A 72,089-nucleotide genomic window follows, 5' to 3' on the forward strand; every position below is an offset into this window, starting at 1 on the left:
CAACCTCACTCAAAGAACCTGATACTAACACATCAGCACAATCACATGTCTCATCACGAACAGCTTTAATCATCTAAGACAGACCTGTATTTCACAAACAAGTCACTGAGCTAACAGACTGGAGAATCCTCTCCACTTCCTTAAAAGTCACAGAATCAAACTTGTTCTAAAACTCAGAGTCCTTCCTTGTGCACTTCAGAGTTATCCAGCTGGGGTCCAACTCGGAGCAAATCCAAATGACTTTATCTACCAGATAGTAAGAATGTCTCTCACACTGGATATGGCCCTGCTGCTCCTTCCCTAGCAGGGATCAGGTCACATAAGCCACCAGCAGATTCTATAAAACAGAAAATTAAGAAAGGTTCCTACCCTTATTACTCTGATGTAATTTCTAATATGGATTCTTACTCATATTGAATTCAATTTATTTTTTTATCTTTCTCAAAGAGTGCTCTAGGAATCTTTTCCTGTTCTTCATTCTCCAGAAGACTCAAAACTCAGGAGGCATAACTGAATGAAAAACTGCTGGTGACCTTCTACAGTTGCTCCATAGAGAGCATTTTAACCTATTGCATTGGTGTGTGGTTTGCCAACTGCACAGTAGCAGATAGGAAAGCGCTCCAGAGGGTCATTACCATAGGATGAACTGTAAAATTCTCACTGCCTTAGGAAAGCTCAAAACATTCTTAAAGACTCATCTCATCCAGGACATTCTTTTTTTGAACTGTTACCATCTGACAGATGGTACAGGATAATAAAAACAAAGACAAACAGGCTGAAAAATAGTTTTTATCCCAGAGCTGTAACCATAATAAATATTACTGTATAGTACAACATTGAAGTGCAATATTAGAGGCAGCACAATGGTGAATAGAATGTGAAGGATGTGCGTATATAATGTATATGATTATTTGTGGGTTTTACTTGTATGTAGTGTGCACTGTGGACAGCACTTAGTTTCGTTGTGAGTTATACAATGACAATAAAGATATTCTGTTCTGTTCGGTTCGGTTCGGTTCGGTTCTATTCTATGAATCTCCCTCTCTCCTGGCTCTACCAGATTTTGGTAGCGCAAGTCAGGTTGACTGCTTCATACATATCATGGATGATATTACAAGCCAACCTAGCAAATAACAGCAACAGCCAAAGCCCGCAATCTCATAACTTAGCCCCAAGGGGAACTCCTGCAGATTGGACAACATATCACTGTTAAACAATGAACCCAATGTATCCAATAGTGGCCTGGCCTTAAGATGTCCCTTTACCTGATATAGTCCTGATATTCCAGCCTGCCACCCACATCCCCCACCCCATCTTTTCCAGCTCTCATTGTCCTTCCCTGGCAAAGGCATCTATTTATCCCACCCAGTTCCTGGTTAACAGAAATCTGGTTCTCTGAGAAGGCTTTGATATCCCTTTGTCTGCAGATGATACCATCTGCATAAGTTGAAAGGAGATTTTGTAAGCTCCCTGTTGAACAAAGCCTCTGTCCTTGTGGCACTGGTCGAATAGAGGATGTTATTTATTATGTCTGCCTCATTTACAATGAGATCAGGACCAAATTATTAATGGCAGATAAACTCAAAGGTTCTGACCTTGAAAAATTGAATTATATCTGTTAATGGAATTTATTGTGCAGAGGTCTCCTTGTGCTACCAAAGAGTTGCACAGACAAGGAAGGGCACTGAGAGCAGTAAAAATCACACACAGAAATACACTGAGTTCTAAAAGCAAAAAGTATTTTACTTTGAGGTGGTGTAAAAACAAAAATGCACAGTCAAAAATAAACAGTCCAAGTCATACACAATAGCAACAGTCCAAGGAGTAATCCAAACTACAAAGTCTTCTTACCGGTCCAGAGGTCAATACACAGTTCAGGTTTACAACAGTAGTAAACCAACAGCAGAGCAAAAACAGTAATAGTAGAGATCAGTGAATTCAGAGAGAGAAAGAAGCTACGTTCCTAGCTTCCTCTTATGGCCATGAGAACACTTACACACCCATTGGCCAATTAACAACTTAAAGACATAGCATTATGGTTAATATATTTTCAACCCAACATTGTAGGCTAGCACCATATGCCTAACATTCTCCCCTTTGGGTAGAATAATATATAACTCTTACAATCTTATGCACATTCTTTCACAATTAGCATTGTGTTTCACAGCACTTTGTACCTTCGTAAAATGGTCTGCAATATTTACATCAGATGGACAATACTCTAACTGTATTAATTTATCTTTGACACATTGTCTGACATTTAAATAACGAAGATCAGTATGTTTAGATCTTGTTCTTACTGCAGCATTACTAGCCATCTTTATCGCAGCTTGATTGTCCTCATACACAATGAATGGATCATTTACATTTAAACCCATATCTAACAATAATTGTTTGTACACTAGCAGTTCTGTACATAACACTGATAGACATGAAAATTCAGCCTCCATTGTAGATAAGCTTATGTGTTTTTGTCTAATAGACTTCCATCCAATTAAAGAATCACCCAACATTACAGCCAACCCTGAGGTAGATTTACGACTGTTTGAATCAGAGGCAAAACTCGCATCTGCATATGCAGTAAGGATTAACTCACGATTTGGCTCTAGATATAACGAGTAGTGAATAGTCTGCTTCAGATATCTTAATACTCGTTTAGCTGATTGCCAGTGTCTAACAGTTGGATTATTGTTGTACCTAGCTAATTGATTTACACAGTAAGAAATATCAGGTCTAGTCCAATTACTCAGATACATAAGACTTCCTATCAAAGATTGGTACATAGTCTTATCAAATACAGGACTCTCAACATTAGTGTCCTTAAAATCCATAGCCATCGGAGTTTTTGCTGGTTTACACATTTCCATATTGTATCTCTTTAATAACTGAGATATTTTACTGGCTTGTGACACCTTAAAACCCCTATTTGTTTTCACAATATCTAACCCCAAATAGTGGCTAATTTCTCCAAGATTTCTAATTGTGAATTTATTTTGCAATCTTGAAATGATAGTTTGTGCTTCTAACTCAGTTTTTGTTATTATTGCAATATCATCTGTGAATAATAAAATAAAAGATAATGCTCCGTTGTGTTCTCTTCTAAACAAACAAGGATCAGCATTACTGGCTACAAAACCTATTGCACTTAACTCATTAACTAAACATTTATTCCACTCATAGCCTGATTGTTTCAATCCATAGAGGCTTTTCTTTAATTCCCAACAATCATGGTCTCTATCACTGGTCAATCCTGGTGGTATTCTTAAATAAATAGTATGTTGCAATGGAGCATGTAGATATGCAGTTTCAACATCTACATGATTAACCATATATTGGTTTTTAGCCGCCCATACTAAAGCTGCTCTTAAAGTAGTTGCCCTTAGACTGGGTGCAAACACTTCGTCATAATCCTCAGTAGTTTGGGCAAAACCTTGTGCAACCAAACGTGCCTTATGGGTTACGGTTCCATCTACTCCTTTCTTTATTTTATATATCCATTTACAACCTATAGCTTGCTCACCAGGTGGCAGTTTTGCTTTCTGATAAACCTTAAGATTCTGCAAAGACTTCAACTCCCTGTTCATTGCAGCTTTCCATGATGCTTGTTCCTTTTCAGGATACATCCTGATCTCATCATAGTTAGATGGCTCTACACTAACTTGACATACTATACTAGCTTCATAGCGATCAGGTGGATGTCTGATACGCATTGAACGCCAAGGAATTACAGGGCTTTGAATTTCTGTCTCCTTTCCTTCCTCTGATTCATCTATTATCTCCCCTATCTCCTCTTCATCTTTTATATTTACAGGAGATGTATTATCATTACTAGTTACGTTATCAGAGGAGTCCTCAAACACTAGAGGATCAGTATTAACAGTTACTTGCTCTAACCTATCCCAACCAACGTGCTCAAGGAATTTTGCACTAGCACTGTTATATACATTAGTTGTGCCTCGTTCCCAGAAACGATAGGATCTGTGGTTAGCTTCGTAACCTACGAAGTATAATTGCCTAGCCCTATGTTGGCCTTTACTCCTGAGTTGTGCAGGAATGTGGACCCAAGCTGGGGTGCCAAACGTGTGCAGGTAATCAAGGTTTGGTTTTTTACCATGCCATATAGTATATGGTATTTTACCAGTAGAAGTATTAACAACTATATTCAGAACATGGTTTGCACATTTTGCTGCCTCCCCCCACAGTCTATCTGTTAAGCCAGAATCTTGTAACATGGTTCTCATCATGGCTTGTAACGTTTGCCCACGTCTCTCAACAAAAGCATTATGTTGAGGCCTATAAGGGGCTGAATGTTTATGCTCAATGCCAGCTGATTCTAGCATATCAACAAAACGCTTATTTGTAAATTCAGTACCATTATCAGTAATTATGCACTGAACCTTTCTCTTTGTTTTTCTCTCCACGAACTTCAGCCAGTTTGCAAATTGTTGGAAAGTATCTGCCTTTGACTTAAGCAGATAACAAAAACCATATCTAGAGTAGTGGTCCAATATACTTAAAACATAACATGACCCTCCTAAACTTGGTTTCATGGGTCCAATTAAATCAGCAAACACAACTTCCAAAGGTACAGTTGTTTTGAAGCCGTTTATCCTGTTTGCAGGAGTTGCCTTGCTCTTTTCCTGATTACAGGCATTGCAATTCAAATACTTACTACATGGCTTCAGTTTAACTCCCTCTACTAATTCCACTGTTTTACGTAGTGAGTTAAAGTTTACATGCCCTAACCGCCTATGCAATAAATGTATACATTCATCATGTGGCTTCTTGTTCTCACATATTGAGTTAGCTTTAACTGTACTAACCTGGTTACTTGTGAGAACGAATAAACCATTTTTCAAATTAGCAGTTACACAGGTTCCATTCCTCTCAATAGTGCATTGCTCCCCTCTGAATGTTACCACAAACCCAACCTTAACCAATTCCCTTACAGATAACAGGTTGAATCTTAGCTTAGGTATATATAACATAGGTAACTGTTCATCAATGCATGGACAATAGGAATTACCTTCACCAGAGGCCTTCATCCTCCAACCATTGGCCAGTGAAACATATTGGTTGCTGTTTTTCATATTAACAAACCTCTTTTTCACTTTAGTAATGCATTGTGAAGCCCCACTATCAACAACCCACAATTCATTGTTTCTGGATGTTGGTTCACCAGAAATAGCAAAACCAATGCCCTTCTTTGCCTTCCCACTGCTATTTACATTCTGTTTTCTACCCTTCCTACAGAATTTGGCTATATGCCCTCTAGCCCCACAAGAATAACATTTCTTGATGTTGTAAACAGTGGTAAATTGCTGCTCCTCTCGTGGTTGTGTCTCTCTTAGCTGGTCTCTGTCACGCCTCCTTCTGGACTCTTCCAGCAATCTCCCAGTAATGTTAGTCAATGTCAGTTCCTCTCTGGTCAGGACTTCCAAAGAAGAAACATATCCATCATAACTCTCATCCAAAGATGACAGAATAATGTAGACCTGATGCAACTCTGAAAAAATCAGCTCCTTTTCATGAAGCTCTTGAAAAGTTGCCTTCATGTAATTTAAATGGGTCAGCATATCTCCATTCTTCTGCAGACGAGCCCTAAACAGCTTACGTGTAAGGTGTATATGTGCACCCACACTGTCTCGAACATAAAGCCTTCGCAAAACGTCCCAACACCTAGCAGCAGACTCCTCACCACGAATATGGACAAGCTGCTGGTCATTCAGTGTTAGTCCAATAATGCAAAGAGCTTTCTCATTGCTACGTTTAAAGTTGTCTAACTTCTTTGCATCCTCTTCATCATCTGGATCCCAAGCAGTAGTATCTGGTGGGTTATTTACAACAGTCCATAGTCCTTCCTTGCGCAAAAGCAAGCAGCATTTTGTGGACCAGGAAACATAGTTTGTCCCATCCAACCGGGTTATCCAGGAGATGCCTGACAACAGTTCCTGTGCCATTTTACACCAAATACAAACTCAGCTAGGAATACTGTGTGTACTTACTCTCAGTACAGTCCTGGGCCCATAACCAGTGTTATGGAATTTGTTGTGCAGAGGTCTCCTTGTGCTACCAAAGAGTTGCACAGACAAGGAAGGGCACTGAGAGCAGTAAAAATCACACACAGAAATACACTGAGTTCTAAAAGCAAAAAGTATTTTACTTTGAGGTGGTGTAAAAACAAAAATGCACAGTCAAAAATAAACAGTCCAAGTCATACACAATAGCAACAGTCCAAGGAGTAATCCAAACTACAAAGTCTTCTTACCGGTCCAGAGGTCAATACACAGTTCAGGTTTACAACAGTAGTAAACCAACAGCAGAGCAAAAACAGTAATAGTAGAGATCAGTGAATTCAGAGAGAGAAAGAAGCTACGTTCCTAGCTTCCTCTTATGGCCATGAGAACACTTACACACCCATTGGCCAATTAACAACTTAAAGACATAGCATTATGGTTAATATATTTTCAACCCAACATTGTAGGCTAGCACCATATGCCTAACAATATCCTTGCAGATGTGTTTTTAATTATCAGCAACCAAGTTGTTACTTTTGCTCTGCTGTCATTTAAGTTAGAAAAAAACCTTAAGTTCTTAGTTGTAGCTTTAGCTTTATTTTGTTGTAACCTTTTTAAACCTTATACTTCTATTACTCTACTTCATAATTGTATTGTTATATTGTTATTTTATTATATTTTATGGCATTCCTGTGTTATGATTTTGGTTACAATAATAAATTTAATCACTTACTTATTTGTCCCACCCACTTGTACTTACCTGACATACATTCATACCTTTCTCACATTCACTTTGGGCCTTCAAGGCAGCACAACAATTCTACTTCAGGCCAAACCTGCCTATGGTATTTGATAGGGATGGAAGACAGTTGCTATAAGAGGTTTCTTGTATCCCTCCTCCCCCCATCTAATAGAGCAGGGGTATCAAACTGCCAGCCCACGGGCCGGACGCATCACGACGAAACCGTGCCCACCCTATTGCCGGCAATGGGGAAAAAGCTCTGATACTTCACATGATGTCTGGTGATGTTGCAAGTTTGACATGTCTGTAATAGAGGAACGGATGAAACTGCCTAGAAGGCTAAGGTACTCAGCTCCACGCCCAAGAGAGGAAACCCATGGGTTCTATATTAAGTACCAGCTATTTTTCAGGAAAAGAGCCAGCCTGATGTAGTGGTTAAGGCACCAGGCTAAAAACCAGAAGATTGTGAGTTCTAATCTTGCTTTAAGCACAAGATGAGATACTCTCTCTCTCAGCCCTTAGAAGCCGGCAATGGCAAACCATTTCTGAAATCTTGCCAAAAAGAAAGCAAACAAATTCTGCAAGGACTAGTCCAGGCAGTCATCAGCTGTCAATATTGACTCAAAGGCAGGCAGGCAGGCAGGCAATTGTTAATGCTTGGAAGGGCCATGTAGGTCATGGAGTCCTTCTGACTCAGCACACAAACCCATTTTAAACATTGCTTAAACCTTTTCTTGCAATCTAATCTTATATTTGAATATCTGAAAGAGCATTTTGTGTTGATTTTATTCCTTTTGAATTTTACATGGTTAATGCTAATTATTATATTCACCTTCATGTTTCTTTATTAATAAAATTGACATAAAATGGAGATAAATCTGACTTTTCTAGGTATCGACTCCACTGGCTGATTTCAAAAATTATATGCTTTCTCTTAAAATGCATAGGTGAATTTGTTTGATATAGAAAATATTCTGAGAAACAGACAATAACAATGCTTTTATTATACATGTCATTGTTTTGTTTATGTGTTAGCTCATCAACTTTCTATTACAGAACATAATTTTTATTTTAGCGTACAAGGTATATTTACGTATTCTGTTTCTGCCAAAAGGAGATTATTTGTATCCTTTAGCAGTTTCAGAGTGGTCTTTGATATGATTTCTGTGAGCAGCTGCAGAATATGCTAAAAGCTATTCATCACTTAATAAATACAGCTCAGTAAACAAATATTTCAGAGGGACCTGTTCAAATTTAAAATATTAATTTTGATCCAAGAGCTGACTAATTTCATTCCATTTTGAGGATATTTTTATTTTTCTTGTTTAATTTAAGCTCTGAAACTACAGGAAATCTTGATTTTTTTTCTAACAAGCTGTAAATTATCTTCAAATATCCTATGAAGTTGACCAGTCCTTCTCTTCATGGACTAAGTCCCTTCCAAATCTGTTACGCTGTATTCTGATTAATATCTACATAATATCTCAGGGGCTGCTGTTCCAATATCTCAGGGGCTGCCACAAAGAAGAGGGAGTCAAGCTATTCTCCAAAGCGCCTGAAGGCAGGACAAGAAGCAATGAATGGAAACTAATCAAGGAGAGAAGCAACCTAGATCTAAGGAGAAACTTCCTGACAGTTAGAACAATTAACCAGTGGAACAACCTGCCTCCAGAAGTGGTGAATGCTCCAACACTGGAAGTTTTTAAGAAAAGACTAGACAGCCATTTGTCCGAAATGATATAGGGTTTCCTGCCTGAGCAAGGGGTTGGACTAGTTGAACTCCATGGTCCCTTCCAACTTTATTATTATATAAAACTTTTATTCATAAAATATGAAACTCAGTCAACTGAACACTCAAATTGACTGGCACTAATGGTTGACACGGGTTGCTGCCAGCATCCTAGGTATCAACCAGGTATCTCCTTAAAATGTAAGGTGTTCCGAGTGGTGCAGTTTTTTGTAGCTTTGCTGGAGTTATTGCAGGAAGCTACAATTTCTTGATGTATTTTGCAAATTTTTTGGACATACTTCCCAGTGCCCCAATGACAATGGGTATCACTGTTACACGTTTCATCCATAATTGCACAGTTTAGATGGCCAGGTCGTGGTATTTTGTAATTTTTTCCAGTTCTTTTTCTTCGACTTTGGCATCCTAGGTACAGTGATATCAATCAACTGTACGCTTCGGTTCTCTATGACTGCGATATCTGGCATGTTGTGTTCCAAATGGCAATCTGTCTGTATTCAGAAGTCCCACAAGATCTTCACCCTCTCATTCTCCACAACTTTTTCCACCCTATGTTCCCATGACTTTTTGGACACAGGCAAGTTGTAGTTTTTACACAATGCCCAGTGGATTAGTTTAGCAACTCGGTCATGTCTAGCTTTATAATCAGTTTGTGCAATTTTGCTGCACTCATATAATAAATGTGAAACAGTTTCAATTGCACGATGGAAGCAGTTCTTAGTAAGGCCGCCTTGTGCAATTCACTAATGGCGAATTTGTCAATGCCAAATTCATTATTATTATTATTATTATTATTATTATTATTATTATTATTATTATTATTATTATTGTTGTTGTTGTTGTTGTTGTTATTGTTATTATTATTATTATTATTATTATCTATTATCTATTATTTCAAAAGTATAGTTGATTATAAATGTCACTATATGATTAAGAAAGGTACATAAAGAAGAATCAATACAAGCATCTTTTCATATTATAAGAAATAATAGTTCTATTCTCCACTGATCAGAAACCATCTCAAATAATATGTCTAAGTTCTGGATATCACAATTTAATTATGCTTAAACATGCTTAAACATGTCACATTTAATGGCGATATTACATAATCCTTTTAAGCTTGACAATCTATATCAATTTTTAAAATCTTTTTATTAATTATTAGACTGCTATGTCACACATTTTCCCAAGGCAACTCACTTATAGGGCAGCTAGAGAATAAAAAAATATATTCACAACCTAATAGATAAAGTATCAATATTGAATGACAAGCTGCTGATTTGGGAAAGATTCAGTAAACATTTTGGAAACTGTTAAATTTGTTTTAAAGCTTACAATCCAATTTTTATTTTTCCTCCCATTTCCCAAAGGAAGCTCTGCCACCAGTTTTCAAAACTAGAGTTAGATATCCATTTGGCTGCTGCAAATAGACCTTTGAGCCTCAGTTTCCCTCAGTTGCCTTGTAGCAACAGTATTGAAAAGATAAATATCTCAGCAACCACTGGAATGCATGCTATCCAATTACACTTTATGTTCCTTTCAAATAAAGGACTGTACACTAAAAGTTATTTTGGGGAAATAATTGGATTAAGGCCATCACATTATAGATATAATTTTAATCTGTTTACCAATGAAAAGTTTAATTATGAGATACTTACATTTAAAAATCTGGATTTGGGGTAAACTGAACCTCTTATTATTACTTTTATTAACTTAGCTCTGAAGAAACTGCTGTTAAAACTTTTGCAAAAATAAATAAATAAATCAAAACAAATTTCATTTACCTCAGAATGCATTGTGGCAGTTTATTCAATTTAAACACTTGCTATTTGGTTTATTTGCTCCAGATGCAGTTGCTACCTCTGAAGCTCTACAGTGGTTAGATGTTCTGGAGCAAGGAAGGGTCTTCAAACTTGGCCCTTTTATGACTTGTAGACTTCAACTACGATGGTCATAGCAAACGCTCTTTTCCAACAACCCAAGAGACGGCTCTACACATGGACATCACCAGACGGTCAACACAGAAATCAGATTGACTATATGCTCTGCAGGCAAAGATGGAGAAGCTCTATACAGTCAGTAAAAACAAGACCAGGAGCTGACTGTGGCTCAGACCATGAGTTTCTCATTGCAAAGTTTAGGCTTAAACTGAAGAAAGTAGGGAAAAGCACTAGGCCACTCAGGTATGAATTAAATCATATCCCTGTTGAATATACAATAGAGGTGACAAATAGATTTAAGGAATTAGATATGATAGACAGAATGCCTGAAGAACTATGGACAGAGGTTTGCAACATTGTACAAGAGGTAGCAACTAAAACCATCCCAAAGAAAAAGAAATACAAGAAAGCAAAATGGCTGTCTGAGGAAGCTTTGCAAATAGCTGAGGAAAGGAGGGAAGCGAAAGGCAAGGGAGAAAAAGAAAGATACACCCAATTGAATGCAGAATTCCAGAGAATAGCTAGAAGAGATAAGAAAGCCTTCTTAAATGAACAGTGCAAAGAAATAGAAGAAAACAATAGAATAAAGAAGAGGTGGCAAAATTACACAGAAGAACTATACAAGAATGAGCTTAACGTCCCTGATAATCACAATGAGGAAGTCACTGACCTCGAGCCAGACATCCTAGAATGTGAAGTGAAGTGGGCCTTAGAAAAGCTGAGCAACAACAAAGCTAGTGGAGGTGACAGTATCCCAGCTGAGCTATTCAAAATCTTAAAAGACGATGCAATAAAAGTGCTACACTCTGCCAGCAAATTTGGAAAACTTAACAGTGGCCACAGGATTGGAAAAGATAAGTTTACATTCCAATTCCAAAGAAAGGCAGTGCCAAAGAATGTTCAAACTATCGCACCATTGCACTCATTTCTCATGCTAGTAAAGTTATGCTTAAAATCCTACAAGCTAGACTCCAGCAGTATGTGGATCGAGAACTACCAGAAGTACAGGCAGGATTTCGAAGAGGCAGAAGAACTAGAGATCAAATTGCCAAGATATGCTGGATCATGGAGAAAGCTAGAGAGTTCCAGAAAAACATCTACTTCTGCTTCATTGACTATGCTAAAGCCTTTCATTGTGTGGATCATAACAAACTGTGGCAAGTTCTTAAAGAGATGGGCGTACCAGACCATCTTATTTGTCTCTTGAGAAACCTATATGCGGGCCAAGAAGCAACAGTGAGAACTGGACACGGAACCACTGATTGGTTCAAAATTGGGAAAGGAGTCCGGCAAGGCTGTATACTGTCGCCTTGCCTATTTAACTTATATGCAGAGCACATCATGAGAAAGGCAGGGCTAGATGAATCAAAAGTTGGAATTAAGATTGCTGGAAGAAATATCAACATCCTAAGATATGCAAATGATACCACTCTAATGGCAGAAAGTGAAGAAGAACTAAAGAGCCTCATGTTGCAGGTGAAGAAGGAGAGTGCAAAACTTGGGTTGAAACGTAACATTAAGAAAACCAAGATCATGGCATCCGGCCCTCTCAATTCCTGGCAAATAGATGGGGAAGAAATGGAGGTAGTGGCAGATTTTATTTTCCTGGGCTCCAAGATCATTGAATATGGGGACTGTAGCCAAGAAATTAAAAGATGCTTGCTCCTCAGGAGAAATGCCATGGGAAATCTAGACAGCACACTAAAAAGCAGAGACATCACCCTGTCAACAAAAGTGCGTATAGTCAAGGCTATGGTCTTCCCAGTTGCAATGTATGGCAGTGAAAGTTGGACCATAAAAAAGGCTGAGCGCCAAAGAATTGAGGCCTTTGAACTATGGTGCTGGAGAAGACTCCTGCGAGTTCCTTGGACTGCAAGGCGATCAAACCGGTCAGTCCTAGAGGAGATCAACCCTGACTGCTCTTTAGAAGGCCAGATCCTGAAGCTAAAACTCAAATACTTTGGCCACCTAATGAGAAGGAAGGACTCACTGGAGAAGAGCCTAATGCTGGGAAAGATTGAGGGCAATAGAAGAAGGGGACGTCAGAGAATGAGGTGGCTGGATAGAGTCACTGAAGCAGTAGGCATGAGCTCAAATGGACTCCAGAAGATGGTAGAGGACAGGAAGGCCTGGAGGAACGTTGTCCATAGGGTCGCGATGGGTCAGACACGACTTCGCAGCTAACAACAACAACAACAAGACTTCAACTCCCAGAATTCCTCAGCCAGGCTGGCTGATGAATTCTGGGAGTTGAAGTGTACAAGTCATAAAAGGGCCAAGTTTAAAGAACCCTGTTCTGGAGGAATTAGATATGCCTTTTAAAGTAGTAATCTTTCTTTATGCTTCTGATAGTTTCTATTGACATCATCAGAAAAATTAACATGACCCTAGATCAGTTACTGTGTTAAGGATGCATTTTTTTTTCAGATCAAATCATTCTTACAGTTATAGACCAGGGTATGAATTTCTTCTTTCTGGTTATTTTATTAATATTTGGGTCTAGCTTATAAAAGTATTGAAGAATGTGAATTTTTCAGATCTGAGGTTTCTCTAAAGGAAGGAAGGAAAACTGATTGGAAGCAATGCATTGTCACTATATGTTGTTTGTCAACATTTGAATTAGAGTTAAGGGGTAAAATGACTTTCAAGAACCTTGCTGAAATTTTTGAAGTTGTTCTGTTTATAATTTTCAGGCCTATTTTCCTCCTTTTGTCCCCCTATTCCTCATTAGCTCTTAAAATTAGAAATATAGAAACTATTACATTTCATCACATGAACTGAATTGCATATCTGAGAAATTATCAGGTCCATATCTGAATCTTGCCTGAAAGGGATACAGATAATCCACTTCTTCCCGAGTTCTATGAATATCCCGTGCAACCATGTTCTCCGCAAATTTACCCAAAAAGGGAAGGCTAGAGACTGGACATAAAATGTCTAGAACAGTTGGAAACTACCCCTTTTCCTCAAAGAGGAACTCACCAATTCCAAGTCCCAACCACCCAGGATGGATCTAAAGGGGTATGGATCTAAAACAGGTAGCTGCAAAAATCTTGTCCATTCCATCTGCCTCAAGTGTATCAATCTCCCTCTAGATCAGGGCTTTTCAACCTTTTCACCCATTGTACCACTTTTAGGATACGACAGCATCTGAGTACCACCAATCACCTAGCAAGGTGTCAAAAACTTGATGACCCAAAACAAAAAAGGAAAAAAGTGATGAAGTACAGGTAGTCCTCGACTTACAACAGTTCACTTAGTGACTGTTTGAAGTTACAATGGCACTGAAAAAAGTGCCCCCCAAGCCACAGCCTAGCAAGACACCTGCCTGCCTGCCCGGTGGCGCTCTTCCTCCTGTCCAAGGTTTTCATTGTTGTGAGCATTTCTGTTGAGGATTGGTAGCGGGGGTGGGGTGGGGGTGTTTGGTTTTTATTCCCCCCATCTGCTGGGTGGTTGCAGCAGGTTTTGGCCACTTCACATGATCCTGGGACACTATGACTGTCATAAATATGAATCAGTTGCCAAGCATCTGAATGTAAATCACAAGACCCTGGAGATGCTGCAACATTCCAGTTGATCAGTGCTTCCACTGAGCCCTGACAGCCCTGCAGCTCCAGCCATCTCTCACTCAGGCTTGTGTGGTGCTGCCACCAGTTCAGCTCACCCCCCCCCCCCGCTACCACTTTTGTAGGATGGTCGCGTACCACCTGCCAGGTGCCAATGTACCACAGATGGTACCTGTACCACTGGTTGAAAAGCCCTGCTCTAGATTATCAAGCCAGGCTGTGCCTCATTTACTATATGACCTGCTCACTAATCAGTTCCTATACACTTCCCACTGGCAAAAGAAGGCAATATACTGATGAATGATTATTTAAAAAAAGAAAAAGAAATTGTCTAGTATTTCCCAGCTTTATCTGTTTTTAACATTTCCAAGTGTTTGGCATACTGAGAGACTTCTTAAAAATCTCTAGTCAGTTTATTGCCAAATTGCTTCCATTTGTACATTATTCATATAAAGCAAAAGCTTTTAAATGTGTTTGACAAGACAACTTCTTAAGCAAAGTCATTAAGATAACAGACCTCTGCAGGGAAGGAAGTTACTCAGATTATATACCAAACCTCTTGTGCATATATCCTGCAAGGCTTCTATTCCTCCTTCCCTCCCCATTCTATTTTGGTCTCTCAAATTGCTGGCAGGAGAAGAAAAAGTAACAAATCACCACTTTGCCGCAAGTAATGGATGTTTCTGTCAGTGCACAAAAGCAAAATCCTTCTGCTTGCAGTTATAAAACACTGAAAATGGGAATAAAGCCCAAGGAAAGATTTTTGCATTTTACACTCACAGATAATTTTAGAGGCCCTAGGCAAGGAAGGAAGGAAGGAAGGAAGGAAGGAAGGAAGGAAGGAAGGAAGGAAGGAAGGAAGGAAGGAAGGAAGGAAGGAAGGAAGGAAGGAAGGAAGGAAGGAAGGAAGGAAGAAAAGCTCTTAAAATATGTACAAGATCCAATGGCTTGTGACTGTCAGGATTCAACAGCTAACAAATGATAACATCTGTGTTTATGTTGCCATCAAATTATATATTTCTTTAACTATGTTATTCTTTTTTGTACATTCATATGGAAGGTATATGATAATATAGAAGATAAAATGTAGGATGTGTACCTGTTTGTACGCCCACCCACCCACAAATAAATGCACTGTATCTGCACTACCTATATATCTATATCTATACATCTATATCTATACATCTATATCTATACATCTATATCTATATCTATATCTATATCTATATCTATATCTATATCTATATCTATATCTATACCTATACCTATCTATATCTATACCTATACCTATACCTATACCTATACCTATACCTATACCTATACCTATACCTATACCTATACCTATACCTATACCTATACCTATACCTATACCTATACCTATACCTATCTATCTATCTATCTATCTATCTATCTATCTATCTATCTATCTATCTATCTATCTATCTATCTATCTATCTATCTATCTAAATATTTTCTAGTCTCAAACAGTAACAAGATATTTCGGTTTTAGTGTTGGGAAGGTCTTTTGAAATGCACCACAAATGCCTTTTCCCATCAGAATATAGAGTACTCAGAGCACTTTCAGTGTTTCAAAGAGTAAAAGTAAGGTTCTACATTTAGGCAAGAAAAACCAAACATACAGGTATAGCATAGGTGGTAGCTTGCTCAATAGTAGTAACTGTGAGAGGGATCTTGAAGTCCTAGTGGACAATCACTTCGATATGAGCCAGCAGTGTGCTGCAGCTGCCAAAAAAGCCAACACAGTGTTAGGCTGCATTAACAGAGGGATAGAATCAAGATCACGTGAAATATTAATACCACATTACAATGCCTTGGTAAGGCCACACTTTGAATACTGCGTCCAGTTTTGATCACCACAATGTAAAAAAGATGTTGAGATTCTAGAAAGAGTACAGAGAAGAGCAACAAAGATGATTAGAGGACTGGACGCTAAAACATATAAGGAACAGTTGCTGGACTTGGGTATGTCTAGTTTAATGAAGAGAAGGATGAGGGGGGACATGGTAGCTGTGTTCCAATATCTCAGGGGCTGCCACAAAGAAGAGGGAGCCAAGCTATTCTCCAAAGCACCTGAAGGCAGGACAAGAAGCAATGGATGGAAACTAGTCAAGGAGAGAAGCAACCTAGAACTAAGGAGAAATTTCCTGACAGAACAATTAACCAGTGGAACAACCTACCTCCAGCAGCTGTGAATGCTCCAACACTGGAAGTTTTTAAGAAGAGACTGGACAGCCATTTGTCCGAAATGATATAGGGTTTCCTGCCTGAGCAGGGGGTTGGACTAGATGACTTCCAAGGTTCCTTCCAACTTTATTATTATTATTATTATTATTATTATTATTATTATTATTATTATTATTATTATTATTATTATTATTATTATTATTATTATTATTCATAGCACAGTCAGCCAGATGTTCAGACTGGATTTGGCATTTTTGTCTACCTATCGAGTCCTTACCAAGGATCTGGGATAGGCAGATGTGGATGTTTGATGGTATTACAGATATCGTCGCAGGATGGAAGCAGTTCCTAGTAAGGCTACATTTTGCAATTGACTAATGGTGAATTTGTCAATGCCAATGGTGTTCAAGTGGTGCTCCAGTTGTTTTGGGATTTCACCAAGGACCCTATTACTATTGGTACTGTCCTTGCTTGCCTTTGCCACAGTCTTTCTATTTCTATTTGTAGGTCTTTGCATTTTGTTATTTTCTCCAGTTCTTTCTCGTCTATTCTGCTGTCTCCAGGCACTGCCACGTCCACTATCCAGACTTTTTTGTCTTTCTTATTGACAATTGTTAAGTCCAGGGTGTTATGTTGCAGGTGCTTGTCTGTTTGAATTCTGAAGTCCCAGAGCAGTTTAACTTTATCATTTTCCATGACTTTCTCTATTTTATGATCCCACCAGTTCTTGCTTACAGGCAAATTATATTTCTTGCAGATCTTCCAATGCACCATTGTTGCTACTTTGTCATGCCACTATTTGTAGTCAGTCTGTGCGATCTTCTTGCAGCAGCTTACCAGGTGGTCCACTGTTTCTTCAGCTTCTTTGCATAGGCGGCACTTACTGTCTGTTGCTGTCTTCTCAATTTTGACTTTGTATGCATTTGTCCTTAAGGCTTGGTCTTGTGCAGCCAGAATTAGTCCCTTGTTCTAGATGCTCAGTTATTCTTTGTTTCAATTCTTTTATTGCAATTCTTTCTTCCTGAGGAAGAGGTGCCTGGTTTCCAAATGAGAACAGTTGTATATCTCTGCTGGATTTCTCTACTGCGAACTCCCCCTGGCTTGTCTCTACATTCTGAATTACTTCTGGCAAGTATTTGATCTCTTTGTCCTGGGTAAACCTTTGCAGTTCATCCAATTCTGTTTCTGTGAATACTTTATTTCATATTATAAATTGGCATTAATCTGCTAGTCTGTGTTCTGTTATTTCTGATTCTGGATTTTGTTCTTTCCAGAACTGGTGCATTCATTTTAGATATCCTTTTCTTGTTAGACTTGATCTGTAATGATAATTAATAATAATAATAATAATAATAATAATAATAATAATAATAATAATAATAATAATAATAATAATAATAATAATAATAATGAAGAAGCAGAGGAAGAGGAAGAGGAAGAAGAAGAAGAAGAAGAAGAAGAAGAAGAAGAAGAAGAAGAAGAAGAAGAAGAAGAAGAAGAAGAAGAAGAAGAAGAAGAAGAAGAAGAAGAAGAAGAAGAAGAAGAAGAAGAAGAAGAAGAAGAAGAAGAAGAAGAAGTTGGAAGGACCTTGGAGGTCATCTAGTCCAACCCCCTGCTCAGGCAGGAAACCCTATACCATTTCAGGCAAATGGCTGTCCAGTCTCTTCTTAAAAACTTCCAGTGTTGGAGCATTCACCACTTCTGGAGGCAGGTTGTTCCACTGGTTAATTGTTCTAACTGTCAGGAAGTTTCTCCTTAGTTCTAGGTTGCTTCTGTTCTTGACTAGTTTCCATCCATTGCTTCTTGTCCTGCTTTCAGGTGCTTTGGAGAATAGCTTGACTCCCTCTTCTTTGTGGCAGCCCCTGAGATATTGGAACACTGCTATCATGTCACCCCTCACCCTTCTCTTCGTTAAACTACACATAACCAATTACAGCAACCGTTCCCTATATGTTTTAGCCTCCAGTCCTCCAATCATCTTTGTTGCTCTTCTCTGTACTGTTTCTAGAGTCTCGACATCTTTTTTACATTGTGGTGACCAAAACTGGATGCAATATTCCAGGTGTGGCCTTACCAAGGCATTGTAAAGTGGTATTAGTACTTCACGTGATCTTGATTCTATCCCTCTGTTAATGCAGCCTAACACTGTGTTGGCTTTTTTGGCAGCTGCAGTACACTGCTGGCTCATATTTAAGTGATTGTCCACTAGGACTCCGAGATCTCTCACACAGTTACTACTATTGAGCAAGGTACCACCTATACTATACCTGTGCATTTGATTTTTCCTGCTTAAATGTAGAACCTTACTTTTTTATAATAACATCATCATCATTATTATTATTATTATTATTATTATTATTATTATTATTATTATTATTATTATTATTATTATTATTATTATTATTATTTCTATCTTCTCCTTCTTTGCCACTGTCCAATCTCTACTGTACTAAGCTAATAATTTAATTTAATTTAATTTAATTTAATTTAATAATATTTCTATAACGCCCTTCTCCCTGAGGACTCAGGGCGGTTCACAGGGCAAAAGTGAAATACAAAATACAAACATTAAAAAGAGATTAAATGATTGCCCAAGTTAAAACAATTAATATACAATTATAAAACCCCAATGATAAAATTAAGAATACAAAAAATAAAAAACCCCACCAATCCCCATCAGGCTAGGCCGGCTTGTACAAACAAAAACGTCTTGAGATCGCGACGAAAGGAGCGAAGATCGGGCGCCATCCGGAGCTCTACCAGTAACTGATTCCACAGCTCCGGAGCACCCACAGAGAAGGATCTCCCCCTGGGGGCCACCAATCGACATTCTCTGATCGGTGGCACCCTGAGGAGGCCCTCTCTGTGGGAACGCACAGGGCGCAGGGAGCTTGATGCCGGCAGCAGATGTTCCCTAAGGTACTCCGGCCCCATGCCATGGAGGGCTTTGAACACCATTACCAGTACCTTGAATCTCACCCGGAAGGCAACTGGCAACCAATGCAGCTCACGGAGCAAAGGTGTAACGTGGGAGTATCGGGAGACTCCCAACACAACTCTCGCGGCTGCATTCTGTACCAGTTGGAGCTTCCGGGTGGTCCTCAAGGGCAGCCCCATGTAGAGAGCGTTGCAGTAGTCCAGACGAGAGGCCACGAGCGCATGAGTGACCGTGCATAAATCATCCCGGCTAAGATAGGGCCGCAACTGGCGCACCAGGCGAACCTGGGCGAAAGCCCCCCTAGTCACAGCTCCTATATGGTCTTCCAAGGTGAGCCGTGAATCTAGGAGGACTCCCAAGTTGCGAGCCCTATCTACGGGGGGTAATAGTTCACCCCCCATAGCAAGAGGTGGAATGTCCGAATAAACCCGGGATGAAGATATGCAAAGCCACTCAGTCTTGTCGGGGTTGAGTTGAAGTCTGTTCCTCCCCATCCAGACCCGAACCGCCTCCAGGCAACGGGACATCACGTTGAGGGCATCACTGGGGTGGTTTGGGGTCGAAAGGAAAAGTTGGGTATCATCAGCGTACTGATGATACCCAACTCCAAAACCACGAATGATCTCACCCAGCGGTTTCATGTAGATGTTGAACAGGAGAGGCGAGAGGACCGACCCCTGAGGAACTCCACAAACGAGAGACCTCGCGGTCGACCTCTGCCCTCCTGCCAACACCGACTGCGAACGTCCCTGGAGATAGGAGGAGAACCACTGTAAGACTGTGCCTCCCACTCCCAGTCCCCTGAGACGCCGCAGCAAGATACCATGGTCGATGGTATCGAAAGCCGCCAAGAGGTCTAATAGGACTAGAACAGAGGAATATCCCCTGTCCCGAGCCCTCCAGAGATCATTCACCAGCGCGACCAATGCCGTCTCCGTGCTGTGCCCGGGCCTGAAACCCGATTGGTACGGGTCTAGATAATCCGCTCCATCCAGGACCAGAGGGAGCTGATGCGCCACCACACTCTCAACAACCTTCGCAAGAAAGCGAAGGTTGGAGACAGGACGAAAGTTGTTCAATACAGCTGGGTCCAAGGCAGGCTTCTTGAGGAGAGGCCTCACCACCGCCTCTTTCAAGACGGCGGGGAAGCTACCCTCACCCAGAGAAGCCGATATAACTGCCTGGAACCAGCTGCGTGTCCTCTCCCGGGCTGCATAGACCAGCCAGGAAGGGCACGGGTCCAATAAACATGTGGTGGTGCTCAGCCTCCCCATGATCCTGTCCACTTCCTCCGGAGTCACAGAATCAAACTCATCCCAGGTGGTATCGACAAGACCGCCCGTGTCCTGATCGCCAGACTCTGCCCAGTCAGAGTCCAGACCGGTCCGAATCCGAGCGATTTTGTCCGACAGATGCTGGTTAAACTCCTCGGCACGACCCTGCAAGGGATCCTCCCTCCCTCCCTCCCTCACAATAATAAGGGCATATCATTATCAAATATCAGTTCTTGATGTTCTCTGAGCTTGGTTTTCTTCTTGAAGACATTTCATTACCAGACTAGATAACAACTTCAGTGCTCTGACATGTCAAAGTGAGATTTGTTGGTATTTTATATACATAGTAAGTTATCCTAGCCTATGTGGGTTTGATCAGGAAGTGTTGGTTGGAGTACCAACAATTTGTCTTACCAGTTGCATTCAAACTGATGGTCAAATGTACAAACATATCAGGAAGGAACGTCCATGTGACATTGTGACAATCCATCTCAAGTTGCAGAGATAGTGATCTAACATCTGCAAGAAATAGCATTTCCATGTTTGTAACCCATGTGTGTAATTGACTGGCTGATTGGCTGACTGACTGATGAACCATAATAATAATAATAATAATAATAATAATAATAATAATAATAATAATAATAATAATAATAATAATAATAATAATAATAATAATAATAATAATAATAATAATAATAATAATAATAATAAAAATAGACTTCCGGTTTGCCAAGCCAGCTGACATGTTTCGCATCGCTGGGGGGGGGTTCCTAAAAGGGCCGAAGAGTCACCTTGGACGGGTGACCAGATAGAAGGGGCTTTTGCAGAAATGCGGGGGAGCCGCAACCCCCCCGTTAGTGCCTGCATTCCCTTCATACCGGTGGATGAAAGACTGGCCATAGTAATATGGCCAGTTACTAGGCTGCAGACAGCCAAAGTCAAACTTACCACCAGGCAACATTAAAGCAGCATGGAAGAGACAGGGGTAAGATTCCTCTCTTATACCTTAATCTTCTTTTTTTCACCTAAATAAGCTGCTAAGTACCGTCCCCCCCTGTGGAGAGGGAGGGGGAATTCAACCCTCCCTTCAAATAAGCAGCGAGCAAGCTCAGGGGTGTTTTTTTAAAAAAATGAAAAAAGAAACGGACTAAAAGAAAAGAACTTTCAAAGTACTTGGGGGACACCCAGTGGCTAAACCTGAAATTGCAATCTGACTTTCTCTTTAAAAAAAGTCAAGAAAATATTTAAGAAAAACAAGATAAGTTTAACCTTGAACACCAGATGTGAAACTCCACCATGGAAGAGTTTCAAAAACAAATCTATGCTATGTGGGAAATATCTTAACAAACTTATCAGTTCCTTTCTATAGCTGGCAATGAAATAAGAGCTTTTGGAAAAGAATTAGAAAGCATTTCGAAGAAACAAACTCAAACTGTCACTAAAGCTAATATTTTTTGGGGACAGAACTTAACAGAAGAAATTGAACAATCAAATACATTGGCAGAAGAATTAACTATTCAACAAACACAGACTTTTGAAGACCATAACGGGAAACAGGTAGAAAAAAATTATTCAGTCCAGGACAATTATATCAAGAGGTGAAAATAATGAGAAGATTTGGTGCTGTTAACGGACTCCTCAATCCTTCAAAAATGGAGACTGGAGGGCTACTTCATTATGATATAACAACACAAGAATGCTTTGATGACCCTGAGGCAAAGAAGCGAAAAATGACATGGCAAAGGAAGAAAGCAAGAATAAGATTGAAGAAATATGGACATCGTTAAGAGGCCTGAAATATAATACCAAAATAGACAGGATTGTACTTGGATTACGAGAGATTGTTTTGATGAGTAGATAAAATACTGACTAATTAAAAAAATAAAACACAGATGTATGAATACTAACATTGAAATATTGAGCTTTTTAAATGACATGGATTAAGATGTATATATGTTAAGAATGATAGAATGTAACTAATATACTTGGATGTAGTGACATGAAAGGATGTATTAAATGTTGAAATGGAAGAAATTTTGGTTAATTTTTAATATGTGGAAACTATAAATGAGAAATAAGAATATTATATTGTCCTCCTCCTCTTTCTCCTTGCAATTGGTATCCTAATGACTACCATTCTAATATTGTACTACTAACATTGATATGGAAATGAGATAAATAAGAAGTGTATTTACATTACTAGGTATCGGAGAAAATTGTGTAAAGGGAAAGGAGGTTATTTAGCAATATGAAAATGAGAAACTTTAAACATTTAATTTTAATATCAATGTAAAATTAAAACTGGAAAAATATATAAGGTGTTTGATGTTTTAAAGATGGAATGTTAAAATATAAAATGTAACAAAGTATTGACAAATATAAGAAAACTATTAAATGACTGATGGATAGCAATGAGAAGTATGTTAATTTAGAGAAGAGATAACTTGTATTAAAGGAAACAAGAGAGAGGAAGTATTGGTTACAACAATTTGGAGATTTGTAATAATATGTATTTGTCTGAAATGGAACTATTGTAACCCAGACACCACGTTGCTTTATAAAGATACTATTGTAATATTGGAAAACTAATAAAAAAGGAAAAAAATAATAATTAATAAATAAATAATAATGCCTTGGAGCACCATCTGAATACCATCAACAATGATAAATTCTCCATTGGTCAATTGCAAAAGGTATGTTTACATCCTGTGACAATACTGCTGACAGCATAAAACCTCCACATGTGCATATCCCAGGTCCTTAGGAAGGACTCAATAGGCGGACAAAAATGACAAATCTAGTCTGACTGACTGTACCACTACAATAATGGTAAGGCAAAGGATTACTTGACCAGTACATAAAAAAATAGCAGGTAAATCAGGGAGCAATCCCTGGAATTGCCTAAGAGGACAACCTGCCATATAAAAGCAGCCAGTACACCTCACTTTCTCCATGTCAGTGGACTGTAGATATTACCTAGCCTCTACTTAAAAGTCTGCAAGAAGAAGGCCAATCTCAGAGAAGACTAGAAACCCAAAAATGGCTTGATACCGATGTACCATTATACTTAGCTTATATAGAGCCTGGTAGTATGCAACATGTTGTTTGCACTGTAAAATTGTATCATTATAGACAGAAGTCATGCAGCTTGGGTTCTTGTACCTTCACTTATTGTTTTCGTTGTGTTATGAGACATTTTCAGCAACACTTGATTAAAACTGCCAATTTGTGGGTATAAAAGGGAATCTCTCGATACCACCAGGACTAATTATGTTGTCCTTGCCAGAGGGATAGTTGAATAATTGCATGCGATTACTGCACAGCTATAGTGCTTTTCATAGCAGTGGCAATGGGAAGAAGATTGATTCCCTTTAATTACTCATTCAAAAATAACCCCTTGAATCATTTCCCCAATGCAAAAGAACATGTTCGTACATCTTTCTTCCAAAAGGCACACCTGGATGCAATGTGTTCCCTGATGAGATAGCATTGTGGTCTCCTTGTGTCTAGCATAGATAGGAAGGTCTGTACTGTAATTGATTCTGGACCTTTTATTCTTTAAGCAAAGTTTTAAGCTCTCCATATAAACTCAGTAAACGTACTTAGAAATTTATAAGAGAAAGCTTTTGTTTTAAAGGACTAAATTTCAAACAGCACTTCACTAAAATGGTCACACTTTGATCTGATTATTATGATTGTATCTAGCACTTTGTAAAAATATTAAATTAATTTTACATGCTTTTGTGACATAAACCTAGAATGTTGTCCAGATTCTTATTCTAGCTTAACTGAATTTACTTGTAATCAACTTTAATACATTAATAATGCTTTATTAATTCAGAAGAGGTCTGAATTGTGTTAAGAGCAATTCTTCTGAAGTGGAAGATAAAAGATAAATAAACAATATGCATGTGGTTTTCAAAAATATTTATGTTGTTCCTTCTAATTATCCCAAACTGACAGTTTTTTGTAGAAACATGCTTTTCTGAAATTTGCTTTGCAGTCTCTCAAAAGTTTTCTATTGTAAAAGAGGCTTCTCTTTTTCTATTTTACTGAGTTCCTAGAGATATTCTAAACCAACTGTCCTTCATCAAACCAATAAAAGGTAGAAAAAGATAGTCTTGCACTATATATTATGCACATGAAAATTCCTGTTTTTGAGTATATGAAAAGTACTGCTGTTCTGTTTCATCCAAATATGATTATGTGTAGGACCATCCTGTAATCCAACTTTGATTAACATATGCTAGATTAGAAGCCACAGAAATGAGTTTTTCATAGTTTATCCCTTTCACACTACTATATCTATAGACTGAGGCCAAGAGCACCTAGAGACATTTCAATAAAAGCTGGTAGGAAAAAAAAATCTAGAGAATTTTTTTTTTCTCAGAGAGCTAGTCAAAATTAGATTAAACTGAAAAACAAGATGGAGGTGCCAGATTGCTTGATAGTCCACTAATATTTTTAGAAGTACAGCAAAACTGGGAAGAATACCTATATTTATATTTTTGACTTATGATGGATAAAAAAACCCTGAATACTATTTTTTCTTTTTAAGAAGTCTGGATGTAAAAGTAATTATCAAGGTTCCAGGCTGCTGCAAGAAGAAACAAGTAGTGGACAATCTTGGAATCATGAAAGGGGCAGTACAGAGGCAATTTGAAGAGGAAGGGGGGAAAAAGGAATAATGAAAGCAGAACTGGATCCAGACATTTTAGATCAGGGGTCTTCAAACTTGGCCCTTTTATGACTTGTGGACTTCAACTCCCAGAACTCCTGAGCCAGCATGCCTTCCTGAGGAATTCTGGGAGTTGAAGTCCACAAGTCATAAAAAGGCCAAGTTGGAAGACCCCTGTTTTAGATGTTAAAAAAAGCAGGACAAAAGAGGGCCAGGAAAAAAGTGTGAAGAAGGACAAAGGAAGATGGATACACACACACACACACACACACACACACACACACACACACAAACAATCCACACAAAAACACACACATACTTATTCATTCATTCATTTTGTTGCAGATCATTCTATTTACATTGCATAATGTGTTTTTAAATATCAGAGCAATTATAGAACAAAAATGAAATGATAAACTAACAAACCTATGTAAATCTTTACAATTTTGCATCAGTGTTGGACGTTGTCAATGTTCTAAAATATTTAGGGGCATCAGGCTTCAGTGTATGATCCTAAAAAAGCAAAAATGGACTCCTAGAACATTTGTATGAATATTTGTATGTAGTTTTGAGAACAATTAGTTGCTATTCTTTTTTTTTTGCACTTTTCTCTTTATTCTCAAGGTACCCCACAATTCTGGGGTAGTCTCCAGGCCTAAGTCAAGCCCTTTCTTAGCTTTACAAGACCAGTTAAGATCAGCTAGGTCCAGCCACTTAGCTGAACGTAATGTGTAATATTACCACATAAATACCTGTATATGAGATCTATTATCAGTCCTGATGTAGTTGCAAATAGATCATATCCTAATATTCCAAAGTAGTCCATTTATGAGACCCTCAATGCATGTAACAACATTATTTTTTTGCATTGCCTTTACAAACTTTTATAGTGGCCAACCATATCTTTTTTATTGACATTTTTGTTGCCATTCCAGCTGGGATGCTCAATTCTTTGTCTCTGTCTCTCCTGTGTCGCTCAGGGCTCAGATTGCTGTTACCTAAATAACATCCAATCAACTACCCTTAATCCATATTGCCCATATCTTATTATGTACACAGACTATTTCAGCCTTCTCTTTCTATGACCCTTTCCTATCTTGCCTCCTCTCTTCTTTGTTTCTTCGTGTCATTACCCCATCCTTGATTCTGTTGTTATTTAGCTTGGAACCCTATTGAAATCTGTTGTGCTTGGGCCTTCTTCCTGATTATCTTGAAGTGGCCTTGCTATTCAAGTAGCAGTCATCCCTGCTGACCATTCACATTTAAAAATATATAATGAAAGAGCACACTAGTCTTTTAGCCTAAGTGACAATGCAGTGTATCAGAAATTCTTACAAAGAAAATCAATGGAAACAAATGGAAAATGTGTAATAATGGCCTTTTGCAGATTGTTTATTTCGTTGGTGTTCAGGAGCCTTTATAATGTAGATAGTCAATAGAGATGCATAACAAATTATCTTAAACTGCCTCATTCTAAGTATTTCTTTACTTAGAATTACTGTCTCAGGTGTCTAAATATTAAAGTAAAACAGACTGGCATTCTTTTAAAAAAGAAAAGAGTAAGACTTATAACTGGGGAGATTATGTTATTGGAAATGAATGCTTGACAAAGCCCATGTGATGCTAGAAAGAAAAGAATGTATTTCTTCAGCATAGATAGTTTGCCAAATCATCTCTGTAGGGAACATATTTACTAGAAGACAGTTCACAAAGGAAAGGCAGAAATAAGTGTCTGTGTGTGTGTGTGTGTGTGAGTGAGTGTGTGTGTACTGCTGACTTTCAGGAAATTGATCCACCTATTTTCTACAGTAGGCAGCTGTTTTCTGCTGAGTTCTTTAATAATGTCTACATGTGTACTTAAAGAAAGAGAGAGAATGAATCTAATGAAGAATAAACAATGAAATTGAAAATGAGGTCCGTTAGTGAAGCTCTTTGGTCAAAATTGAATAAAACTTTGATACAGAACTTCTCTTTTCCAAGAACATGCTTAAAAAAACTTCCCAATGGACTGCAGTTCAAGCCTATAACTTTTTAAACATTTATAGGAAGTCTTGGTTCCAGAAAAATAATTCCATAACAGTAGGGATGGGTGACAGGACTAAGGGAGTGCAGAGTCTAGTATCAATCATGTCTATTCTTTGTGAATATATGAAAGTAAATGTATTAAATATACAGTCTGAAAATCTTATTCTAACCTTAGTTGTCATTGGCTTCTTTGTTGACATAACTAAATATTGGGATGTCTAAATAGAGATGTTTGAACATAGATGCTCAACTTCACTGTATCTTTTATTAAAATGACTTATATTATTCCAAATGTGTTGGGAAATTGTACTTTTTACATTTTCTTTCATATTTTTTGTTTTATTTTATCCTTGTTGATATTAATAACATAGCAAAAGAAAAAGAAAAAAAAACAAACCCAAAAGAGAACAGTGTTAAATCACAAAGTTATTCAAATGCTGTATTGGGCCTTTAATATGTAGGTAAAACAATCCCTACAATTTGCTTACATTCTTCAAGTCCTCATCCTCTCATCAGCTTAATCATACTAATTGGATTCTGAGAGATGGCAGTCAGAAAGAGCTTGCCAAACTAGAGGTGTATTTTTCATAGTGTAAATGTCACCCTTTCATTTGCCCAAGCTCAGAAAGCAAAGCATTTCAGTCAACACTAATGAGACAGTGCACTAGCATTAGATCCTCCCATGCTATGCAGCATGTCAGACAGCAAGGGGTCTCCAGTATTTTTGGTTTTGGGTGAGTTTGTCAGCATCCTCCCATGTGATGTTTAAAGTCTTTAAATCGTCTATGAATGTTCTTCCTCAGATATTTCAAGGGCATCCTCTTGGTCGTTTGGCATTCAGACAGTGAGATAGGGTAGGAAGAAAGAAAAAAAAATCAAAGTATGAAATATGAACAATATATTTATTGTGAATCTTAGTGCATTTTGAACTAAATCTTTCTCTATGGCTCTGAATCCTGAGAAAGCAAGTGAGGGAAGAGGAGGAGAAGAAAGGAAGGAAGGAAGGATACTGTTGTCAGTTCCTATATGCAATAATTCTTGCCAAGTTTGACTCTAGTATAAGATATGTCAAAGAGATAGTTCTTGAGAAAAATGTCTATGAGATTCTCAGTCATCCAGGTCATGGAAAAACAAAGTCGAGTTGCCTTTTGAAAAAATCATCTTTGGGATTTGAGAAAAATGGTAATTGTCTTAAGGATCTTTAAAAAAGGACAGTAGAAATTTAGACGTTGTCAATTAATATGTTAACCTCTTGACTCTACTTACCATGATTCCATTCTGTGTTCCACCAATTTCTGCAATCACCAGCTATGGTGGAGGCTGTATTAAGTTCTTGATTGTTGTTTGTGTATGTGTTCTAATAATGTATTTCGTCATTCATTAAAAATGGTTCTCAGTTTTAAGAGTTTTAAGGTTTTACGTTTTAAGGTTCATGTCACAAAATGAACCGATACACAGCATAACATGAGTACAAGAAAAGTTTGACTGCATTGTTTAGTCTTGTTCCTAGTCATAATCATCAGCTTGCATTGTGTTAACAATTATAGTTTAATATTTCACATTTTAATATCTGTATGAGCTGTAAAGCTGCTAAATATTGAACATATACAGTATCAATTTCTATGGTCTAAGGAGAAGTTTAAATCATAGAATTGAAGTATAATAAGATTTACTTGAAAGTTTAATGTAATTTTTAAATGTCATATCTTATTAAGCAGGCTATAATTTTACGCCAATGTTTGTTTCCTTGTCTGTTTAAAATATTTATAAAAGATTTCAAAAGACAGACTCTCCAAAAGCTAGGTACAAAGAATAATAAGAACAACAATACAAGAGGGATTAAGGAAAAGAAAGCTTCAGGCAAAATAATATTTCAGCCTTTCAAAGTCCATCCTTTTGTTGTTGTTGTTGTTGTTAGTTGTGAATTCATGTCCGAACCATTGTGTCCCCATAGACAACATTCCTTCAGGCCTTCCTGTCCTCTACCATCTTTTGGAGTCCATTTGAGCTCACGCCTACTGATTCAGTGACTCCATCCAGCCACCTCATTCTCTGTCGTCCCCTTCTTCTCTTGCCCTCAGTCTTTCCCAGCATTAGGCTCTTCTGCATTGAGTCCTTCCTTCTCATTAGGTGGCCAAAGTTTTTGAGTTTCAACTTCAGGATCTGGCCTTCTAAAGAGCAGTCATGGTTGATCTCCTCTAGGACTGACTAGTTTGATCGCCTTGCAGTCCAAGGGACTTGCAGGAATCTTCTCCAGCACCATAGTTCAAAAGCCTCAATTCTTTGGCACTCAGCCTTTCTTATGGTCCAACTTTCACAGCCATACATTGTCACTGCGTTTTTTTAGGTGTTTGTCAGCTACACACGTCTCACTCTGTTTTTCTGCCAGCTGCATAGTAATCTTATCAATGTAACCAAGGTGATTGTCACATGTCCAGCCATGTTATGGTTTCATGCCTAGAACTGCTATTCAGTGTGCATGTCTACAAAAAATTTTCTCACTTTACTTTTTTTCTTCTCTTTGTATTCTGTCTGATGAGAGGATGTACTCAGTTAAGTTCTTTCTTTTGCTTTCTAATTAAAGTTTTATATACAGTAGAATATGCCTCGGGTTTCTTTATTTTTACCTGATGTTTACCATGTGTCAAATGAACCACAGTTCATCGCCCTCTGATAGGGAAGTATTAATTTATTTTCCCTGACAATGTTAGCAGAGGATGGTTTGTTTTTATTTTCAAGATTTGTTGCTACTGATAAGCGTATAGGCTGTTCACCAGCTAGTTAGTCCGGCAACTGAGGAATGCTGTGGTTAAATTGCTGCAATATGCTGAAGAAGAAGAAGGCCCGTTATCAGTCTGCTGTGGAGGAGACAGTTGCTTCACAGAGACATCTCCCTTCCAGTTTACAGACCCCGCTCGCATCTGCTACACGTCTTGGAGAAGAAAATGCAGCCTCTGAGTTAAGGTCAGTCTCTCCGTTTTCTGATTTTACAAGCCCTCAAGCTGACACTCCAGAGATAATTTATATTGCTGGAGCCCAGGGCATCTTTGGGAGGCTCGGTGCCAGACCAAAAGATTCATTAGATAAGGGAGTGATGCATTATCCTCCTAGCCCTCAACAAACTGTGCATGAGAAGGTTTTGCAAAGTTATTTTGAACAAATTGAAGCTTTTGACAAAGAGCTGCAACAGGCAAAGGCATATGCATCATTGATTAAGCAGCAGGAGAGAAACTCTGCTGGTATTCACATGTCGCCTTATTGCCTTCTTCTTCAAAGCCAAAGCCACTCCCAGAATTGAGTGTTGTGTCAGACGAATGGGAACAGGAACCTCCTATGTCACAGTCCCATGATTATGTGCTGTCTCAAATGACACACCAGGCTACAATGATGCCTGAATCTAATGTTATAGCACCACCTGCTGATGAATCTGTTTCACAAGATAGAAATGAGTTACTATGTGGCTTGCATGAGAAAATGCAAAGATTGCAGCTCTCTTTTTCGCAGATGTCTATTAATGAATTATTGCTCCAAGCTGTGGGTGCTCCAGCTAGAGTCCCTATTAATACTGTTACTATCCAAGTTCCTGTCCCAGATGGAGCACAGCAGCCTTCAGCCCAAGTGCAGCCTCCACTGGTTTCTCAAATACAAAGGCCAGTGCTAACTGCAGGGCAATTTACTGTAGCAGCTCAAGCGCCAGCGCCTCTTGCTGGCCAGGGTGGAATTGCAGCTCCAGTACAACCACACCCAGCACCGGTACCTGAGGCAGCTCCACTTCAACTGCCGCAAGTCCAGGCACAGGTGCTTCCTGCAGTTCAGGTCCGAATTGCACAGCCTGCACAGCCAGCACCTCAAATGTATGTTCCTCAACAGGCATCTTCTATTGTACCACTAGCTGGTGATTCAAAATTGAAGTGGTCAGGACAAAATTACAGGGCATGGGTCAGTGAAGTAGGACTTTTGCTTGCAGAGAAGGTACTCATTGCATGGTATTTAATCCTCCTGACCAGCCATGGACTCCTGACATATGGGACTTGCATAATAAAGCATGCACAACATTATTAATGTCAAAGGACACTGAATTGCAGCTCACGTTTTCACAAGATGCAATTGCCCAACAAATTTGGACTCAATTAGAAGCATGTTATCGACCTACGTCAATTGAGTCTACATGTTTGCTTTTCTCCGAGTTCTATGGCTCTAGATTAAAACCTGGTGAACATATAGGAGAACACTTAACTAAAATGAAAGGAATAAGAAAAGAACTGGGTGAAAAAGGCTATCCTATTGATGACTTTCAAATGATCAGCATTATTATTAACTCATTGAACTATGAATGGAAAGATGCTATTCACCCGCAAGAAGAGGCTTTTTAGTTCCTTTTCACTTTCTGCCATTAGAGTGGTATAATCTGCATATCTTAGGGTTTTGATATTTCCCCTGGCAATCTTAATTACAACTTTTGATTCATCTAGCCCTGCCTTTCTCATGTTGTGCTCTGCATATAGGTTAAACAGGCAGGGTGACAGTATACAGCCTTGCCGGACTCTTTTCCCAATTTTGAACCAATCAGTGGTTCTGTGTCCAGTTCTCACTGTTGCTTCTTGACCCACATATAGGTTTCTCAAGAGACGAATGAGATGGTCTGGTACTCCCATCTCTTTAAGAACTTGCCACAGTTTGTTGTGATCCATACAATCAAAGGCTTTAGCATAGTCAATGAAGCAGAAGTAGACGTTTTTCTGGAACTCCCTAGCTTTCTCCATGATCCAGCATATGTTGGAAATTTATTTATTATATTTTATTTTATATTTGATCTCTAGTTCCTCTGCCTCTTCAAAATCCTTCCTGTACTTCTGGTAGTTCTTGATCCACATACTGCTGGAGTCTAGATTGTAGGATTTTAAGCATAACTTTACTTGCATGTGAAATGAGTGCAATGGTGCGATAGTTTGAACATTCTTTGGCACTGCCTTTCTTTGGAATTGGAATGTAAACTTATCTTTTCCAATCCTGTGGCCACTGTTGAGTTTTCCAAATTTGCTTGCAAATTGAGTGTAGCACTTTTACTGCATCGTCTTTTAAGATTTTGAATAGCTCAGCTGGAATACTGTCACCTCCACTCTTTGTTGTTGCTCAACTTTCCTAAGGCCCCACTTCATTTCACATTCTAGGATGTCTTGCTCGAGGTCAGTGATCACCTCATCGTGGTTATCAGGGACGTTAAGCTTGTTCTTGTATAGTTCTTCTGTGTAATTTTGCCACCTCTTCTTAATCTCTTCTGCCTCTGTTAGGTCCCTGCCATTTTGGTCCTTTATCATGCCCATTTTTGCATGAAACATTCCCTTCATCTCTCCAATTTTCTTGAAGAGATCTCTGGTCCTCCCTATTCTATTGTTTTCTTCTATTTCTTTGCAATGTTCATTTAAGAAGGCATTCTTATCTCTTCTAGCTACTCTGGAATTCTGCATTCAATTGGGCATATCTTTCTTTTTCTCCTTTGCCTTTCGCTTCCCTCCTTTACTCAGCTATTTGCAAGCTTCCTCAGACAGCCATTTTGCTTTCTTGCATTTCTTTTTGTTTGGGGTGGTTTTAGTTACTACCTCTTGTACAATGTTGCAAATCTCCATCCATAGTTCTTCAGGCACTCTGTCTGTCAAATCTAATTCCTTAAATCTATTTGTCACCTCTACTGTATATTCATCAGGGATATGATTTAGTTCATACTTGAGTGGCCTAGTGATTTTCCCTACTTTCTTCAGTTTAAGCCTAAATTTTGCAATGAGAAGCTCATTGTCTGAGCCACAGTCAGCTCCTGGTATTGTTTTTACTGACTGTATAGAGCTTCTCCATCTTTGGCTGCAGAGCACATAGTCAATCTGATTTCTGTGTTGACCTTCTGGTGATGTCCATGTGTAGAGCCGTCTCTTGGGTTGTTGGAAAAGAGTGTTTGCTATGACCATCGTATTCTCTTGACAAAATTCTGTCAGCCTGTGCCCTGCTTCATTTTGTACTCCAAGGATAAACTTGCCTGTTATTTCGGTTATTTTTTGGCTTCCTACTTTAGCATTCCAATCCCCCATGATGATAAGGACATCATTTTTTAGTGTTAGTTCTATAAGGTGCTGTAGAGCTTCATAGAACTGGTCAATTTTATCCTCTTCAGTACTGGTGGTTGGGGCATAGACTTGGACTACTGTGATATTGAATGGTTTGCCTTGGATTCAAACTGAGATCATTTTGTCATTTTGGGGATTGTATCCCAGTATTGCTTTTCCTACTCTTTTATTGACTATGAAGGCTACTCCATTTCTTCTGAGGGATTCTTGCCCACAGTAGTATACCTGATGGTCATCTGAATTAAATTCACCCATTCCTGTCCATTTTAGTTTGCTGATTCCTAAGATATCAATGTTCAGTCTTGTCATCTCTTGTTTGACCACGTCCAGCTTGCCTTGATTCATGGATCTTACATTCCAGGTTCCTATGGAGAAAAAATCTTTACAGCACTGGACTTTCCTTTCACCACCAGATCCATCCACAGCTGAGCGTCCTTTCGGCTTTGGCCCAGTCGCTTCATTCTTTCTGGCACTACTAGTACTAGCCCTCTGCATTCCCCAGTAGCATATTGGACGCCTTCTGACCTGAGGGGCTCATCTTCCAGCGTCATATCTTTTTTCCTTTTGGTACTGTCCATGGGGTTTTCATGGCAAAGATACTGGAGTGGGTTGCCATTTCCTTCTCCAGTGGATCACGTTTTGTCAGAACTCTCTGCTATGACCTGTCCATCTTGGGTGGCCCTGGATGGCATAGCTCATAGCTTCATTGAATTACGCAAGCCCCTTCACCACAACAAGGCAGTAATCCATGAAGGGGATTACTTTACATCAACCATTACCTTTATATCAACCATTCTTTAACAAATGTGGGAATAAGTTTGTTTTTATTACAGTTATTTATAATTGTCCTATCTATCTATCTATCACTATGCAGATCTTCACATTTTTAATAATATAGAACACATAAAATGAAAAGAATTTTCCTTGTTTTTGAATACATTTGTTCATTTGAATGTTGTTATTTAATAAAATTACTGGGATTTTGTTGATACTTTAATATTAAATTGACATTTATAAAATCAAGAAATAGATGGTATTAAAATTTGTTATAAAATAACAATGACTAGTATATGCAAAGATAGTCTTGACACTCCCCTTGTTCTGCAGAGGAATTCCAAGCAGCCAATTGGTTCAATCAATCAGAATAGAGCTGGAAGGGACCTTGGAGGTAATCTAGTCCAGCCCCATGCTCAAGCAGGAGTCCCTGTATCATTTCAATTGGCAGTCCAGTCTCTTTTTAAAAACCTCCAGTGATGAAGTACCCACAACTTCTGATGGCAAACTGTTCCACTGGTTAATTGTCCTCACTGTTAGGAAGTTTCTCCTTAATTCCAGGTTGCTTCTCTCCTTGATTAGTTTCCATCTGTTGTTTCTTGTCTTGCCTTCTGGTGCTTTGGAAAATAAATTGACTCCCTCTTCCTTGTGGCAGCCTCTCAAACAGTTGAATACTGATATCATGTCCCCCCTAGTCCTTCTTTTCTGTAGACTGGCCATTCCCAAATCCTGCAACCATTCTTCATATGTTTTAGTCTCCAGACCTTTAATCATCTTAGTTGCTCTTCTTTGCACTTTTTCCAAAGATTGAACATCTTTTTTATAATGTGCTGACCAAAACTGCAGTATTCCTGGTGTGGCCTTACTAAGGCTTTATAAAGCGGTACTAATACTTCACTTTTGAGCTTGGTCGCTCAACAGTGAGAAACTGGTGAAGGGGGCACAGCAGCACCTGCATTTTCGGCATCGCATGAGAAAAGCTCATCTTCCTTCCCCTGTCCTGACCACTTTCTACAGGGGGATGATTGAGAGCATCCTATCATACAGCATCACAGTCTGGTTTGGAAGCATCACTGCTTCAGACAGGAAGGTGGTGCAGAGAGTGGTGAGGATGGCTGAAAAGATCATTGGCAGTTCCCTCCCTCCCATCCAGGATATAGCACAGAAGTGTTGTTTGAACAGGGTCCATAAGATTATCTGGGACACTACTCATCCTCTTCACAACCTGCTTTCCTTGTTACCTTCTGGGAGGAGGCTTCATGGTATCCGTAGCAGAACATCCAGATTCAACTATAGTTTCATTCCATACGGCATTTACCTTGTTAACTCTCAGGCTTCCTCCTTCTGTTATATATTCAAGATGACAGTATTTAATATTTTATTGTTATGTATATGTATGGGTGTGGATCTATACATATGTTGTATATAGTATGTTTTAGGTATGTGTCATATATGTGTTTCAATTTGAGAGAGGGCAGCTAAATTTCATTTTTGATGTGTGCCGTTGTGCCCACAGTAAAAAATGACAATAAAAATTATCTTATCTTATCTTATCATCTTATCATCTTATCTTATCTTATCTTATCTTATCTTATCTTATCTTATCTTATCTTATCTATCTTATCTTATCTTACATGACTTTGATTCTATGCCTCTGTTTATGTTGTATTGTATTAGCATTTTTTGCTGCTGCTGCACATTGCTAACTCATGTTTAAGTGATCGTCCGCTAGGACTCCAAGGTCCCTCTCACAGTTACTGTTTTTGAGCCAGGTTTCACCTAATCCAGGGGTCAGCAACCTGAAACAGTGAAAGAGCCACTCGGAACTGGTTCCCTCACAAAATAAAAAACTGGGAGCCGCAAAAAATATGTGCGGATGCGCATACATGCAAGCATGCGCAGAACAGGGTTTAACTGAAGAGTGGAGCCAAGGCGAGATATGCACCTACCCTGCATATTTGAATTGATTGGCTGAACTTTTTTAGTCCCACTTTTTTTTGGGGGGGGGGACTGCACATGGCAGAACACTGGGAGCCGCAGGAGACGGCTGAAAGAGCCGCATGCGGCTCCGGAGCTGCGGGTTGCAGACCTGCGACCTAATCTATACTTGTACCTTTGGTTTTTCCTGCCCAGTGTAAAACCTTGTTTTTCTCAACATTAAATATCATTTTGTTAGATAGGGCCCATTGTTCAAGTCTGTCGAGATCTTTTTGGATTCTGAGCTTGTCTTCTGGGTATTGGATATTCCTGCCAGTTTAGTGTCATCCACAAATCTGATGAGATCCCCTTCTATTCCCTGATCTAAGTCATTTATGAAAATATTGAAGAGTACTGGGACTAAGACAGAACCTTGTGGTACCCCACTGATTACTTCCCTCCATGTAGGTGTAGTACCATTAAGGACTACTCATTGAATACAGTTTGTCAGCCAGTTACAAATCCATCTGGTGGTGATGCTGTCTATCCCACATTTTTCTAGCTTACTAAGAAGTAGGTTGTGGTCTATTTTGTCAAATGCCTTGCTGAAGTCTAAATATACTATGCCCACAGCATTTCACTGGTCTACTAATTTAGTCACTTTGTCAAAGAATGAAATGAAATATATACCTTTAAATATATCTTACAGTCAGTTTTGATATTACATTTTCTTTTTCACCAAGCCCTGCAATCAAAGTCTATCTGTCCATAGAAGTGTTTTATAGTCATCTTTCATGATTACATGAGCTCTTTGAGGTTGTTCAGCCTTTGAACAGGACCTATGCAATATGCTTGTTACAGCCAGTAGTTTCCAGAAGACAAGTATTTGATTTAATTATGCTTGCATGAAAAAGAAAAAAGTTCTTGTATTAAGAACCTTCAAAGAAGTGCCAATCCATTCTCCCTTTTCTCAGCTACATCTCTTTTGCCCTATAGCATACAGCAGAATTACAAAATGTTCCTGCAAAAGAGACCATCACTTGGGAGAGAACTGTAATGGTCTAAAAATGGTACTTGTGGTCTTTTTTTTCAGGGGTGTAAATGAAAGGTTGTTTCCTTGCCCATCCTCTTGAATTACAGTCATTTACCTTGATATATTTAAGAAGGAATTGATGTGCGGAAAGATTTTGATTCTTATTTTTTAAAAAATGTCAGTACCAAATGATACAAAATAATACAAGAAGCATCTGTTTTCTCCATAACTGTTCTGAAATCAATTTCCCTGCATTGTGAATTCTGGTTCTTATTGTTTGGAATTTCTAACTGCCCAAGAAAATCTGAAAAATCAATTTGAAGATGACATAGCTGTCCCTGCTGAGTGGATTACATGGGGGGGGGAGGGGAGGACAGAGAGAGATAGAGAGACAGAGAGAACAGATAGATGCCAGACAGATGTATACAAGAGATGTATATGCAGTGGTTAAGGCATCAAGCTACAAATCAAGACAACATGAGTTCTACTCCTGCCATGGTCACAAAACCAGCTGGGTGATCTTGGGCAAGTCACTTTCTCTTAGCCCTACTGCAGGAAGGAGGCAATGACAAACCACTTCTGAAAAACTTTGCCAGGAAAACTGCAGGGGCTTGTCCAGGCAGTCTCAGAGAACACAAATGAATGAAGAAAATAGAAATGCATATACATACAGCGCATACTTACATTGACAAAAACCTCGATTATTTAGTGTTGATTGAATGAACGTATGCACATCAAAAATACTTCAGGCATGCAGCTGTATTAAATTAAATAAATAAAACATGTAACACACACACACACACATACACAAAATCAACATGTCACAGAACTGTTGCTTTAAAAACATGAAGATGATTAACATACTGAGCAACAAATATGCAGTTCCTGTTAATGTTTTGAGGAAATCAAAGGGACTCCTCATTAAGGTGCTCCTTTAATATCCATAACAATATATTTTCAAAATGTTCATTAATGAAGAGAAAGAGATCGATTTTTCTTTGGCAGGTACTTGTCTATTTGGAGAATTAGTCTGGAATATAAATTCATAAGAAAAACAGATATGTAAGGGGCAAACTACCAATAGGAATGGCTTGTCTCTTTATTCTAATGTGAATCATTTGATTTAATGTACTTTTTATTTTTTTAAACATTGTATGCTTCCATACTGAATGACTGAAACAGAAACACCTTTATAATCTGCAGGCTATGGTTATGTAACACCATTTCTGTTTTTTGCTTGTTTTGTTTTGATTATCTACTATTTCAAATCTCTCTCTCTCTCTGTCTCTCCTATTTATCATCTATCTAGGTTCCTAGTTATAAGCTGCCTAGAATTGGATAGAAGTGAAATGGCCTATCAGTAAACAAATTAAATAAACTGTTTAAAATAAAATGACAAGTAAAGCTGTCACCTTTCTTTAAATGAATCATTTCTTAAATTCAGTGTACATTGGTTTGTTACAAGTAAAAACAAATGCTTAGGAAAAGAATGCCTAAGCAGCTAATTATTCTGAACTGCTATAATTTTTTATTATTATTATTATTATTATTATTATTATTATTATTATTATTATTATTATTATTATTATTATTATTATTATTATTATTATTATTTCTTATAGAACTCTTTCCTTTCTCTTTTTTTTTCTAGCAGCCAAATAAGACAGGCAGATTCCAAGGGGGGAAAGAAGAGGATAATGGTTCTTAGATGCACTTTTTCTTTTTTCCTGAATGCTAAAAACAAAGAAAACAAGAATAAATACTTAATTTTGTAAGGTACAACTTCATATGCCAGTAATCTCTGCAAGATTTGAGAAAAATAAGTACAAAAGCCATATCAACATGAACACTAAATCTCAATTACAAATTTGGGGTTGCAGCAGCCTATTGTAAGAAAGAAACACCTGTTTGGAACTTGAGAAAATGCAGATTTTAACTCTTGAAAGCTAAAATCTTATTCTTTTTCTGCTCAGAATAGTGTCTCTTAGTGACTCTTCCAAATGTTTTAATACATTGTTGTTGTTAGTTGCAAAGTCGTGTCTGACCCATCATGACCCCATGGACGATGTTCCTCCAGGCCTTCCTGTCCTCTACCATCTTCTGGAGTCTGCTTAAGCTCATGCCTACTGTTCCAGTGACTCCATCCAACTACCTCATTCTCTGTTGTCCCTTTCTTCTCTTGCACTCAATGTTTTAATATATACAATATATCTATGTTTTGATCCATAATGGTGCAGTGGTTAGAATGCAGCATTGCAGGCTAATTCTGCCCACAGCCAGGAGTTTGATCCTGACAGGTTCCAGGTTGACTCAGACTTCCATTCTTCTGAGGTCAGTAAAATGAGAACCCAGATTGTTGGGGGCAATATGTTGACTCTGTAAACTGCTTAGAGAGTGCTGTAAAGCACTGTGGAACAATATATAAGTCTAAGTCTTATTGCTATTGCTAGGTGTACATCTCACCTTCTCCCTACATGAAAGAACAAATAGAAATTATTTTCAAAGTAGTTGGAAAAAAAAGTAACATAACAAATGCTTTTAATAAAGTTCCAAGATTTTTTTTCCAAATTAAGAGGATATACACATAACAGAATAAACAAAAAGGCTAAGACCAATACGAAGGACCAAAAGCCCTTCTGTGCCCAGAGTTTGCAAGGATGAACCAGCTTCATAACCCTTACTAGACTACCACAAGGGTACTCCTTTTATTAAAGAAAAGAAAAGACTAGAAGAACAGCTGCACACGATGTGTTTGCTGTATTGTGTAGTTTGCCATTGAGAGGTTAAGATAGGGGCAATGTTTGCTAAGAAAACAAAACATTCACCAAGAATGTAAGCATGGGAGAGCTTTTGCTATAACCTCTGTCTCTGGTTACTGAGCCATTAATGCTTTTGTGGAATTCTGAACAGTGAGACATGCCAGTATCAAAAACATAGCCTTTTATTATTGCCCACTAAGATTTTTTCAAAATGAGTATTTTTCTCCTCTAAGGTAGCCTAGTAAAAAGATGTAAAGAAGGACTTGTAGAAAGAAAATAAATAATAATCTATAAAATACTTTCTATCCATTCTATTTCCTCCGTCCCTTCTGATATTCATCCTGAGTCTTCCCTTTCCCCTCTTCCTCCTCCTCCTCCTCCTCCTCCTCCTCAGTGTGGATGAGAAATGTTTTCTTGTATGATTAATGTTGCTAAAATGGAAAATAAATATTTATAATCTTGCTGAACAACAAAACTGTAATGTATTGGGCTTGCTTGTTAACTCCACGTGGTAATGGCTGGTAGGTTGCTAGAGCTGGGAGCTAGCTAACGGCTCCCAGCATCCCAGACAACCTGTCTCCAGTGCTGCTATTGGTTGACCCTGGGCAGCAATAGGTTGCTTCAAACCTATTGGCCGCCACCTAGGGGCCAAGGTATAAATTGCTGCAGCTGCAGCCCTGTTCTCTAGTTCAGATCCTACAAGAAATAAACCATGCTCTTTGCTGAACTCACCTCATCTTCATTCCTGTGCAACGAACCCAGTACACAACACTGGTGATAAGGATGGGATCCTGCTTCTCCATCAAAGCTGAAAATCAATAGGGGAGAGGCAGCGCACGCTTGGCAGGAAAGCAAATTTCCGCCCCCCCTTGGTTGGCTTGCTAAGCCACGCTAGCAACCACGCGCTCAGAGGACCAGTCCCTGGGCAACAGAGAGGCAGGAGCCAAAGATGCTGAGATCCAGCCGCTAAGATCAGCAGAATGCCCAAGGTCAGAAGGCTGTGAGAATTCGACATCAAGCAACCAGAAGGATGGCCCTCATACCTGTCCCAGGTCAAGAATTACCTTTGGGCAAACCAGGTCGCAGAGGACGGACTGAAGGCCACCATGCTGCTTTGCATGTGCGGCCCAGTGACGTTCAATCTGGCTGAAACCCTGTTTGTGCCCATGCCGTTGGAATCCATCTCCTATGCTGAACTGAAGAAGAAGCTCGGAGAACACTTCCAACCAAAGATTTCGGTGATTGCATGGTGCTACGCCTTCGAACAACAAATACAGCAGCCGGGAAAGACTGCATCTGAGTACATTGTGGCCTTGAGGCAGGCCGCACACCTGTGTTGATTTTCAGACGTCAAAGAGCGACTTCGAGACCGGCTCATCTGCGGCCTCCACAACAGAGAGTTGCAGCAGAAACTTTTTGCAAGAGAAGTCCTGTCGTTTGCCGATGCCCAGAAGGAAGTCATGGTGGACGAAGCCACCGGTGGAGCCATCCGAATGATCCGGCCCACCAGAATTACGCTACACGAAGAAGCCATCCACCATGAGGATGCAGAACTCACCAAGCACTCCAAAGAAGACGCCAAAGTCGACAAGTTGCACAGACAACCCGAACAACAGCTCCGCAGCAGCAAGCAGCAAGAGACCTCTTACAAGGCCGATCTCTTGCCTAGATATCCAGGTTGTGGCAGCCGCCACCAATGCTCAGACTGCAGGTTCCGGACAGCCATGTGCTGGGCCTGTGGCAAAACCAGCCACATCGCATCTGTTTGCAGAGGTCGCCAGAGTGACCGGCCATCGAATCAACAGTTGGAAGATCCAACCAGGAGAGGTACCGGGGCCCTGGGGCTGTTCAGCATGGGGTTTTGCTCAAGCCATAGAAGTGTCTGCCGTACCGGGGCCCAACGCCCCCTTAAACCTAAGTATAGACTCCAGGTGGAGCTGCAAGGGGTCCCCTATAAGATGGAGCTGGACACAGGCTCCGCCATTTCCATTATTTCTCTGGACACATTCAATTCCATGTGCAGTCGCAGTAGGAGATGGGCCATGCTGAGGCCCTCTGACATACTTTTAACAGATTTCCAGAATGCAAAGGTTGTAGTCAAGGGTGAAGCCACCTTGGCCATTAAATTTAAAGGGTTTTCAGGGCACCTGGATGTTGTTGTAGTAGGGGGTCAGAGAATGAGCCTAATTGGGCTTGATTGGTTTGATGCACTTGGCATCCAAGTAACTGGTATCAACCAGACACAAGTCGCGAGCCTAGCATCAATTTGCGAGGACTTTGCAGACGTATTTGATTCAGCCCTAGGAACTTACACAAGCCTGCCAATAGCATTTAAACTAGACCCAAATGTGGTTCCCATCAGGATTAAGCCTCGCAGGGTCCCCTTTGCCCTCAAGCACAAAATAGACAAGGAACTAGACAAGCTTGTGGAACAGGGCGTGTTGCAACCAGTAGATGGAGGGGAGTGGGAAACTCCTATTGTAACACCACTTAAAGCCAACGGGGAGGTCAGAATATGTGCAGACTACAAATGCACAATTAACCGGGCCCTTAAACAGCACTCATACCCAGTCCCAGTGGTGAGCATCTTTGCAGGGTGGCACCACTTTTGCAAAATTAGATTTGTCACAGACCTATCAGCAACTACCTGTTGATGAGGCCATGGCTGCAGCACAGACAATTGTGACCCATAGGGGGGCTTTCTGAGTAAAGCACTTGCAATTTGGGGTCAATGTAGCCCCGGGCATTTTTCAGGGAATCATGGAATGCACACTCAAAGGCATCCCAGGGGTTTGACCCTATTTTGATGATGTGCTTATTGCCGTAGAATCCACAGAAGTGCTAGCAAGGAGGCTCAGAGCCATCCTGCAGAGGCTGCGTGAAGCAGGCCTCAAACTAAAAAAGAGCAAATGCAGTATTGGGGTTCCCTCAACTGAATTTTTGGGGTTTTCCATTGATGCTAATGGCATCCACCCAGCTGAGTCCAAAGTAAAGGCCATTCAGATGGCACCTAGCCCTAAAACAAAAGGAGAGCTGCAAGCATTCTTGGGCCTCCTCAACTTCTACCACCTGTTCCTTCCTAACAAGGCTGCAGTGGCAGAGCCTACTTAACCTACTTAACCGACTGGAGACAGCCTGTCTGGGCTGGCCCAGCAACTGTTACAAAACATACACATGTATTTAGTCAATGGCAAAAGAGTGCAACATAAGCAAGTACTTACAGCATATAATGCTAATACATTACAGTATCATTGCATTCCGTTCCATTTGGGGTGGGGGTTGGGAGCTTTCCTATTAAAGGCAAGTTTCTTTCTGCCACTTTTCAATCAAGATCCTACCTACCTTTCCCCCCCCCCACACCCATCACATGTAAGCTACCCCAGGTGAAAAATAATACCAAAACAACTCTGTGCCATTAAAGATGGCCAGTTCCTAATATGGCTGATATTCTGTTGCTCAGAGTATATTTAAAAGGCTATAAGTGTGCTAATGCTCAGTTCTCAATAAGCACTTTGTTTCCATTTTGCAATTTAGGCAATTAATTTTTGATGCAAGTAAATACAATGGTTATGCAAATGCAAGGCTTATGGTTCTTCATAGAATTATTCCTTTTCCTCCTGATTATAGTAGGGATGGATTATTATAAAGCAGCAACATTTGTCTCACATTGAGACTTTAGCATCCTGGAAAAAGATGTGTTCCTCTGTCACCAATCCGTGGAGGCTTTCAGGCTGTCAAGCAATTAAGTGGACCTGAATAATCCTATGTAATTAAGCTTCTTACTGCATAATTATCTTTATTTTAAATGTGTCTTTTGATGAAACATCTGTTCCCTGCTTGAGATTTGAAAAGCAGAACCCAGGCGCATGATGAAAATGGTGCTTGCAAGACCATTGCATGAGGGGCTGATGCTCAGCTCTTGGGTGACAAACATTGTAATTTGTTCTGTCTTTTGCATGCAAAAGACAGGTGCCACAGCAGCCGTGGCCTGCTCGGCTTGACTTCCATCCTTGCTGCAGCTGTCTTTCATATTGTTACCCGAAGCAATAATTGGGTTTGACAATCAAGCGGAGGATTGTTACATGGTCAAGTGGGGTGGGGGCCAAAGCAGAGCACTGCGGAAGCTATCAAAGACAACTCTGTACACACACACACACACAGACACAGACACACAAGCAGGAGGGATGGAGGGAAACCAAAAAATTATTTTTCAGCTTGGAATGATTTCTTTGAGATTTTGAAAACAAGTTTGCTCTCAAGGCATATGCTTCTGAGATTACAGTCTTGGTACCCTATATATAGGCTGATCAGTTCAAAGGGGACAGTGGTAGATAATTCTCTTCCTTGGTCTTTTTTTCAGTCTACTGAGTTAAGGGAACTGGATATCTTAATAGAATGGAAAAAGTGTTGATCAACAATATGGAATACATATTTCCAAAAATGGAGAATATTTGAGAATTCTCACCTGTAAACTTGAGACAACTCTTATTTATTTATTTATTTATTTATTTTATTGGATTTGTATACCGCCCTATTCCCATAGGACTCAGGGCGGTTTACAGGGCAGTTAAAACCATGAATACAAAAAATAAAAACAATTAAAACAAATTAAATTCAAGCCCCAAGAGTAAATCTAAAACCCAGTTAAATTAACAACCCCACAGTCTGGACCAAACAGATCGAAGAGCCAAGTTTTCAGGTCCCGGCGAAATGAGCGAAGGTCGGGGGCAGTCCTAAGTTCTGTGGGTAGTTGGTTCCATAGGGCAGGCGCACCCACAGAGAACGCCCTTCCCCTGGGAATAACCCGCCGGCATTCATTAACCGGTGGTACCCTGAGAAGGCTCTCCCTGTGGGGGCGCACAGGACGATGGGAAGATGATGCCGGCAGCAGGTGTTCCCTTAGATAGTCCGGACCCAAGCCATTTAGGGCTTTATAGGTCATTACCAGCACCTTGAATCTCACCCGGAGGGCAACCGGAAGCCAATGCAGCTCACGGAGTAGAGGTGTTACATGGGAGTATCGGGAAGCTCCCATCAAAACTCGCGCGGCTGAATTCTGCACCAGTTGAAGCCTTCGGGTGGTCCTCAAGGGCAGCCCCATGTAGACAGCGTTGCAGTAGTCTAACCGGGAGGTCACGAGCGCATGAGTGACTGTACGTAGAGCATCTCGGTCCAGATAGGGACGCAACTGGCGCACCAGGCGAATCTGGGCAAAAGCCCCCCTGGTCACAGCTCCTATATGATCTTCCAAACTGAGCCATGAATCCAGGAGGACTCCCAAGTTGCGAGCCCTATCAACGGGGGGGGGTAATACCTCATCCCCTATTGTTAATGATGGAGAAGGCTGGTCAGCCCGAGATGCCGGTATGAACAGCCACTCAGTCTTGTCAGGATTGAGATGAAGTCTGTTTCTCCCCATCCAAACCCGGACCACCTCCAGGCAACGGGACATCACAGTGAGGGCATCACTGGGTTGGGTTGGGGTGGAAAGAAAAAGTTGGGTATCATCAGCGTATTGGTGAAACCCCACCCCGAAACCACGAATGAGCTCACCCAGCGGCTTCATGTAGATGTTGAACAGGAGGGGAGAGAGGACCGACCCCTGAGGGACTCCACAAACGAGAGATCTCGGGGTGGACCTCTGTCCTTCCATCAACACTGACTGCGAGCGGCCCAGGAGGTAGGAGGAGAACCACTGTAAAACGGTGCCTCCCACTCCCAGCCCCCTGAGACGCCGCAGTAGGATACTATGGTTGATGGTATCAAAAGCCGCTGAAAGGTCTAATAGGACTAGGACAGAGGAACAACCCCTGTCCCGAGCCCACCAGAGATCATTCACCAGTGCGACCAATGCCGTCTTTGTGCTATGCCCAGGTCTGAAACCCGATTGGTACGGGTCGAGATAATCAGTTTCCTCCAGGAACAGAGGAAGCTGATGCGCTACCACACTCTCAACAACCTTCGCCAAAAAGCGAAGGTTGGAGACCGGACGATAGTTATTCAAAATCGCTGAGTCCAGGGTGGGCTTCTTGAGGAGGGGCCTCACCACTGCCTCTTTCAAGGCAGAAGGGAAAACACCCTTGCTCAAAGAAGCAGTTATTACTGCCTGGAACCAGCCTCGTGTCTTCTCCCGGGCTGCATAAACCAGCCAGGAGGGGCACGGGTCCAATAAACAGGTGGTAGAGCTCAGCCTCCTCATGATCCTGTCCACCTCATCGGGGGTCATAGGATCGAACTCAGTCCAGATAACACTTTCAAGACCACTCGAATCCTCCCTGTCAGATTCTGTCCAGTCAGACTCCAAGCCGGCCCGAATCTGAGCAATTTTATCCACAAGTTGACGACTGAACTCCTCGGCCTGTCCCTGCAAGGGATCCTCCCTCTCCTCCCGATGAAGGAGGGAGCGAGTAACACAAAACAGGGCGGCTGGGCAATTATCTGCGGACGCGATGAGGGTAGCGAAGTAATTAGACTTCGCCGTCCTCATTGCAACCCTTATCATTATCTAACACTACACTATTCCTCTCTATCTGTATATTTTTTTAAAAAAATCTAATTTCTGGGATCAATGGCTCCAGCAGCATAACCTGATAGAGACATAACTGCAGGATGAACTTTGTTTTCCTCTGTTTTCCCTCCCAACCACCAGTTACCAGTTCTCAAAGCTCAAAAGTTTGTAGCAATTCCAGCAGTCCTAAAAAGATACTCCTACTGATTTTGGATCACTTCCTTCTTTTATGTGTAGGTTCATGGGAGTGAAAATGTATGTTAATACATCCTTTGTTGTGCTATTCCATGTACTGTTGGAACTTTATTGAAGGCTTAATATATAGGTAGTCTTCAACTTACGACCAAAATTGAGCCTAAAATTTCTGTTGCTATATGAGACAGTTTTGTTAAGTGAGTTTTGCCCCATTTTATGACCTTTTTTGCCACAGTTATTAGCAATAGCAATAGCACTTAGACTTATATACCACTTCACAATGATTTATAGTCCTCTCTAATCAGTTTACAGGGTCAGCATATTGTCCCCAACAATCTGGGCCCTCATTTTACTGACCTTGGAAGGATGGAAGGCTGAGTCAACTTTGAGCCAGTGAAGATCAAACTGCTGCCAATTGGCAGAATTAGCCAGCAATACTGCATTCTAACCACTGTACCACCACAGCTCTGTTAAGTGAATCACTGCAGTTGTTAACAACACAGTTGTTAAATGAATCTGGCTTCATTGACTTTGCTCGTCAAAAGGTCACAAAAGTTAATACATGTTCCCAGGACACTGCAACTGTCATAAATATGAAGCAGTTGCTAATGGTCTGGATTTTAATCACATGACCATGGGGATGCTGCAACTATCGTAAGTGTAAAAACAGTCATGTCACTTTTTTCAGTGCTGTAACTTCAAATAGTCACTAAATGAACTGTCAAGAACTACCTGTAATCCAATGCACATGCAACTAGTGGGGAAAAAATAATGCAATAGTGGCATTCAGGTTCTGAAGCATTTAATTTCTTTATTTGATACATTTCTATATTCTAGATTCCAATAATTTTGTTTAGTATATCAGCTGAGGTTGTTGTTGTTAGTTGCGAAGTCATGTCCAACCCATCGTGACCCCATGGACAACATTCCTCCAAGCCTTCCTGTCCTCTACCATCTTCTGGAGTCTGTTTAAGCTCATGCCTACTGCTTCAGTGACTCCATCCAGCCACCTCATTCTCTGTCGTCCCCTTCTTCTCTTGCCCTCAATCTTTCCCAGCATTAGCCTCTTCTCCAGTGAGTCCTTTCTTCTCATTAGGTGGCCAAAGTATTTAAGTTTCAACTTCAGGAACTGCCCTTCTAAGGAGCAGCCAGGGTTGATCTCCTCTAGGACTGACCTGTTTGATCACCTTGCAGTCCAAGGGACTCGCAGGAGTCTTCGCAGGAGTCTTCTCCAGCAATTCTTTGGTGCTCAGCCTGGTGCTCAGCTGAGGTATCATTGACTAAAACCCACTGAACCTCCCACAAATATCAACACAATTCATTCAAGTATAAAACAACATCATGTAATGGTCACCCAGTGACCACTGAAGTATGTATAAACATTTCCCTGTCTAAAAAGTGTTTTTTCAAGAATTGCAAGAATGGACAGAAAGGCAACGCATCAAGTAACCTTGCCTTGGGAAAGTATTTGTTGCCTCATGTTATTTTTATGCCAATGCATTACTTTCACAAGTTGGTTAAAACTACTTCAGATATATATCCTGTATGGTTTCATTAAGTTTTATGTTTAACTTGTACTCATTTTAATGTTCAACAGTTTAATTGCTACTGTGACCACAATATGATGTTATATATAAAGAAATAGATTGTATTTTATGAAATAGCCTAATAGCCAGCAAACTATCTCAAACCAATTCATACTGTTGTTCCATACAAATAAGAAGCTTGGTTACAAACCTTGTAGCTTCATTCACCCAAAATGCTAAGATTGGTTGATGTTAATTTTTATTAGATATTTGTGGCTTGAGTATTTTGCAAACTTTGCCTGTTTGTAACTTGATAATCAATATATTCATGAACTCAGAAAATGGGTTAATTCAGTAATTAGATTAAATGTGTGGTGCAAACACAGCCAATAAAGAAAACACATTCAGTGTCAAGCCAGAGCAGAAAGGTATCAGAAAAAAAATAGTTGGTTTTTTTTTTGTTATTTAAAGGGTGAGGAGATGGAAAAGAAAAGGAAGTAATTGAAAATATTGAAAACTATAGACAGATTGAATACAAGGTGGGACTATAGAGAGATAAAAATTTTTAAGTTAAATAAAAATAAAAATAAAATGGTATGAATCTAGAGAAAAATTTTCCCACAAGAAAGACCAAATGACATGAAGCACAGCACAAACTCTCTCTCATACATAGACACAAACACACTTCCTCACTGCCTCCTCCCCCCCCCCAAGAAAATATGTTTGAACAAATAGTAGGACAAGTGTGAGGAGTCATGGACTGCATTCCTGCAAGCATTTGGATAAAAAGGAGTTAAAACCTATCAGTAGAATAGTCAGACATGTAAAGAAAGTGTTTGTGAAAAAAACAGAATTTCTATCATATCTCTGAATATTCTGTCATATCTCTGAATCAGTTTGTGAATCTCTCTGAATCAATTTGAAACTATTTTATTTGATACAGTGCCTTGATTTAATTTGCCTCTTTGTTTGAAGAGGCAGTTCTACTAAACTTTCTTTGAACTGAATTACTCATTCAAACTTTATACAGTCCAATAGCAAATGTTATTACATTTTTCTATTGCTTGCTTACTTGTCTTGTGAAATATACAACAGCATTTTCAATTCATTCAGATAGCAGCATGAACAACAATATTTTGAGGACTAGGGCACTGTGATCATGTCCATATAATTCCTGAAACATAGGCAACTAAGTACTGCAAGGTTTTATCAATCTCATCCTACATCTATTGATATCTTGTGCAGATAAACAAAGATCTCATAAAACCTCAGAAACGTTTACAGCATTCTAAGTCACTGAATCACAAACATTCCAAGACCCAAATTTAGCAAAAATTGGTAAACTTGCTAGAAAGTTTTTAAAATAGACATTCTTTTCATTTTAATTCAGTTTTAAGACCATGAGTAACTTCAGTTTATTTTAATTTAGTTTTAAGACCATGAATAACTTTTAGAGAACAATGGATGGTTCAGAATCCATGATGGCCATTATGCCTGCTCCAAACTACATTTTCTGTTAGTTTTATGAATCTTGTAATCCAACTCACTCCAAGGAACATAGTTTCCTGTTTCTGCCTCAGACTATCTACTTAGACCATTGCCAAGCATTTAGATAAACTTCTCAAGAGTGACAGAAGCCAGAAGCTCAGCCTCTGCATGAACTTCCAGTTTAAGTTGATGGAACAGAGTGCTTTGATAAGACATGTCCAAACAGTTAAATTGTCTTGAAAAATCTATCAGGTTTTTGTTAGTGAAAATGGTTATATAGGAAAATGGACAGAAGTAAATGCCACAATCTTGAGAGTTCTCAAGCATAACAGTGTCTGAAGGATTTGGGAACACTGGTAGTTTAAACAGCAAGTCACCTACCACCTTAATTGCTGTCATATATGCTATTTTTACAGTAAACACTGATTCACTGTACTTCACAACTACTGAAGCAAACCATTTGGTTGGTGATGCTGACGGAATTCTTAGCCTTTCATTTGTCATGTCAGTGTGAACTAACATCACCATTATGATTATATTTACAAGCATTCAGGCTTTGTTCTATTTATGTTCAAGAAAGCTCTGCTCCAAATGTGTATAAAATGATTCTGAAAATTCCCTGTGATGAAATAGATGTTTGGATTTTATTTTATGTTATGTATTTTAAATTATATGCCTCACCCCATTCAGTAATTTTCCTCTCTGGGTGGCTAGCAATGTATCATAAATAATGAAACATATTTATATTTTCACAGTAATTCAATCAGACAATTGGCACACAGACATACATACAATATAGCTCGGTGCTAAAATCTGTGTTCTTGCATGTAAAACTTAATAGTGACAGATGAGAGATACTGCGAAGGTCATGAGTGTGTGCACTCTGTGCGTCTGTGTGTGTGTGTGTGTGTGTGTGTGTGTGTGTGTAGAGAGAGAGAGAGAAAGAGGGAGAGTAAAGTTATGGCTAATAATACTAATAATATTTCAAATGAATAATAAAATTATTCCTGGAAATAATATCAGTGCTGTGAAATCATAGAACATAGAATAACAGGGTGGGAAGGGACCTTGGAGATCTTGTAGTCCAAACCCATGTTCATATACCCCTAGTCTTTGTTGTTGTTAGATTAGACATAGCTAATGCCCTTAATGATTCAATATGGTTTAGCCTCCAGATCCTTAACATCTTTGTTGCTCTTCTCTGCATTCTTTCTAGGGTCTCAATACCTTTTTTGTAATGTGGTGACAGAATCGGATGCAATATTCCAAGTGTGGTTCATGGGAAAATCAAAGTAAAAATAGAATGTTTTTTATCATATGTCCCATACTATTTAGTTTATTAAATTGCTTTTTATAAAATACAGTTTAATGAAAATCAAATGTTTATCTTTATTATATGTTTAGTGTACAGTTCCTTGGATAAATACTCCAGAAGAAAGTAATCAAGCACAAATAATAGGAGTAGATTAAATGGGGGGGGGGAGTTGGAACATTACAGTCTGAACTTTAGAAGTTCCACTTTGGGAAAATACCACCAATTGCAGAACAAACTGCAGACAGAGTTTACAAGCTCATAATCTTTTGTTGTCTAAAAACAATAATCAGTACTTCCTCTTCTGCTATCAAGAATTGCTCTTTCTTAATTGAACTGATCCATTATAGATGATGATTACTATTTTTCTTTTACAGTTATTGTGTTTGCCCTATTCTCACTTATTTCACACATTTCACTGGTGTAGGTTTATCAAATGAAGGTAACTGTTTTTATGGGTTTTTATTTGAATTAAGTCTGCTCCTTCTGAGGTTGATAATTTGTCTAATTATTGTTGATTCATGCCTTGGGTCACAAAAGGAAAAGATCTAAGACAACTGATCATTCCCTTTGAAAGAGCCAGCTGTCGTTGTTTGCTTAGAAAAATGAATGTAATTTAGTTTTAGACAATGTTTCAATTCACCGTATCCCTTATTACATTAGAGCAATGTGGTTCCCTATTTACAATAGATACTGTTTGTAGATCTTGCAGCTGGTTAATTCTCCTAAAATATATGGCCAGATTATATTGGGCCTTGTGCTTTCATTTTTCTTTTGATGTATTGTCTGTTTTTTTTTTCTCCTGTGGAGTGCTCTGAGAGTTGGAAAGCACTAAGCAAATATCAAAATTAAACAGTAATTATGCACTTTTAAATGTTGTTTCTGTTGACACAGTGATACTAATGTGGTGCTGCCAAACTGACTGACAAGAAAATGCTACTTTGGGAGGTCAGGCCCTGGATGGCTTAGAAGAGTAACTCACATTATTTTGTGATTATACAATACAAACCCCCAAAATCAGAAATGGGTCAGGACTTGTTTCAGCTTTCAAAATAAAATAAAGATACTTGAAATAATCCTAGCTCACAATTTTCAAGTGGTAGCTATTTGAGGCTTTCTGTAATAAAATCAGCTTCTCAGAAGGTTACAGCATCCAGAATTTTGAAGGTGCTCTTGAGGTTTCTGGTAACCCTCCTCAGGAAACTGACACTGTCTGTGCCTCATCCTCTGTCAAGAAAGGCCTGAAGCAGGAAAGGCAAGAGAAGACCTAGCAGAGAGCCATCATTTGAAAATGACCCAAATTGTTCACTGGGGCTGAAACCATTTTTGCATTCCCTATCATAGAATGATAAAGGTTGGTAGAAGAATAGTTCTCAAACCTAGAAGTCCAATTTCATTTCAGCTACAACACTCAAGGAACTTATTTGTATCCTTGTTTTTCATCAGACGTTACTGCCACAAGAAGCTAGAAGTATTTACTGTTCATATATTTTACTTCATTCCCTTAATTTTATGAGGGGTTCAAGTGCCATTCCTTTGGCTTAACTATCCTTTTTTATCCTTTTCATACACACACATGCACATCCATCTGGAAAACATTGAAAAGTTACAACTGCCTAATGCCTTTAAATTGCTAATCTTGGGAGCCTTTTTATTTTCACTCTAAACTAGAGGAGGGTAGTTTTCATGCAACCCAGAGCTTCTCATGATATTAGTTTGGCTATGGTGGTCTTTCTAACAGCAGTGTCGGAATAGATGTTTTGAAGAGGGTGCAGTAAGTTTGATTCTTGAAGTCCGATAGAGGTGTTTAATACCAAAAAATAATTATTTTATCCTCATGACATGGACATTTGCATGATTTAGTTCCATATAGACATTATGAAAATTACATCTGCCAGTCCTTGAACCAGGAGTGGGATCATATTAGTCCATACTCTGACATTAAATCCTTCCTCAAAGATATGTGAAATTATCACAAACGGCTGCATTGAGAATCTTTTGCATGTTCTTTTATACTTAAGAAATATTACTTGCGAATAGCAATAACGCTTAGACTTATGTACCACTTCAAAGTGCTTTACAGCCCTCCCTAGGCAGTTTACAGAGTCAGCCTATTGCCCCCATCAATCTGGATCCTCATTTTACTGACCTCGGAAGGATGGAAAGCTGAGTTAACCTTGAGCCGATCAGGATCAAACTGCCAAACTGCTGGCAGGTGGCAGTCAGCAGAATTAGCCTGCAATACTGCTTTCTAACTACTGTGCCACCACAGCTCTTAGAATGGAAATCTTGCCCATAAAGACTCTCTCCCTATAGACACTCACAATGTACTGCACATTCAGAGAAGTATAATATTACATAGAGAAGTATAATGTCACAAATATCACACTGATTTTTCTTTTTTCTTTCTTCTGCTCTCTGTCTCTTTTTAAAAATATTTTATAAGCTCAGCTATTCATATTAGGATAATGTAGGAGAAACCAGACTGTTGTATTTGTGAGAAGTGGTATTACGCAAATGCTTTATTCATTTATTGTGCTACATTTAAGTAATCTTCCTAGAAGCTCAGTCTTATTTGCAGGGGGAAGCATTAATTGCCCATTTGCTGTAGTAACCTTTTAAAGTGGACAGCATTTCTTACCCAGTTTGACACACACAGTCCCTTTCTCTAATTATTCTGTGCTTGCATTGAAAGGGTACTTTGCCATACAAGGTACTTAATATTGCTGGACAACCTCTATTACAACTCTTCTTTATAGAGTACGGACTTCAAAATATTGAATGGGAAAAAATCCTGTTTTATTCATATTATTTCCTTTGCTGCATGGGCATCAGATTTTTAGCATAATACATTGATTAGAGGTGTCACAGGACTATTTCCTGTTTTTGAAAATACAACTAAGGCTATTCCTTCTGAATTTAGCTTCAAGCACGTACCATCCGGTAGGAGATATAGGAATATAGCCAGCCGTACCAACAGGCTGAAAAATAGCTTTTATCCGTGGGCTGTTAGGCTTTTAAATGGGACATAATCTTATGCAGAATTGACTTGGGAGGCCGGTATGTGGTGTAGTTGGTTCACATAGTGTGGTGGGATGGAGGGTTTGTTGTCACTGTGTGTTGGGGGGAGAGAGCACGGGGGGAGGCTCAGCTAATCTCAATGTACACATGTTGTACTTTGACAATAAAGGTTTATTATTATTATTATTATTATTATTATTATTATTATTATTATTATTATTATTATTATTATTATTATTATTATTATTATTATTATTATTATTACAGGTGCAGCCACCTGTAGTATGTTCTCTTGAGCCAAATTTAAAACTGTATTAACTGTGAACATAGTGGAGCATAACTGGGCATTGCAATGGGGCTTTGTACACAAATGCATGGAAAAAGTGGTTTTCCTATCATAGTTGTTTCCATATTGGATCTTATTGCTGAGCTGAACTTACCCTAGGATATTAACACAGATGTGATGGAATGGAGATGTGAAGTGAAAAGTGGAATGGAAGCAATGTGAAAAGTGACTCTTCTCACATGAACATATTATATTCTTTTAGGAAACCATTCAGCATCTAACCCATATGGGGATGATGATATGGAGATGATGATGATGATGATGATGATGATGATGATGATGATGATGATGATGATAAGAAGAAGAACTAAGCAACCAGTGATCCATTGGGTCAGACTTTCAAAGATATTTTCTTACCTAAACAAAGAAACAGAATGACCACAGCTGGATTGGTTTTTTATTATTTTGGTTTTAAAAGTAAAAAAAGAACACATTTTATTACAGAAGAAATATGCATAGCAGGACAGACTGCTTGTCATTATTTTTTTTCAGTAAATTCATTAATCTATGATGATGTTGTGCCCTTCAGTCAGTGATGTCTCCTGGCAACTGCCTGGACACGTCCCTACAGTTTTCTTGGAAAAATTTCAGAAGTGATTTCCCATTGCCTCTTTTCTAGGGCTGGGCAGAATGACTGGCCCAAGGTTATCCAAATGGCTTCATGTCTAAAGCAGGACTAGAACTCACAGTCTCCCAGTTTCCAGTCTGACACCTTAGTTATTACACAAAACTGACTTATTTATTTATTTATTTTTAGGTGCTACTAATACTTTTAGTGCTGATGCTGCTCTCAGTGAGTACCATCCTAGGCACTTCAGTGTTTATTGAATTTTTACATTAAGAGTGTGAATAATCATGGATAAAGAGTCCTTCCTTGGCTATTATTTGAAGAAACCTGTCAGGAAGTGCCACTAAATGATCACATCTTTGTTAACAGGTTAAAAAAAATCCTGAGAAAATTCTCAGTCTGAGATCTATGAATGGCAAAGAAAATTCATCCAGGAACTCTGTTAGATGTATGTCTCACACTGATTTAATTCTCAAAAACATAATATTGAAAAAGGCCTTATTATTTACATTTGACATTTCAAGCAAGCAAATAATCACAGAATATTCCATAAGAATCACCCATCTGTCAGTGTGTTTTTGTACAATATGGCAAAGCTTGCAAGAAATTGTGTTGTTCATTATGAAGCCAGCAGATGCCATTTTATTTTAAAGAAAAGACACTAGAACACCCTGCTGTGAAGCACATGGATTAACTGAGTATTACATAGCAAAATCTGGACACTTCTGAGATAGGCATGCCTCATAATTCCCTGATAAGCTCCAGTTCATATGGCTGAAAGCTATTCTGTTCTATAATACATCATAGCCAGCTGGGGACAGAATGTACCATAGGTAATAAAGGGGGAAAGTGGGCAGCCCAATGACCAGGAATTTGGAAAGTGCAAGATGTGCACTCTAAAACATTGGTGGAAGGGATGCATCTCTTTTCAAGGTGTAATGTTTGTTCTAGTGAAAAGATCAGAAACAAAACATACACAGAAAAGGAAAAAGGATGACAGGGCATTTTGCTGTAGATGGAACTGGAGAACATGTAAGAAAAGCTATTTCTTTGAGTACATAGCTATAATTTATGGTCCAGACACTGAAACTGTAAAATCATACTATGTGAATGACTTACCTTCCTTTTGGCACAGTAACAGATTAATGGCCCTTGGCAGGCACTTTCACAGATAATCTTGGAACAGATAAAATATGAAACTTGCCACTGCCATTTTATGCAATTTTTTTTATAAGAGAAATACTGAAAAGGTAAACAGACTGGCAAGAACTAACGAGTGTCTGTATGTCTCTCTGTGTATGCATGGCTGTGTGTGATATGTTTGTTTTTGGCTAAATGATCTGCTTGTATAGTAAACTACATGCTATCAATTCAAAATCAGAAAGATTCCTTATGAGAGGTTATGTTCCTGAATATAAGTTGAATGTTGAGAGAATACTAAATAATCGGGAACAAGACATCTCACTAATGGCCAAATAGAACAAATATAACATGGTTGTCTGGAATGCAAGAAACAGATTTTGCCTGGCCATCAATGAAAGCTGGCTGACATTCATTGTCTTTGAAGTAAAAAATAAATTTATGATGAAATACATGAACATAGAAAAGCTTTATGTAATATATGTAATATATGTATGTATAAATGTTATTAACAAGTTAAACCCGTTAAACTCTATGAGGTAACTCCTCTGACAGGAGAACACGCAGGAACTTTGACAGCTGTCAAAGCTCCCCGCCAGAGCGCAGGCACAGCCATCTGACAGCTCGCGGCTGTCATAACACAGAGCCGTTTTACCACGCGGAGAGAAGAGCTGTCAAAGACGCGACGGCGATGATTGGACAACGAGACGCGGCGCCAAAAGACAACCTGATTGGTCTAACCTGACAGCAGCCGGCTATAAAAGCCGGACAAGTTGTACCTTTCTTTGCCTTGTTCCTAATAAATCCCAGTTAGTTAACCTGTCGTCCCTGTGTGGTCCTTCAGCCACTTCACTGGCGACAAAGGTGGGATCGCTCCGGAGCTGAAGTCACGGCCGAGGAAGGGAATTCCCGGCCAAAGAGCAGTCACTGGAAGTTTTAACTTCCGAATGGAGCGAGACCTAGGACCGGACGACATGGCCAACTTCGGGCGTGTGAGGGAATTTGACACCCGCCATCCGGAGCGGTGGCAGTCACACCTGGGGCAGGTCGAGGGCTTCCTCCTCGTCAGTAAAATTACCAACGACCGAGCAAAGGCCGCAGCCCTCCTGTACATCAGCGGGCCCCCGGTATATGACGACGCCGTCGGGCTGTTCAGCCCGGTGCCCATCACCGAAGTCTCCTACGCGGACCTGGTCGACCAACTCAACAAACACTACATGCTGGCCCGCTCAGAGCTGTATTGGCGAGTACAATTCGCCCGAAAGAAGCAGCGGCCGGACGAGCCCGCGAACGATTTTATCGCAGGGGTCCGGCACGCCGCCCGCAACTGCAGCTTCCCAGATTTGGAAGACCGCATCCGGGACCAAGTGGTAATAGGCTTAAGGGACGAACGCCTCCAGAAAAAACTCACATCGAAGCCCGATATGAGTCTAGCCGAACTTACCCGAGAAATAATGGCCTACGAAGACAACCATCAGAAAAAATCGACCACGACTACACCGGAAAGTCATGCAACCGTGTACCAAGAAAACGCAACCTTCAGTGATGACAACGAGTCCGTAGACTTCACCGATGGGGACGCCCTACAACGCAGGATGGAACGACGACAACACCGAAGGAATGACGCCTCAGACCACCAAAAAACCAGAAACCCCCTGCCACCGCGACACGATCAACGGCCCACCTGTGCCAGCTGCGGGGGCAACCATGCCAGGGGCAGCTGCCGGTTCCAAAACGCAAAATGCCACAATTGCGGTAAAACCGGCCACATCAAGCCTGTATGCCGAAGCCGTCCCCGCGACAACGTGCACGAACTGGAGGCCAACCCCCCAGGTAGGAACACCACCCACGACAACAAGGGAGGAACACCAGGGGGCCTAGTGGAAACCATAGACAAGGTACACAGTTTAAGCCCGAAAGTAAAAATTAGGGTAAAAATACAAGGAGTCACCTGCAACATGGAGGTCGACTCCGGGTCAGCAGTCTCCCTAATATCCTTTAAAACATATCAGGAAATCTGCCAACAGAGTAACAGGGAAATCCCTCTTAAAAAAACCCAGGTCCACCTAGCAGACTTCCAAAAAAACCCCATTCCGCTAGAAGGAAAGGCTAGGGTCACAGTTGAATACAAAAAATTTAAGGGACCCCTAGAAGTCCTAGTGACTCCAGGGAACTGCACCAATTTAATTGGGCTGAACTGGTTCAGCCCCCTGGGCATTGCCATTACCGGGGTAAACTTAGTGCAGGCCGCAAGCCTCGAAGCCGTCTGCAACAAGTATGCAGATGTCTTTGACGGTTCGCTAGGGAAATACACCGGCCCTCCCATCTCCCTAAAATTAAATCCAACCATCCAACCCATTAAGATAAGGGCCAGGAGGGTTCCATTCGCCTTCAAAGAAAAAATTGAGGACGAACTGGAACGCCTCGTAAAACTAGGGGTACTGGAACCTACCGAAGGGGGAAGCTGGGAAACCCCAATAGTCACCCCGGTAAAGCCTAACGGGGAAATTAGACTATGCGCTGACTATAAAGCGACCCTTAACCTAGCTCTAAGCCCCCACGCTTACCCGGTTCCAGCGGTGAGAGACGTCCTCGCTTCCATCCGCTCCGGCTCCATCTTCGCCAAACTTGATCTCACGCAGGCGTACTTGCAATTGCCTGTAACCAATGAAACCGCGGAAGCCCAAACAATTGTCACGCACCGCGGGGCTTTCAAAGTAAAAAGACTTCAGTTTGGCATCTCGGCAGCCCTGGGGATCTTCCAAGGTATCATGGAGAAAACCTTAAAGGGAATACCCGTGGTCTGCCCCTACTTCGACGATGTCCTCATCGCTGGAGAAAACAAAGCAAACTTAGCTGACAGACTGTCAGCTGTGCTGGACCGGCTCAGGGAAGCCGGTCTCAAATTAAAACGACAAAAGTGCTCCATCGGAGTCACTTCTACAGAATTCCTAGGCTATAAAATAGATGCCCATGGCATCCACCCCACCACAGAAAAATTAAAAGCTATTCAAACAGCCCCCAGTCCAAAAAATAAGCAAGAACTCCAAGCCTTTTTGGGGTTGCTAAACTTCTATCACGCGTTCCTGCTACACAAAGCCACTATAGCAGAACCTCTCCACAGGCTTCTGGACAAGGGCACCGCCTGGTCTTGGACCAGGACGCACGAAAATAGTTTTCAGTCACTGAAAAACATTATCTGTAACAGCTCAACTGTCACACTCTTTAGAGAAGACATACCAGTGTGCATCGCTTGCGATGCCTCACCCTATGGAATCGGGGAGGTACTAAGCCACCTGTATAGGGACGGCACCCAAAGACCTATAGCCTTCTATTCCCGCACACTTTCTAAAGCTGAAAGGAACTATGTGCAGATCGACAGAGAAGCACTAGCTATAGTCGCAGGGGTAAAAAAGTTCCACGACTATCTCTACAGAAGACCCTTCACCATATTTACTGATCACAAGCCCCTTCTGGGAATATTCATGTGGGACAAAACAACCCCCCACATTCTATCTCCCAGAATATTGCGCTGGTCTACCTTCTTGTCAGCATATTCATACAAATTAATACACAAACCGGGGAAAAAATTGGAACACGCAGATTGCCTTAGCAGACTGCCCATTCAAACCAATGACACAGACCCAGATCCTGCAGGACTCATACTAGCAATATCCCAACTTCCAGACTGCCCCCTCTCCGCTAAAATCATAGCCAAAAATTCAGCCAAGGACAAGGTTCTAAGCAGGGTTCTCAGGTGGACAACCACGGGATGGCCAGCCAAAAGCCCAGAACCACAATTTCAACCATTCTATAATAGACAACACGAAATGTCATCACACATGGGATGCCTTTTATGGGGGAACAGGGTAGTAATACCGAATAAGAACATAGCACAAACCCTAGACACCCTCCACGAAGGACATCCAGGCATAGCTAAAATGAAAGCACTAGCCAGGAGTTATGTATGGTGGCCAGGGATAGACAAGGATATAGAAAGACATGTGGGAGGGTGCTACCCCTGCCAAGCAACAAGAAGCGAACCACCCCAGGCCCCAGTGCACAGATGGGAGACAACAAAAAACCCATGGTCACGCATACACCTAGATTTTGCAGGGCCAATCCAGGGCCAGAGTTTTCTATTAATAGTTGACAGCTACTCAAAATGGCTAGAAGTACTTCCCCTTAAGAAAACCACTTCAGGAGCCACCATACAAGCCCTTAGAAAGGTCTTCGCCACCCATGGCCTTCCAGACATCATAGTCTCAGATAACGGACCACAATTCACTTCTCGTGAATTTCAGATGTTCGCTACGAGGAACTCTCTTAGGCTGGTCACTTCAGCGCCGTTCCACCCATCGACGAACGGGATGGCTGAAATCATGGTGCGCTCAACCAAAGAAGCATTAAAAAAGTTTGGAAAAGGGGACTGGCAGCGTCGTCTCAGCCAGTTCCTCATGGCACAACACACCACACCTTGCACGGCAACCGGCAAAACACCAGCGGAACTAAGGTGGGGAAGGAGGCTGATAACGCGTCTCGACAGACTGCACCCCGACACTTATACATCAGAACCGGATCACCCCCCCACCCCGCACATTCAAACCAGGGCAAATGGTCTGGGCACGATCATACACGTCCAACAACAAATGGGTCCAAGGGACAGTCTTACAGCAAACAGGACCCATTTCCTATTTAATACACACGACAAAGGACGGCAACTTGCGGCGACACATAGACCAGCTCAGACCAAGACAACCGGAACACCACCCAGACCTTCCTCCTACAAACAGCCAACCCCCACCCCCCGTGGACATACTACCTGCACCATCGCAGGAGGAAGGGGAACAAGAAAATGTACCTCCCCTGGAACACGGAAACGCACCACCACCCCGACGATCTACCTGGAACAGAAGAGCACCAGCATACTTACAGGACTATGAATGGGCTGGCACTAACAACCAACAACAAGAGGGAAGAAACAATCCGGGGGAGGGGTAAGGGGTGTAATATATGTAATATATGTATGTATAAATGTTATTAACAAGTTAAACCCGTTAAACTCTATGAGGTAACTCCTCTGACAGGAGAACACACGGGAACTTTGACAGCTGTCAAAGCTCCCCGCCAGAGCGCAGGCGCAGCCATCTGACAGCTCGCAGCTGTCATAACACAGAGCCGTTTTACCACGCGGAGAGAAGAGCTGTCAAAGACGCGACGGCGATGATTGGACAACGAGACGCGGCGCCAAAAGACAAGAACCTGATTGGTCTAACCTGACAGCAGCCGGCTATAAAAGCCGGACAAGTTGTACCTTTCTTTGCCTTGTTCCTAATAAATTTAATTTAATTTATTATCATTTCTATACCGCCCTTCCCCCGAAGGACTCAGGGCGGTGTACAGGGCAAGAATAAAACACAGAAATTTACAAAAATTAAAAGATAATTAAATGCATGCCCGATTAAAATACAATTGATACATAGTAAAAACCCCAATAAAAATGATAAAAAACCCCACCAATCCCCCCTCAGGCTAGGCCGGCTTGCTCGAACAAGTATGTTTTCAGATCGCGGCGAAAGGAGCGCAGATCGGGCGCCGTCCGGAGCTCAACCGGTAACTGGTTCCATAGCTCCGGGGCGCCCACAGAGAAGGATCTCCCCCTGGGGGCCACCAGACGGCATTCTCTGACCGGTGGCACCCTGAGGAGGCCCTCTCTGTGGGAACGCACAGGGCGCAGGGAGCTTGATGCCGGCAGCAGATGTTCCCTGAGGTACTCCGGCCCCATGCCATGGAGGGCTTTGAACACCATTACTAGCACCTTGAATCTCACCCGGAAGACAACTGGCAACCAATGCAGCTCACGGAGCAGAGGTGTCACGTGGGAGTATCGGGAGACTCCCAACACAACTCTCGTGGCTGCATTTGTACCAGTTGGAGCCTCCGGGTGGTCCTCAAGGGAAGCCCCATGTAGAGAGCGTTGCAGTAGTCTAGACGAGAGGTCACGAGCGCGTGAGTGACCGTGCATAAATCATCCCGGCTTAGATAGGGCCGCAACTGGCGCACCAGGCGAACCTGGGCGAAAGCCCCCCTAGTCACGGCCACCATGTGATCTTCCAAGGTAAGCCACGAATCTAGGAGGACTCCCAAGTTGCGAGCCCTATCTACGGGGGGTAATAATTCACCCCCCATAGAAAGAGATGGAATATCCGAATAGACCCAGGATGAAGGTATGCAAAGCCACTCGGTCTTGTCGGGGTTGAGTTGAAGTCTGTTCCTCCCCATCCAGACCCGAACCGCCTCCAGGCAACGGGACATCACGTTGAGGGCATCACTGGGGTGGTTTGGGGTCGAAAGAAAAAGCTGGGTATCATCAGCGTACTGATGATACCCAACTCCAAAGCCACGAATGATCTCACCCAGCGGTTTCATATAGATGTTGAACAGGAGTTAGTTAACCTGTCGTCCCTGTGTGGTCCTTCACCCACTTCACTTTATTTCTATCTTAAGTCCATCTTGAAAAGCAGGATGATTATAATGGAATCTGCAGCATGAGAAATAGACGAATTCCCTTTGTTTCTTAAGTGCTGGAGACTGGTTTAACTAACAATAGACCAAGTAAGAGATTGAAGGGAGGCCCATCTCTTCTCTTTCTCCTTCCATTTTCCCTTTGGTCAAATAGGGGTATAGGTGAGAGCAATGTTGCAATTCCAATAGTATGATTAACATTACATCAACAAACCAGATATAATATTTACAAAGATGAAAATTTAAAGAGATGAATTAATAGCACTAGAATATCCTCATAGGTAGTCCTTGCTTAATGACCAAAATTGGGGCTGGCTAAGCAACACAGTTGTTAAATGAGGCATCATATGACTGCAACTTATAATTTCACTGCTGGCTTCTCATTGACTCTGCCTGTTGGAAGCACATTGTGAAGCACACAAATGGTCATCCAGTGACCATGGGAGGCTATAATGGTTGTAAGTGTGACGACCAGTAGTAAAATCAGTTTTTCAGCATTGTCATAACCTCAAATGATCATTAATCAGGATAGTCAAGTGAGGACTATGTGTGTTCTCTGTTGGTTGCACATTTAATTTGATGAATAATAAGCTTTTGTTATAATTAGGGATAGACAACATGAGGTCCTTCAAATACTGTTGAACTTCAACCCCCAGTCCCCAATATCCTAGCCAGCATGGTGACTGATGAAGAATAACGAGGTCTGTAGTTTTATCATTTCTGAAGAGAACAAGATTCTTTTCATTCACACACTTGCATGTATAAACCACTTCTTTTAACTGATTCAGCAACATAAACAGCTCTTATTCAGCCAGCAATCTAACCCAGTGTTTTAAAATTCCTAATTTTTTTTTAGTGACAGTTAATCAATATCTCAAGTTACATTTGTTTAGTAGCAATTTATTTCTTGATTATAGCTGCCATTTTCCTACCAATGTCAAGCATTCCAATTATATATTACTCTGGTTCTTCTTCTTGTTATTAATAAACCAAGGCTGAAGAAGTGTTTTCATGAAACAGTTTAAATAAATCATGTCAAGGAGCAAGAATAATAAGCACATGAAATCTACTTAAATTATCTTGTACCAATAAAGAATCCAGAGAAATTTCACTTTGTAAATTGGTTGTGAGTGCCTTGGTATATTTATAATTGGTTTTGAATGTACCAGTTTTTAGTTACTGTGGGAGAGGTTAGATTTGATACATAGAAGAGATTCAGGTACTGAATTGTATAAACCAGGGATGTCCAACCTTGGCAACTTTAAGACTTGTAGACTTCAACTCCCAGAATTCCCCACCCAGCATAAACTCCAGGAGTGGACACCTCTGGAATAAACCATTGCACCCATCGCCCATCAAAGGGCCTTTTGTTCTGCCAAATGCTAAATCTACTTCTACAGTTGTTTTTGGTGACAAAATACTAGTAACCACGATAAATCTAAATAACAAAATGTGTATTCTGATATCACAGTGCAAGCTCTGCTTTTCTGTTTTTACATCACAATGTCACACACAAATGCATAAAAGGGCAGAACCTAGGTCAAGACATTGCCACATACCGGTAGTAACACTATTAAATACAGTAGTGAAGTACAGTAGTGAATAAAGCCACTCATGCTTGTAAGGTTACATTACAAATATTCAGTTGGCATCTTACAAATGATTCATCTTCCTTTCATTTTTTACATTGTTATTATGCTGAATCTGTTAACACATTTCTTTATAATCTTCTGCCAATCAAGTTTATTTGATTAATTAATTAGGACACCTTTTTTGCTTGTGAAAAAAGTGTATTTGTGCTAAGCAATTAATCAAATAAACTTTGCACTGCCATTCAATACACACAGGTGTTTTTTATCATTGATATATAAGAATCAAACTTCACATTTAAAGAATAACATCCTCCAATTCCGTTGGAGAAATATCTGATTTCCAGAGCTGATGGAGAAACTTATGCTTTGTTTTAGCAATGTTACAAAAAATATCCAGGAACCATTCTAGTTTCATTCCTAATATCAGATTTCTATATGCATAAATTATTTTTTTCTTGGAGGATTATTTCAAAACTATACCATGTGATTCTGTTTGTTGGGTAGCTCAGTTTTAAAGGACTATTGGAGTGCAAAGTTCACACAGTAGTTTTGTGTTTTTTAATGTTTCTTCTAACAGATGCTAGAAGAAAAGAACGTAGATGTCTAAAAACAGTAATTAGAAAATAAATTAGCTCAGCTTTTAGATGAATATTATATAGGTTTAGTTAGGATTTGATAACATGCCTTGAGCTGTCTCTGGCTTTTGGCTTCAGCATAAAAACATCAGCCACATTGCATTCAAACATAAACAATTGGTGAGAGTAAGTCTAATTGGAGTAATGTCCTGATTTGCAGGTTTTATTTATTTTTTAAATCCTTAATAAAAACATGGAGTTTTGACATGAGCAGGTCTAATTGTAATAATAATGCCAAACCGTGAATGCTTTTAAAGTTAATTTCTTGGTCTTTGGTTAATCATCTGAGGTAGGTTAAATGTTTTCTAATTATGGCATAGTTTAACCATACTTCAGAATACGACACAGTGAAAACAGGAACCTCAAACATTAAAAAGTGTTTAGATTCAAGGTTTCTTATTTTACTGAGAGGAGAAAGGGTTCAGTAAAAAAGAAACCTTTTTGTCTTGCTAACAGTCTCTTACTATCTTTATTGCAAGCGGCTGCTTTTTTAATATTAGTATTGATTTCTTTTATGTATACAGTCTGCTCCTTCTGTTCAGACTGTGAGTATAAATGCAATACTCATTTTGTTCCTGAGACCCATTACAAATCATTTTCACTGATAGTCAATAGTATCTCAACTATTATTATTTTCTCTGGAGAACACAGTAGGTTTCCCCACCCCACCCCACCCCCCACCCCTTCTCCTTGCCTGGCCTTTCAGAAAGGTGCATTTTATCCCCAGAAACGAGAAATGTATTTTTGGTTTGGTCAGTTTAAATGTGTGTGTGTGTGTGTATGTATGTGTATTGATATGTATTCAACTGTTAATGTTATGTTATCAATAGTTATGTTAAACTAGTTGTGAATCAATTGTTAAACGCTACGTGAGGTAATCGCCGCTGACAGGAAAACACGCGGCAATTTGACAGCTGTCAAATTGCTGAGGGCTACCGCGCAGGCGCAACGTTTGACAGCTCCACACGCGGATTCAGGCTGTCAGACCTCGACGCAGCCGATTGGCCCAAACAGACAAGCGGGAGAAAACAGGTTACGGATTGGTGGAGCCAACATCCAGCTGGCTATATAAGGGAGTCAAACCCCTACTGTTTCGCCTGGGTACCTCAAATAAACTAACGTAGCTGAGCCTGCTGTCTCCGCGTGATCCTTGCCATCTAGCCACTTCATGTATATATATATATAAGAGAGAGAGAGATGTGAAGGGTTATTTTGTGAGGGAGGGTGGATTTACTTTATGAGATATTCAGCATAAATGTTTCACTACATGGCTATAGTCCAGTATTCATTTCATGTCCCACATTTGTTTCAGTTTCATATATATGTGTGTGTGTGTGTGTGTGTGTATATACACACAGACAGACAGACAGATATAGAGAGAACATTTTTAAATGCCAGATTCTTTGCAATTTTTTTTTAATACTTGGTGGAGCACCATCTCCCATGTGATCAATACTTGTGGCCAAACAGTGAAGTTCTAGTTTCAAGGAAGCTGCTGCTTAAGATCTCAAGCCAAGTATAAACATTTAGCTATGTTTCAACACTGTTTTTATATCAAATATTTTTGGCACCGAGACCCATAATAAGTTAAACTATTTTCTGCCCATCGTTGCTAGCAGGCCTATTGCCATGGTTTTCTTTAAAACCAGATTGATTATCACAGATTAAGTCCAAATATTCTTAGTCTTTGAGTCCTTCTTGGTCATAATCATCATGTTGATTTTGATACTGAGAAACTATTAGGGTTTCTTATAAACATGCAAATAGAGCATGCTTCCTTGTTTTCCTTTTGATACTTCTGTAGACCATATTTTAATTCTGTCATTAAAATTAGAGAACTAATGGATAACATGTGAAAAGAATGCAAGGGGATCAGCAGATGAAGGAAATCAATTAAAATCTTATTTCCACTGTTGGAAACTTTTCTACAGGGGTCATGGCTGATATTTACCAAAGGTGGTCATGTCAGCTTTGAGCCCATAACCCTTCCATACTTTCCATACTTTTTTTCCCTTTTAGAGCAAAGTCTGTTACTTTCAGTTTTTAACTTCACATACTTCCATGATACACAATAATCCAATATAGCCTGGATAAGTTATTTTTAGTAAGAGGTAGCATGATCTCTAGTCCTTTTCTCTGCTGATCCTGCATATGAGGCTCCATAGCACCTAAAGATCAAAAGGTGGGAAAGCTGAGGATATTTCACTAGACAATTAATTAAAGTCTCTTTTCCCTCTGCTTTAAAAAGCAAAGCAAGATAATTGCAAATTAGTATTAAAACCTGATCAATGAGACAAGTTCTCAAAAAAGTGAATATAGTGCATGACCTTCTTTGAACTGGATGCCTTGATCTCTCACTAGAAAAAAAAGGAATTTGTCAGAAGCAATTACTTATTTAAGCAAACTTTTAAAATTTGGAAAATCACAATCATAGGTTAAATATCACTTGGTTGGCGCACTTTATTTAATAAACGGAAATAATAAATTATGCCTTGCTTTGAAGATAATTGGCAATGATATCGACTATGTCCTTGGTCCAAGGCCACCAAATTCCCAAGCAAAGAGGTAGCATTATTAAAATAAGTTACAACTTCCCATAATAACTAATTGTGCAAGTGCTGAATGCTCTGAACATGATGGACTATGGAAGTGTTTGAATGAAGTTTTCCAAGATAAATCACATAACAATCCAAATGTTACACTGGTTTATTATGAGAAACATAAATCACATAGAAGCAGGGCTGCAAACTTATTTTTGTAGGGGGAAAAAGACCTGGTAGGTTACAACAGGTTAGAAGCTAAAGAAGCATTTAAGACTTATACCTGTAGAACAATGTCCCTTGCTGCCAGATATCAATGGAAATAGGCACAAAAAAGAAAATAAAAAATCCTTTGTTATTGGCAATGGTTGATTTACAACTGCAAGGCAACATGACTAATTTATGAGATAATTCTTGTTAATGTCGATGATATTGTTGATATTGGTCCAAATAAGCAGATGAGTGAGGTTTTTGCTAAAGCTTTACAAAAGTTTAATTTAAAGAGCCTTGGTGGAGCAGTGGGCTAATGCCTCCTTAAGTAACACCAGCTGCCTGCAATTAGTGCAGGTTCGCATCCCACCAGGCTCAAGGTTGACTCAGCCTTCCATCCTTCCGAGGTAGGTAAAATGAGGACCCAGATTGTTGGGGGCAATAAGCTGACTTTGTAATAATGCCGCTTGGGGTGTGTGTGAAAGCCCTAACAAGCAGGCATATACATAGAATGAAGGCTACTGCTAAGCTTGTAAGCCGCCCTGAGTCTTCGGAGAAGGGCGGGATATAAATGTAATTAAAAAAAAATAATAATAATTTTCTCCATACTCAGCTTGTCGATCAAATGGTTGGCAGTTTGGTGGGTCGAATCCTGAGTGCTGCGTAACAGAGTGAGTGCCTGTTACACGTCCCAGCTTCTGCCAACCTAGCAGTTCGAAAGCACATAAAAAATGTAAGTAGAAAAATAGGGACCACTACGGTGGGAAGGTAACAGTGTTCCGTGCACCTTTGGTGTCTAGTCATGCCGGCCACATGACCACGGAGATGTCCTCGGACAAGCGCTGGCTCTTCGGCTTTGTAACGGAGATGAGCACCGGCCCGGCCCCTAGAGTTGGAAACAACTAGCATGCATGTGCGGGGGAACCTTTACCTTTACCTTTATGGTGAAAACAAAAAGTTTGGCATCCATGCACCCATCTTATTTACACACATACAAAAAATAACTACTCTGTCTCCAAGTTTCTACAAACTCAACTTTTCAGATTACAATTTTGATTACTATTTGCTCCATCTTATTTGTAATGGAGTTGGCTTTTATTAGACAATGGCATAACAACTTGCCCCACCAAACCCTGTCCCCTGCAAATCTCCACTTTTGTATTAAATGTGAAAAATAAGAAATATTTTTCTGCTCTTATCTGGGCTGAACCTTGTATTTTTATTATATTCAGAATTATTTGTTTTTGAAAGATTAATCGCTGCAGGAGACTGGCAGTTATTGAGTGAAGCATCTATGTGATTTCAACAGTTTATATAAAAGAATTTAGAGCTGTTGGAGAAAGGTATGAAAAAGCTGTTAAGGGATAAGGAAGGAGTGAACCATTAAGAAGGGACTGGTAGAAAAAAAATATAAACCTGAGAGAAAGGGAAGTGTGAGAAATTAACTCAAAAAAGCTTTGCCTTGATTTGGTTTAGTGTAAGACAGTGCAAAGAGAAACAAGGACAGGCTTTCAAGATTTTGATATACTACTTTTCTACAAAAATGAACAATCCTGCTCTGTTTCTTGATTTAGCCTATCTGAAAGACTAACAATCAAAATATGTCTGCTTCTTTCAATACTGTTAGTAGTTTAGAAACTGCTGTGAAAAGTTAAACGATAATGGAGGTCATAGGGAAGTCAACAAAAGTCCCACCATAATAATAGATGTGTGTCCCTATGCTCAAACCTCCACTCACCAAAAGTCAGCTTTATGCAGAAAATTCAGGAATAAACTCATTAAAGCAATTGGGACTCATAAAGCAGTACCACCTTTATGTCTGTCTCATAGGAAAAACTGGAAAAATCAGGCTGTTTTAATGAATAACGGAAGCACCACTTTTGTGTAAAGTCAAAAGGATTTCTGAGGTTGTTCTCAGATAAAGATGCTGCAAACTTGGCTAGTCACAAGCTATTCGTCTTTGTTCTTGTTTCTTAAGAGACCACATACTGTATAGGCTGTTTTTCTAGCTCCCTTGAGTGACATCAGGTTAATCAATAACAACTGGCCACTTAGAGAAAAAAATATTTTTAGGCAATTTTTGTTTTGAACTACACACCAGACTCCACACCCAACTCTTATTAGCTCATTCAATGACCTTTATTTCATGGAGCAACACACTTGATGAGAAAGGAGTTCAAGGAGGATCTTTTTCTTGCCAGCAAAGGGACTTCATAACTGCAACTCAATTTTTCATTTTTAAAATATCTTCAACAACTCCAAAGCACTAGGACAATTAGTACTATGAAATTATAGCCAGCTTCTGAAACAATGGAGAAAATTAAATGTATCATTCCTAAGATATATAAACTGCAATAAAAATGACCTTTCTCTGTCTTTCTCTTTTAATTTCAGTTTAGGCACATTATCTTTCAGATGATAAACTGAAGTACTGGTATTCTTTTGTACAATGATTTATAAAATAAATATTAAGTCTGAGAAAAGTAGATTAGCAATTTCCAAGGTCACTCTCTATTTAACATCATGTCTATACAGTATAACAGAGAGTGATTATGATGGAAATGCATCCCATAAATACAAACAGTTTCAACCTCATTGCTGAGTACTTTAAGAAAGAACCTATCTTCCATCTAGTTCTTTTATAAAAGCTGGATTAAAATGTTAGCTCCTCTCATTCCCCCTCCCAATCTCTTCTCATTATTTTTGAGCATTTAAATACAATAAACAAAAAAAGGTTAATACTGGTTTCAGATTTTATTCATAATAAAATCAGATTCAGATTTGGACCTTTAGTCATTCAGATTTATTCATAATAATTCTTTCTATATAAATTTAATCAGTCTAGACCTGATGATTTACCTCAGAAATTTTTAGAAATATCTACCTCAGTATTTTTCAGAAATGTCATATAGAATTAATAACTCTTGTTATAAAAATTTGAGGTTCTGTGGGGCCTAAGTAGAGTCAGTCTAGTACAGGGTTAATTTGTTGGACTGATTCTGGAGAAACCCTGGTCAAAATCCATCCTCAGCCACAGAAGTTTTCTAGGCAATTTTATTTCTTCATCTTCTCTTAGCTGAAGGTAACCTACAGGATTTTGGTTTGAGGAAGAAAATACAAGGAGGGAGTGATATGCATTGAGTTCTTCACAAAGAGGGGGAAAATAATTCTGAACAATAAATATATGTGAAGCTCTAAGAGGTTACCTAAAGGCTTAATTTTAATGATATACTGTATAGATGTTTAATTTAGCATGCATTTGAGTATAAAATTTGTGTAGGAAGGTTATCTCTCTCTGCCATTATCTTGCTTTCAGTGGCAAAGGATGCCACATGAGCATCCAAGATCTTCAGCACAACCACTAAAATAACTTCAGCTCAGCCCTAGGAAATATCATTGAAAAACACATAGATTGCCTTTAACATCCTTCAGATGTTAAGTTTCTATACATATGGCTTATCTCCCTAGCTATAAAAATATTTGAAAATTAGTTGTCTTGCCATTATTGTTAACCAGTTAAAATGTTTAGGTGTGTGATGCATTACTTCTCTTCTTTATGTCAGTGGAAATGGATCTATAATGTATTAGATATTAATCAATAAGCTACCTGGAGCAGCACAAATAATAATTGCATGCTCTTAGAAGAAAGCATCAAGTTTTACATGGCAGAATTGGATATAAAAAAAACATGTAACTTGGCTTATTTTAAAAAATTGACAGACAGTATTAGAAAACTAAAAACATGAATCAAATATATATGTTTGTGACAGAATAAGCTCCTTTTATTTTCTCTTATATTCATTGTTCTTCCCCAATCAGTTGTAATTTTGAAATATAGTCCACTAAAATGACATACTGTATGTTCAGTTTGGATCACCAAGCTCCCTTATTTGTTGCTGTTTTCTCTCTCAGCCCAAGTACCTCACAGGGTTGTTGTGAGGACACTAGGAAGAGGGTGTTGGATATTATTTATTTATTTATTTATTTATTTAATTTATATACCGCCCTTCTCCCGAAGGACTCAGGGCGGTGAACAGGGCAATACATCATAAAAACAAGATACAAAAATTAAAAATAATTAAACAGCAATGCCCATAATAAATTAATACAGATTAAAAAGTTAAGATCAATTTATAAAACCCGACCCCTCCCATCAGGGGTCGCATATGTTTGCCATCTTGAGTTTTTTTTGTAAAAATAAAAAGGTGGGATATTAATAAACAAAATAAATAAATATTAGGTACAGTAATGGTTTTATTTCAATATTTAATATGACTGATATTTCTTTTAAAATATTCTATAACAATGGAGATTTTCTGGAGTGGGTAGTGAGCTGAGGATCTCTATTCCTTTATGTAGATCATTACATCATTATCAGACATTTTTAGGAATTTATCAGTCAGACATTATCAATGTGGAACATTATCTCCATTTCCTGAATTTTAAAGTACTGTGCTCTGATATCACAACTGCAATTTTTGATTATGAAAAAAATAAGCACAAATGAAGTTGCTGTTTGGCTTGAATGAAGAGTGAAGGGATTCATATTTACTTCAAGCTCCATGAACCGCCTATGACTGTAGACAATATTATGGTAAACTTGATAATTATTAATATATAATGCATTTGTTCTATTTTAAAATTATGTTATAATATTTAATATTTGTATGTTCATTAATTTAAACTGGGTGTGTGCAGCTTTCTGCTCAGCTTCCATGTATATTCCAGTTTAATTTAATATGGCAATCA

This window comes from Vipera berus, assembly GCF_964194415.1.
Source record: "Vipera berus genome assembly, chromosome: 2".
NCBI lineage: Eukaryota > Metazoa > Chordata > Lepidosauria > Squamata > Viperidae > Vipera > Vipera berus.